General features: G+C 35.2%; 2 protein-coding genes and 3 long non-coding RNA genes across 5 annotated transcripts; 1 reads left to right on the forward strand and 4 right to left on the reverse strand.

Annotated features, from left to right (window-relative positions):
* Positions 1-20,153: 20,153 nt before the first annotated feature.
* Positions 20,154-22,948, reverse strand: LOC113723427 (uncharacterized). Its single transcript, XR_011839893.1, has 3 exons — positions 22,853-22,948; positions 20,787-20,844; positions 20,154-20,233 (listed from the first exon to the last, which is right to left on the reverse strand). It is a non-coding gene; the product is annotated as an uncharacterized lncRNA (long non-coding RNA).
* A 5,094-nt stretch (positions 22,949-28,042) lies between these two features.
* On the reverse strand, positions 28,043-30,977 carry LOC140035999 (uncharacterized). The gene is made up of 3 exons (XR_011839894.1): positions 30,882-30,977; positions 28,816-28,873; positions 28,043-28,262 (listed from the first exon to the last, which is right to left on the reverse strand). It is a non-coding gene; the product is annotated as an uncharacterized lncRNA (long non-coding RNA).
* A 5,095-nt stretch (positions 30,978-36,072) lies between these two features.
* Positions 36,073-36,997, reverse strand: LOC140036000 (uncharacterized). Its single transcript, XR_011839895.1, has 2 exons — positions 36,846-36,997; positions 36,073-36,292 (listed from the first exon to the last, which is right to left on the reverse strand). It is a non-coding gene; the product is annotated as an uncharacterized lncRNA (long non-coding RNA).
* Positions 36,998-46,070: 9,073 nt separating this feature from the next.
* LOC113724417 (uncharacterized) lies at positions 46,071-48,584 on the reverse strand. The gene is made up of 3 exons (XM_027247325.1): positions 48,493-48,584; positions 47,006-47,114; positions 46,071-46,892 (listed from the first exon to the last, which is right to left on the reverse strand). The coding sequence occupies exons 1-3, from the start codon at positions 48,582-48,584 to the stop codon at positions 46,071-46,073; spliced, it is 1,023 nt and encodes a 340-aa protein (XP_027103126.1).
* A 15,682-nt stretch (positions 48,585-64,266) lies between these two features.
* Positions 64,267-68,914, forward strand: LOC113727376 (SUN domain-containing protein 2-like). The gene is made up of 2 exons (XM_027251509.2): positions 64,267-65,534; positions 68,334-68,914. The coding sequence occupies exons 1-2, from the start codon at positions 64,449-64,451 to the stop codon at positions 68,637-68,639; spliced, it is 1,392 nt and encodes a 463-aa protein (XP_027107310.1). The 5' UTR covers positions 64,267-64,448; the 3' UTR covers positions 68,640-68,914.
* Positions 68,915-72,089: the final 3,175 nt, after the last annotated feature.

Here is a 72,089-nt window from a genome sequence, read left to right on the forward strand (position 1 = left end):
TATTGAAAAGGTAAAATAGTGGAGATTAGAGGATCATTTGCATATGATATTCCAAGATGCTAAAAAGTCATATTAGTGAGAGGTCAAATGGTTTACAATGAGTTGGTTGATAGAGTGTACACCTACATGGGTCTAGATCGAACTACTTTCAATCTGAATTTGTGGTTTTAGGAATTCTTTAGGACTAAGTACTTTTGCTGGACTACGTTTGGAATATGAAGAAGATATAGATATTGTGACAGCCCCACTTTCCCCTTAGGCGAACCAGAGGGTTCAGCGGACCGCCTGCCCAACTCTCGCCGGGACTCAGTCGTTCACTCACACAAATCAAAAATAGAACCACAAGAAAGAGCAAAAGTAGAATCCAAAACTTACAACAAAACTTATATGCATTGCTATCTCAGAAAGAAGTATAACCGCTGAGAATACAAAAGTTCTCAAGTCACCATACAACCAGCCCGTGCCAAGCACTAGGGCGAGAACCAAAACAAAACCAAAACTAGACCCAGCCAGTCGATACAGAGCTCTCGCCCCTGCTCGCCTTCCCCTGCTAAGGAAAACAAAACTAAATGGGTGAGTTAAAAGTTCAGTGAGGTTCCGAACACATAAGCAACAAAGAGTTCAAAGCATTCATTACATGTTACCAATAATTCAAATACAAAAAAAAGCGATAAACACATTCATTAAAAGGATACGCGCTCACAAGGAGCCATTCGTTCATTCATTCGTTCATTCATTCTCCTTTCGTTCCCTTATGCCTTCAATCATTTGAAAATGCATTTGTATATAAGTAAAACCCTCATTCATTCATTCGTTCATTCATTCATTCACCAGGCTCCACCAACCTCCACCAACCTACAAGGTAATACTCGAGTATACCAAAACGTTCACCCAGGTCCCTAATCGCCCGACCGAGTCCGCTTCTGGCTCGAGATGACCGGTAACAAGGGGCAATGGCCAGTTCAGCCAAAAGGCTTACATTCATGCACAAATAACATTTCAATCATTCAATCATTCAATCAATGAAAATTTCACAATCGTTTAGGCCGAGTGCGATAAAGTACACACTTGCCTAAAAAACTCGTTTTAACAATCATTGAAAGCATATAACATGTTATCAATCATTCATACCAGCCATATAATCATGAAACATATCAAACAGGGAACACTCACCTATACACGCAAAATAACGTCCACTTATCAATCACCAATGAAACCTAAAAGTAAACAAAGAACACATTACAATCCATCTAGCATGATTTGGATGAAATCAAGGATTACCCGACTACTCGCGAGTAAACGTATAAAATGACTTTTAAAGTGTCAATAGAGCATTTGGATCCATGGACGGGAATTACTAGGGTTCATAAACCAACCGTGAAACTAAACTCAAAAAAGTTATGAAATTTCCGGCAGAAAACACTTTAACCAACGACAAATCGAAATCCAATAAGGTAAGCTAAGAAGTATTGTTTCCGGAATCGTTTATGTAGCTCAAAATCAATAGACTATATGCTTTGATGAAAATCATGCAAAGGTGGCAAAACTATCTCACTTTCACTCTTAAAACTTCACTTAAAAGTTATTCACTTGTGGCCGAGAGAACCCTAGGTCAACCTCTATATTTTGGTAAACAGTAAGTAAACGTTTGGAATTTCAACCCAAAGAGGTATTAGGTTTTAGAATGGTAAAATGATCATATTATTTGCCAAGCGGAAATATACAGGTTCAAATAGAAATTTAGCCCTCGGCCACCTTTTAAAAGAGCCGGTAACATTTTCAGTAAATACGTCCAATTCGTCACAAAATACCTTCGCAAAATCACTTTAACTTGCTCACATTACAAGAAGATAAACGGACGGCATGTCCCTTGTGTTTACCTATTTTCCAGCCATTAATGGCTTCATTATTTTCGTCAAAACAGTCCCAACATCTCATATAGAATAATCTCATGTCCAAAAGCCATTCACTAGGCTTAAAGTCATATAAATACAAAAATAAATACAAAAATCAAGCTAGAAACATTTCCGGATAAAAACAGTTTTTGACACCATTTTACGGTTTTGGCACCATTGGTGCTACGATTATCGGATGAAGGTGCAAGACACACCGTTTCGAAGCTAACAGATAGGGCTACAATGTTGAAGAAGGCCACTCAGTCCAGTTTGTAGTGCAACTAGGTCAAAATTGACATATATGAAACCAGAATCTCACAAACAGGTTGGCTAACCGCACAATTGTTAAACAGCAATAATTCAGGCTACCGAAGTCCGATTGAAGTGTATCTTATGGTGTTTCGAAGCTAAAACACAACCCTACATTTATTATGAAGACCTCCATGGCCAAATCATGCATTTTCATGATCAAAAATGGAAAACTACACAAAAACAGAATTCTGGGCGCGAAACAGGTTTCATGGACAGTCAAGGGTATTTCGGTCATTTCACATGCTACAGTGGTAGGATCAAGCTGAAATTTTACAGGCTACTAGTTTTACCATTGGCTACAACTTTCATGTTTTGGCCAAAATCTAATTCTGTAAGGATCATGGTGAAAAGTCAAGGTCAGATTGGGTGAAAAGACAACCCTGTTCGCTGAACTCCTACCTAGACCAGTCTGGGTATTTCCGAATTATCTCAGCATATACAACTCCAATTCAAGTGATTCCAAATCCATTTGAAAGCTAAGATACAAGGTTATAATTATTAAGAAGACATCAACAGCCAAATCGGTAGTATTCCCAGTCAAACTACCCAATTACCAATGCTGATTACTATTCTCGGATAGAAACAGGGTAGGAGGGGTATTTCGGTCTTTTCACAGGCTACCGAGCTCAGATTGAGCTGAAAATTTACAAGTAACTAGAAAACATCATTCTCTACAACTTTCATGTTTTGTGCTAAGGCCAATTCGGCATCTAACCTGGTCAAACAGAAACGGGCAGAATTGAGGAAATGAAACCCTAACTGGAAATTTTTGCATTCAAGTCAGAAATTTTCCACTAAAACATCTCTTTAACTATCACAGGTCATTAATTTAACATAATCAAGAACAAAGGAAGGATGGCTAGACATGATACCTTCAAATATCAAGAAAGGTGATGACTTAGGAATTTTTCTTCCAAAACAACTCCACTAGAAGCTTTAATCCTCCTTAATAAGTAACTTTGATGGAGTAATCTTCACTTTTAATGGTTAGAAATCAAGATTGGAGCAAGGGATTGAAGTACAAGATGAAGGATTTCCTCTCTTTTCTCTCCTCAAAATTTCAGCCAACAAGGTGAAAAATGAAGAAACATTTGGTCAAAATGGATGTTTAGTAAAGTTAAGAAAAGTTAGTCAAAGTCCCCATCCAATGGTTTCATGACACTTGTCCCTCTCATTAATGTCATGCCTAACTTTTTTTGTCTTTCTCACACCTATCCACTTGGTACCTCTAAATATCTCATAACACCCGATAAATTAAACCCAGTATCCAAAACTTAACCTAACTGGCCGAAATTTTTCGAATTTTGCGTACTAGTGGGTCCCACGTCCGATATACGCTCTTAATTTCTCAAAAACTAACCGATACTAGAAAAATCATTTAAAAACTATATTTACTCATAAAATTGATCTAGAAAAATTTTCTAATAAAGAAAATGCAGAAAACGTGCAATTAAGAAAAGTACGGGTCCTCACACTCTCTCCCCCTTAAAGAAATTTCGTTCTCGAAATTTTTACCTTCATTTGCCTCAGACGAGTCCGGAACTATTTGGGTGCCTAACGCATAAGCTTTTTCTGGCCCACTAGTTCGGTTCCCTCTTTCATTTGCTTGTTTTGTTTTAGCTCCCTCCAGTTGCGGAATACTACCTCCGCGTAACTGTCTCCTCGGACAGTTGCTAACTTGGTGCTCACCACTCCCACAAATCAAGCACTTCCGCCCTTTCCGCCAACAATTGTTCTCGGTATGATTGGCCTTTCCGCAATAGCCACAAGTTAGGTGAGAAGCCATCTTTTGGCTTTCTTGAGAAATTTTCCCAGGTCCGATTTGGCTCCCTTTAGTAGACCTTTTATCTACCGCCCCTATTGTCCATGGTGGGTAGGACAAAAGATTTGTTTTCTGCGTTTTGGAAGGGACTATCGATACACTTGGTTCCTCACTCATACTACCAGCTACACCTCTTTTCCGTGTTTGGGAGGCTTTTACTTGTGCCTTTGCATTCTCGATTAGTTGAGCCTTCTCAAGAGCCTCCGTAAATGTATTCACTTGCGCTGCTGCCAACGCCTCTTGGATGTCCAAATTTAGTCCTTGTATAAACCGTCTCACTCTTCTCGGATCCGTGGCTACTAATTCTGAAGCAAACTTGGATAGTTTGGTGAATTTCGTTTCGTATTCAGCCACACTTAAGGTCCCCTGGCATAGTCCAATAAATTCGTCCTCCCTCCTTTCTTGAACTAAGGGTGGGAGGTATTTCTCGTTAAATTCTCTTACAAAATTTGCCCATGTCCAAACAGTCTGTTCTCGTTCCCACTTTGCTCTAATTACGTTCCACCATGATCGGGCCGGTCCCTCAAATTGAAATACTGCAAAGTTCACTTGCCTTTGCTCAGTGTAGTTTAGAGTTGTGAATATATTCACCATGGCCTCTAGCCATTGTTCAGCGACGTCCGGATCAGGCCCTCCAGCGAATTTTGGAGGTGCAAACTTCTGAAACCGCTCCAGAGCCTTATCCTCACCCGTCTCAGGGTTCCGGGGTTGATTTACGGGTATTTGACCTTATTGATCTACTAATCTTGCCAAGATATCCGTCATTTGTTGCATTGCCGTCGCCATTTGGTCTCCGGTTGCAACTCTCGGTCCTTGTTCTTGTTCGGCGGACGTTTCCCTTTCTGCTCTCGATTTTGGGGTCCGTTTAGTTCCACGGCCTCAACCACGTCCCTGACTACGTCTCCCATCCATATTTTTCCTTCCCTCTTTTTTTTTTTCCAAAAGTAGTTTAATGAATAAATGCAATAAGGTGACTCAAAAGTAACAAAAATTGAGGCACCAAGTACACAAGTAAACATATATGCACATAGCACTCCACATATCAAGAAAATAGATGATCAATTACACAAGTACGTATCAAGTCAGGCAAATATTCATATGCTCAAATACACCAATGAACGTCATGTAATAAGAATATATAAGCGAATCAAACGAGGAGATGATGTGTCGTCCCAGTCTTAGCTAAGGTAATCCCGTCCGGTCCCTCACGTCACTTACTATTCACACCAGATATCCCTTAACCTCTTGTACTCATTCCAGTCAAACAAAGCCTGTTCATGTTCCCAAAATACAAGCACTACCTCAACTCTGGAGTACTCGGGTACGAGAATCCGAAATAAGATAATTCACCTCTCGAGCTGGCCAGTCCCAAGAGTAAACCATCTACAATCGGAATTCCTCCCAAACGTACCTATCTATGGTCCTCAGATTTCACAAGAAAATTTAAGGCCTATAACGTTCACAACTCATAGCTTATGCTCGAACGAGCACTTAATCCTTCATACCCATTCACTACTCAGTCCAGGCTCACACCGCGCAGAGACCACGCGAAGCAGGCTCTGATACCAACTGTGACAGCCCCATTTTCCCCTTAGGCGAACCAGAGGGTTCAGCGGACCGCCTGCCCAGCTCTCGCCGGGACTCAGTCGTTCACTCACACAAATCAAAAATAGAACCACAAGAAAGAGCAAAACTAGAATCCAAAACTTACAACAAAACTTATATGCATTGCTATCTCAGAAAGAAGTATAACCGCTGAGAATACAAAAGTTCTCAAGTCACCATACAACCAGCCCATGCCAAGCACTAGGGCGAGAACCAAAACAAAACCAAAACTAGACCCAGCCAGTCGATACAGAGCTCTCGCCCCTGCTCGCCTTCCCCTGCTAAGGAAAACAAAACTAAAGGGGTGAGCTAAAAGCTCAGTGAGGTTCCGAACACATAGGCAACAAAGAGTTCAAAGCATTCATTACATGTTACCAATAATTCAAATACAAAAGAAAGCGATAAACACATTCATTAAAAGGATACGCGCTCACAAGGAGCCATTCGTTCATTCATTCTCCTTTCGTTCCCTTATACCTTCAATCATTTGAAAATGCATTTGTATATAAGTAAAACCCTCATTCATTCATTCGTTCATTTATTCATTCACCAGGCTCCACCAACCTCCACCAACCTACAAGGTAATACTCGAATATACCAAAACGTTCACCCAGGTCCCTAATCGCCCGACCGAGTCCGCTTCTGGCTCGAGACGACCGGTAACAAGGGGCAATGGTCAGTTCAGCCAAAAGGCTTACATTCATGCACAAATAACATTTCAATCATTCAATCATTGAAAATTTCACAATCGTTTAGGCCGAGTGCGATAAAGTACACACTTGCCTAGAAAACTCGTTTTAACAATCATTGAAAGCATATAACATGTTATCAATCATTCATACCAGCCATATAATCATGAAACATATCAAACAGGGAACACTCACCTATACACGCAAAATAACGTCCACTTATCAATCACCAATGAAACCTAAAAGTAAACAAAGAACACATTACAATCCATCTAGCATGATTTGGATGAAATCAAGGATTACCCGACTACTCGCGAGTAAACGTATAAAATGACTTTTAAAGTGTCAATAGAGCATTTGGATCCGTGGACGGGAATTACTAGGGTTCATAAACCAACCGTGAAACTAAACTCAAAAAGGTTATGAAATTTCCGGCAGAAAACACTTTAACCAACGACAAATCGAAATCCAATAAGGTAAGCTAAGAAGTATTGTTTCCGGAATCGTTTATGTAGCTCAAAATCAATAGACTATATGCTTTGATGAAAATCATGCAAAGGTGGCAAAACTATCTCACTTTCACTCTTAAAACTTCACTTAAAAGTTATTCACTTGTGGCCGAGAGAACCCTAGGTCAACCTCTATATTTTGGTAAACAGTAAGTAAACGTTTGGAATTTCAACCCAAAGAGGTATTAGGTTTTAGAATGGTAAAATGATCATATTATTTGCCAAGCGGAAATATACAGGTTCAAATAGAAATTTAGCCCTCGGCCACCTTTTGAAAGAGCCGGTAACATTTTCAGTAAATACGTCCAATTCGTCACAAAATACCTTCGCAAAATCACTTTAACTTGCTTACATTACAAGATGATAAACGGACGGCATGTCTCTTGTGTTTACCTATTTTCCAGCCATTAATGGCTTCATTATTTTCGTCAAAACAGTCCCAACATCTCATATAGAATAATCTCATGTCCAAAAGCCATTCACTAGGCTTAAAGTCATATAAATACAAAAATAAATACAAAAATCAAGCTAGAAACATTTCCGGATAAAAACAGTTTTTAACACCATTTTGCGGTTTTGGCACCATTGGCGTTACGATTATCGGATGAAGGTGCAAGACACACCGTTTCGAAGCTAACAGATAGGGCTACAATGTTGAAGAAGGCTACTCAGTCCAGTTTGTAGTGCAACTAGGTCAAAATTGACATATATGAAACCAGAATCTCACAAACAGGTTGGCTAACCGCACAATTGTTAAACAGCAATAATTCAGGCTACCGAAGTCCGATTGAAGTGTATCTTATGGTGTTTCGAAGCTAAAACACAATCCTACATTTCTTATGAAGACCTCCATGGCCAAATCATGCATTTTCATGATCAAAAATGGAAAACTACACAAAAACAGAATTCTGGGCGCGAAACAGGTTTCATGGACAGTCAAGGGTATTTCGGTCATTTCACATGCTACAGTGGTAGGATCAAGCTGAAATTTTACAGGCTACTAGTTTTACCATTGGCTACAACTTTCATGTTTTGGCCAAAATCTAATTCTGTAAGGATCATGGTGAAAAGTCAAGGTCAGATTGGGTGAAAAGACAACCCTGTTCGCTGAACTCCTACCTAGACCAGTCTGGGTATTTCCGAATTATCTCAGCATATACAACTCCAATTCAAGTGATTCCAAATCCATTTGAAAGCTAAGATACAAGGTTATAATTATTAAGAAGACATCAACAGCCAAATCGGTAGTATTCCCAGTCAAACTACCCAATTACCAATGCTGATTACTATTCTCGGATAGAAACAGGGTAGGAGGGGTATTTCGGTCTTTTCACAGGCTACCGAGCTCAGATTGAGCTGAAAATTTACAAGTAACTAGAAAACATCATTCTCTACAACTTTCATGTTTTGTGCTAAGGCCAATTCGGCATCTAACCTGGTCAAACAGAAACGGGCAGAATTGAGGAAATGAAACCCTAACTGGAAATTTTTGCATTCAAGTCAGAAATTTTCCACTAAAACATCTCTTTAACTATCACAGGTCATTAATTTAACATAATCAAGAACAAAGGAAGGATGGCTAGACATGATACCTTCAAATATCAAGAAAGGTGATGACTTAGGAATTTTTCTTCCAAAACAACTCCACTAGAAGCTTTAATCCTCCTTAATAAGTAACTTTGATGGAGTAATCTTCACTTTTAATGGTTAGAAATCAAGATTGGAGCAAGGGATTGAAGTACAAGATGAAGGATTTCCTCTCTTTTCTCTCCTCAAAATTTCAGCCAACAAGGTGAAAAATGAAGAAACATTTGGTCAAAATGGATGTTTAATAAAGTTAAGAAAAGTTAGTCAAAATCCCCATCCAATGGTTTCATGACACTTGTCCCTCTCATTAATGTCATGCCTAAATTTTTTTGTGTTTCTCACACCTATCCACTTGATACCTCTAAATATCTCATAACACCCGATAAATTAAACCCAGTATCCAAAACTTAAACTAACTGGCCGAAATTTTCCGAATTTTGCGCACTAGTGGGTCCCACGTCCGATATACGCTCTTAATTTCTCAAAAACTAACCGATACTAGAAAAATCATTTAAAAACTATATTTACTCATAAAATTGATCTAGAAAAATTTTCTAATAAAGAAAATGTAGAAAACGTGCAATTAAGAAAAGTACGGGTCCTCACAGATATAATGCACCATATGAAAATGAAGTCACCACACACGGTATGTGAGATATATGTAGAGGAAGAGCCACAACTCCGGCATGACCACGGTGATGTCAATGTTGGACATACTTCATGTGTCCAAAGTGGTTCCCAAGTGGAGTCAGACCATATACTCCCAACCAGCTCATATCATAGTATCATGCTAGTACAATCGGAGTCCGCATCCATGATAGATGATGAGTCCAATCGTAGGGAGGCTCGTGTAAGTCGAAAGCATGAGCAGGGCAAAAGTAACCGGGGAGTTAACACTAGTTCTGGTGCTAAATTATGTTCAACGCAAATTCCCCTAACTTCTTATGAGCGCGGGGTATACATATAACAATAAGCTCATTCCACAGTTAAGTTTTATATTTATATCATTCTAAATACCCCATAAGCGATTTTTCGCAAGTATACAAGTCGAGAGCAAATATAGGGTATTAAGGGTCGAATCCATGGGAAGATTTTGAATTACTAGTGATTTTCGAACTCTTTTATTATTTAAACTATCACAAGTGTAAAAAATTAACTCTACACTATAAACATGAAGTAAAAGTAATAAAAACAATACTATAAAGCTTCTAGAGGTATGAAATTTCTTACTACTCTTACAAGTGAAGTTACTAGTTAAGTGAATGTTGTTATCTTGATTAACTATGGCGTAATTTCCTAATGTATATGAAATTTACTCTCGTAGTGAATTAACTATACTTGTAATTAAGCCATACCTACTCTCGTGTTATAAAATTAACTACAAACTCATTTCTTTTATGAAATTACATGAAATCACTAAAGTCACAAAGGTGTTCCTCTACTCTCACAAGTGAACTCCCCAAGTTTATCACTTCCTTGAACTAGTGTTAAACTCCAATTCTCATTGTAAACTTAGCACCTTAAGATTATCAAAATTAATAGCCGGTTAATCATAATTAGATAAGCAAAAGTGATAAATAATGTGGTCAAAACAATATCATCGAATAACCAAATAATATCACAAACAAGATATAGAAAGTTCATCAATAACTCTAGGTATAAACTTCAATTTAACATAAAGAACAAACACCAAACTTGTATTATAGTTAAATATGAAATCAAATACAAAAGAGAAAGTGATAGGAGAGAAGTCACCCTTGTCATATGAGCTTCAAACTCTCCATCTTTACTCTTTAAATCTTCATCCAAATCTAACTACAAATACAAAAAGGAAAGGCTACACTAACTATACTATACTACTCTAACTAATGAACTAAGGAAATTCTAGTGAAGACTACATTTTTGTGGAGTTTCTCTAGCCTTCCAAAGTTGTGAAAATGGTCTCCAAAGGCTGCTATTTATAGAGAGATTCAAGCTCAAGGTGAGTTGTTTCTTGGTTGGCAAAGTTGGCTTTTTAACTCACCAAGAATTGTTCTCCAAGTTTCCACACTCTTCTTGGTCAGATATAGCTGAAATTCTGAGTTGTAGATGAGCTGGAAAAGTTGTGTGAACAAAGAACAAGTTGCAGAGCAAGTTGCAGCAGAAAATGAAGAATACGCAACTTGAAAACAAGACCTTAGGTCGAGTATTTTCTACCCACATATTGCTTCTGCAGGTTTGCACTTTCTGGGCAGAATTCATCCTGACTCTATTTTTTGTCCAACTTCAATGGATATTTTCTCGATGTTAGAGGCTGAACTAACTCTTATGTAAAAAATGAAAGCTGTAACCCTTTGAGTTAGCTTTCTAATGCATAAAAAATCATCCAATTTAGAACTCTGTGGATAGGGAAATGACCACAATACTCTTGACTGGTCAGAGCTCTGTTTCAACTTTCGACCATGAAAATGCACTTCTATATTTCGACTTTTTGACTAGAAAAACCTATGTTTTCAGACTCGGACCGGACATTGACTCGGTTGAATTCAGGGGTCAATGGGTTCGATCGGGGTTGAATCGGATGACATCATAAATACATCATATATATAATACAAATAATATATAAAAATTCCTCTTATGTTGGTGGTTTACAATGTTATATACATATTTGATGAGTTTAGATTTAATCCAAAAGAACTCTATCGAAAAACTTTTAAAAGTTATAGGTAAATAATATAATTTGGAAAATAGAATGGGTCAATATTATACTTTATTAAACAATAAAGGGTCAAAATAAAATTATCTCAAAGTTGTAGGGCATTCAAGGTTAATAAATGCCAAACCTAATAAATGTGGCCTTCTTGTTTCTTCTTTATGCAGCCGTCAGTTCCTTTTCCTCCATCTTGTTTACAGGAATGGTGATATGATTTTTTTGCTTGGTGACATCACTTACTGTAAGAGCCTTTTGTATAACCAAAATTGCCTCATTTTTTTCATCAAATACTCTACCTCTTTCTTTGGCTCTCCCGCAAATTTGTTCCTTGACTTTCTCTAACAAACCCGGTGCAGGATTTGACTGTCAGAAACATCTTTCTTGCTCTTAACATTCTTCATCTTGAATTGCTCATGATCAAAACCTTCCTCTTTTTTCTTGTTTGTTTTTCCAATGAAAATCCCATTACTAGCACCTTTACAATCCTCCTTATAATTATTGATGCCTTTTTCCCTGGTAGAGTTCATCATCAGTTTCTTCCTCGCTACTTTCCACAGATTCCTTCAAGCACCCTTCTCTTATCAGAGCCCCATTCTTTTTACAAAATAACTTTCTTGATCAACTCATTCTTGTTTCTAAATCCCTCTTCAAACTCTTTGACCTAGTGTACTCAGATAGCAGGGACTCATGGACAGAAGAAGAAAATGGGGGGGCAAAAACCGGGCTTCAACCGGTTCTGTTGATTCCTGGTCAAACCCGAGTTTTGACCGGGTTTGACCAAACTTTTAACAAATGGTTTTTAAGGGAGACTCAGACCGGACACTTGGCTGGTTTCCGGTCCAACCGATTTGATCGGTTGGTCTAGTCCGAGTTTAAAAACATAGAGGAAAACGACTAAACCTGACTTTTATGTCTTCATACCAAATGTAAATCTATTTCTTAGTTTCAAAAAGGTTCAAGAATCACCACAATCCAATGCTTGTAGCTTAAAATATTGTCAAAATACCACAAAGTGTCAAAACTGGAAAATTTCCTTGAAATGCATTTCATCTCATTTGAATGTTTTGCACTTCATATTCTTTTTTTATCACTTTAAATCATCAATAATCATCTAATTATCTTTTCAATTTATGCCATTTGATGATTGAATCATTAAACCTATAAAAGCATGAAATTTTCACCATTAAAATCCATAGAAATGCAATTTTTACCACTTAAACCACAAAATACATATTTTCACTAGAACCTTAGTTAATTAATTATAAAAGTAATTAAAACACACCAAAACTAACTAATAAAACACACTAAAAAAATATGTAAAATATGCACTTATCAACTTTCTTTCTACTAAATATATCAAAAAACAAGGTTGTTGATGTAGATCCTGACACCAAATCGGAACCTGATAGCGATGACTCTAATGATATCAATGAGGAACATGATGGAGCAAACCAACAAGATGTCAATCTGGACGTAGGGCTGAGCCCGAGTATGTCAAGCAAGTTTCATATGACCCTATATTTGTAGTACAGTGATGGTGTTGATGCTGCTATAGAATTTGATCCCACTAATAGCATTGGTGTTGAGAAATTAAGGGTCAGTTTGATAATATAAAAAAATGTTGAATCTGAATTTTTTCAGACATTCAGATGTTTTGAGTATTTGATAAATGAAAATCTATTTGCTGAACTTGTTAAGCAGTGCTGAACCTATGTGTATTTTTTTCAGCACAAGAATCCTAACTAAATGCTTAATTCTGATAAAAATCAATAGAATTACTTCAGCTACCTTATCTACCAAATTTATCCTTGTTTGTTAATTATATTCAAAATTCTTATCTAATTAAACAACATAATATTCTCTATCTAACGATTTTTAGTTTCTCTTTTCTCTTTTTTTAATGACTTTCACATTTTCTCCATACTTCTCATATAATATATTTCATATTTTATATTAATTTGATTTAAAAATAAATATTGTCATATTCATACCTAACAATTTTAAACTAATTAAATCATAGATTCTATTTCTTTTTTGAATGAAAGGATATAATGGCAAAATTGTTAAATTAAACTTATTAAGCATTCAGATATAAATATTTATCAAACAGTATAAATAGGTTTAGCATTAAAATGCAGACATTCATATATTTTTTTCGGTGCTTAAAATTCAGCAAATTAATTGTTTCAGTATTCAAATTCAATTTTATCAAACGGAACTTAAATGTGTGGGATAAGTGTACAAAGGAGTTAAGATTGGGCATGGTATTTGAAACTAAGAAATATGTGCAGTGAACCCTTAAACCATAGTTATAAAACCCAACCCTCGAGCCGGTCAACCCGGTGAACCCGCCATTGGACCGGACCAGGTCTCTAATTACATCGGTTAAGCACTGGAACCGTTGATTGATCAACGACCCAGTGGTTCAACCGGATTAAACCGAAAATCCGGCCGATTTTGTGGAGAAACCCGTTTTGAGGAAAAAATTTTACCAAGGTTTTTGCTAAGATTAGAACCTATGACCTTAGGTCAAGGTTGATGACATGCTCACCACCAGACCATTTTGCCACATGTTAGTTAAGTACCATTCTTACACTATATGAACGTTTTATCAATTTTATCTTTATTTTTTTTTATTTCTTCAAAACAAATTTATTTGGAATCTTTTAATACAAACTTATGACCCCCAAATTCTATAAATTATAAAATAGATTTCAAAAATAACTTAATTTATTTTAAAGACAAATATTACTTTAATAATTTTTGGCACTTAAAATTCGTAACCTAGATAATTACACTAAACATAGATAAAATTTTACGCTTGAAGTTTGGTAAATTACTAATTAAATTTATGTTTTGATGATTCTTATATGAATTAATTATTCTATAGCAAATTAAATTAAATGATCATTTGTTATGACATTATTTATTACAATTTATATCATATATCCTATATAAAAAATTATAAGATATAATATTTAAATATATTTAGTGACCTACTGGTTCAACCACTCATCTACTGGTTGAACCAGTGACCCGTTGACCTACCTCCTTCGCCGGTTTCCTTTCTAGGCCGAGTTTAATAACTATGCCTTAAACTATAGTCAATCAAACACAATAGAGAGTACAAAATAAGGGAAAATAAATCAACGAGCTAGTATGTTCAGTGCTAGTCCCACAATTCTTCCCCATGGTGTTATAAATTAGGGTTTAGGGTTTACGGTTGATAATTTGTGTTTAAGGTTTAGTTTAAAAAATAAATTGAAAAAACATGGTCATTATCGCATGCAGTGCACTACAGCATGTGGTGATTAAAAACAAAGCTTCTTGTTGCGAAGCATCTTCTTAAAATAAATCGCTCATTTCTTGTTGACCAGAAAAAGATAAAAATTTTCACGATTGACACTTTTTTGAAATGCAGCAACCCTTATATTAGCACAATCCCACGACAACACTATTTTTCTGACTTTTTTTCATATGAAAATTATTTACAGAAATTTGCCACAAAGCTACCATGAGAAAAGATTGACGAGGACAAAAAAGGAAAAGGTAGAGAAAAAGTTTTCTGTCTCGCAATTCTTTGCATTCCCCCCAGGCTTCTTCATTCACTCCCTTTGATCTTATCTCCCTTCATCTTGATGATGCATGCCTAATTGTAGAATTTGCTTTACCAAGCCATTTATTTGTTTTTCTACCTGCATTCTCCCATCTTTTTTGGGCTCCATAGAATTGCAAGCAAACACATATCATAACAATCTAAATCCTTGATGGATTTGATAGGCTATTAAACTTTATTCAAGAAATCTTACACAGTGTTTCCACTACTTATGGTCTTTCGAATAGGTCTTATGGAGATTATTGTTTGGATTATAGTTTATTTGCTAATTTTTATTTGCTTACATCATCAATATATTTTTCAACAATATTTTTATTTCACATACATGATATCAAAAAAGTATTACAATATTGTCACGTCTCATTTTTTCGCAATAAAAAAAAGCGTATTTACAAAAGATGTGATTTTTAGTTAAAAATAAGTGAAAAAATGCCTAAAATGGGACTTTAAATAATGCGACAATTTGGGTCCAAAATTTAGTCTAAAAGAGTTTTTAAGAAAAAATAGAAGTCGCTACTTGGTATTGAGTTTGGGTATACCAAGTTACTCAAAAATGTTTTTAACAAAAATAAGAATAAAACCCTTTTCAACAACTCCAGATATTTGAAAACAAAGGAAAATGAGTTGGGGAGTCACGGTTGAAGAAAGAGAAGGCAAAGGTTCGACTAACTTAAATCTAAGGCACCCTTTCAATCTAGTCTAAACTAGCTGCGAGATTTAGTCAAAATTTTCCTAATCTAACGCTTAAATTTATCACGTTTGGATGTTTCTTACATGGATGCAAATCTAAATTTATAGAAAGTATCGAAAGGGACAAAATGTCCATTCAGGAGTTTAATTGATACCAATTGCATTAATTACGAAGGCCCAAATAATTTCTTGAGAGAATATGAATGATGAAATTAAAAGAAAAAAAGAAAATTAAAATATACACATAGGTATAAGTGATCAAAGGAAAAGGAATAAGGCATAATGGGTATGAGAGGCAAAATCTCGTGACATTATTTTTTTGTACAAGGAATGACGGGGTATTTAAACTAAAGAGTTATAATCACCCATATGCACATTCAAAGAATAATTTTCCTAATATGAACAAGCGAATGAACCAACTTATTTTACAATTCCTTAAATGAGATGCAATTCTAAATGATATGATTAACACATATAGAAGGTAGGGGATAATATAATAGGAAATATCATGCAAATGAGAAAAAAATCCTAAAAATGTGTCGGAAAATGTAATGAATATCACACAAGAGATGAATCTAACGCATGAACGATCTAAGGGTCTAGTTGTGAGGCCCCGAAATTTTACTTGTCTTTATAACTCTTATTTGAACTTACTTGCCTTAGATTTTTGGTTGTTTTAATGGTTGAATTTGAGCCAAGGGAGTAAATTTAGTTTCATAATTTCAAATTGTTAGAAAATATAGAAATTTTCTTAGGAGGCTCTGCACAGATTTGGGAAAATGGCTATAACTTTGTATAGGAAAGTCGGAATGGAGTTCCGTTTGTTGCGTTTGAAAATAGACTCATAGCGCTTCCCACGGTACAAAATTCAGAGTTTGATTCAATTTCTATAAATACCAGAAAATCAGCAAAGTTGACTGAAAATTATGTCCTGTACAAGTAAAAATAGGAATGTTGTAGTAAATTATGACTCAATTTGGACCAACTTATGAACTGAATCTCTTTGAGATGTTTTCTAAAGATTATTAGTATTTTAAGTCTAGTTTTTAACAGGTCAAGTTATATGAATTTTTGATATTTATAACTCAAGTTATGATTTTTCTAAAGGAATGGTGCATGCTAGGGTTTTTTTGGGTGCATTTTGGTAATGTGATCACTAGATAAGGTGTGTGTACTAAATTTGGTGAATAAGAGCGGGTATTAAGTAAGAGGAAGGGTGTGATTAGAAGTGCTAATAATAAGTTAGTGAAATATAAGTTAAAACAAAAGTACAAAGAAGTTAAGGAAAATAGGCTTGAACCAGCGTGCGCCATTTGTTACTGGTTGAGTACACCACTTGACCAATACTTTCTTGCCGTAATCTTCTCGTTTTTATTTCACCTAATCCTCCCTAAATTCCTTATTAATCCAGCCAAAATATTTGACTAAAAAAGGTGAGAAAAGAAAAAAATATAAGGAAAACTTGGTTGCCAAGTGTTGGCAATCCAAGATAGCTTTGACCAAATGAGTTTTCTTTCTTCTTATCTTTCTTCTTGGCCCATTTTTCTTCATTTCTTGCTTGGTTTGGCCGAACCATTGGAGAGGGAAAAGAGAGGAGAAAACTTCCATTCCCACCTTGATTCTTACCTTGTTTGAGTGAAAATCAACAAGAACAACAAAACTAAACCGAACAAAGTGGCAATAAGGTAGCAAGGAAGCTTGTAGTGGAGTTTCTTTGGAGAGGAAAGGCTTGGTTTTCCATTTTCTCTTGGAGGATTGAAGGTAATAAGCTGGAAAATTATCTTTCTCTTTCTTATCTTGCAATTTATTGGGAAGATGACTTGAAATTGGAAGTTTTATGGAAGATAACCAAGATTTGTGAAGATTGGTGAAATTTCCAAATTAGGGTTTCATTTTACAGCCTTGATTTGTGTTTTTCAGCTATGATATGATGGTATTTAGCTTTGTTATGGACTTGTGTGAAGATTTATAGTTTTATTGTGACTTTTTAGTTTTCAACTAGGAATTTCCAGCTTTAGTTCCACAATTTCAGCTTTAATAGAGAAATTTTCTCTTTTGATATTGTGATGATATATGCTAGAAATGAGCTACAATTAGATGGTTTTATGGCCTAGATTAAGAGCTGTTTTATCTTGTTTCTTATGTGTTGACTTGGTGATGATTTGAGAAGAAAATAAAGCCTTGAAATGGCTGAAAAATTAGAAAAATACAAAGGAAATGCTGTCCGTTTTATTTCGTGCAGTTCAAGCAAGTGAAATTGAAACTTGAGTGGTGATTCTTGGTTGAATTGAACCTAGATTGTTTAGGGTATTTGAGTTCCCCTTAGTAGGGATGTATAAGCTGAAATTTTTTTGCCAGAACTTATATATTTTATAAAGAGAAAGTAGCGACCGCTTTAAACAAGATTTTCTCGTTTCTTATACCAAATTGCGAAATTAAAAGTTTTAAACACTTTTTTTATCGAAACTAAAATAGCAAGCATGAATTTTCTAGGGTTTAATAAGTAAAATGAATACTACTTAAATGAGTTCTATTTATTTGATTTTCTTTAAATGAAACTCTTATATTTTGAAACCTTAATTGATTTCAAGTTGCTATACGATATTTTATCGCAGATTTTGACTCTAACCAGGGAGTTGAACCTGAACTTGGTATTGGAAAGCAGTAAATTATTGGTGAGTGTTCCAACTACATGTTCCCTGCTCATTGTTGCTAAAAATTTACTAAACACATGATTTGACGTTTCATAGGCGAGTGTGTACTTTATCGTACTTGATCTAACTCAACTAAACACTTGATATCTCATTCATGCATGTACAAGTAACTTGATTTGCATGTGATCTGTATATTGACTTGCAATACTTGAAATGCTTGGAAATGTGACATGCTAGGCATTATTTGTGACTTGGTCAGGGCTAGGCGAATGTGTCCTTATTCGCACTCGTCCTCCCCTTCTTAAATGATCTTGTACTTGTTTGAACTTGATTGACCTGTACTTGTATTTGTACTTGTGCTCAGTGACGGAGCCAGGATTTTTTTTTAGGGGGGCCAAAATTTTTTCCAATAAAATTATCTTAATATATTATGTTTAAAATAATTTTCTTCTATTAAATATATGACATCTAAAAATATCAAATATTAAATTTAATTATAGAGGTATGTCTATTCATAAATATGCAGTACAGTCATAACAAAAATTAACAAAAAAGATAACCTTTGGTTAAATATCTTGTAACATCACAAACCATCCAATCTACACATTATGAGAAGATGCTCTCCAATATGTCACATATATATATAACCATGTAATATAAATGTAACTATTTTCAATTGAAAAAAGATAAAAGTTATGTTAATATACTTTGAAATTTCAACATCTTTTCTTAGAAGTAAATTGAGCTCTACGCTATTTCATAGAACTAAATTCATCTATGATTGAATCACTGCTAAGTTTTTCTGCAACTTCCTTTTCTATATATACAGTTAGACAATCATTCAAGAAATTATCTTCCATCTTGTTTCGGAGCTTTGTCTTGATTATTTTCATAATTGAAAATGCCCGCTCTGTAGTTGCAGTTGATACAGGAAGAGTAAAAACAAGTCTAATCAATCTGTCAATAAGAGGATATATCACTAATTTTCTTGTCTTCACCAAGCCTTGACATAACTCATGAATACCAACTAACTCTTGCAATGCAGGATGATTTGGAATGTCAAACTCAAAATGTTGAAGTTCTATTTTTAGACGTACTAGTTCTTGCTCCATGAAATCATTCGGATCGAACTTCTTTGCAAGTTTACAAATATCATCAATCTTGAACAGCATAAATCCATTTCTAGGATCTAAAGCACTGCTCAAAACACTCATTCCACGGTATGATCATTAAACCTGCTATGTAACTCTTGCAATTGATAATCAATTGTTGCAAGAAATATATCCACTCGATGACTAATTCATATATATATATATATATATATATATATATATCAACTCTCTTAATATAAACTAAAATTGTAAAAATTTAGGAGGGGCCAATTTTATTTTACCACATATTTACATATTATGAATTAAAATGTTCAAAACTTAGGAGGGCCATGGCCCCCCTTTGCCCCCCTAGCTCCATCATTGCTTGTGCTTGACTTGGAAGTGTTGAGCGGCAACATGTACCACACTCAATCCGAGTGGGAGGTGCCTCTCATTCCATCTCCGTACTTTTATCTTGATTAAGTCGATTGGAGATGTTATCTCATCGACTATACTAACTGCTTGGGAACCCAAACCCCACTGGATAGTTAATCGAGTCGAGCCGGCAAGGGTCTGGTCAATTAGATAACGAATTATAGGTCTCTAGTTTTGTCAAGTGGAGTGTTATTTTCTCGACTAGTTGGTATGCTCGAGTATTGTGGCGGCCCCACTTCTCCTTAAGGCGAACCAAAGGATTGGCGGGTCGCCTGCCTAGCTCTTGCTAGGACTCACGCACTCTAGTAACTAATTTCACCAAATATAAATCGAAAATAAACCTTACTTCTCGAGCAAGTCACGTACTTAAATAATTCATACAATTCAACTTATACAGCCCAAAACACAATTCCAAGTACCAACGAAAACGTCGAGCTTAGTATACTTAAATTCAACTTAATTTACAATTTAAAGTTCCTAATCCAGGGCACAGAAGCACCACAGGATTCACATTTTCCCAAAAATACAAAAATCATCCAAAAGATACCAACGTTTCCAAAAATACAATTACAAAAGTGAGCATTCAAAATATAACATTTCTGTTCTAGTTCTCCAAGACTTCATGCATTTCAGAACCTGTCAAGGAAAACAATTTGGAAGGGATGAGCCAATAGCTCAGTGGTGCCTCGAAACATGCAATTCACATAAGGCAATTTAACAAGTACAAATAGACAAGTAAGCACTTAACAATTTAAGAAAGCGAAATAACATGACAAGAAAAGGATACGGGGCTCTCAGGAGCCAAAGTCCACGCACTTGATCAGAAAATTTATAGTAGTTGACACTCCGTCAACTTTCACTACCTAAACTCCATGTAGACATTTTCCCTAATCTACACATCTCCTAGCAACGTCTTCCCCCTTATTTTCGGGCCCGACTCTAACACGAATATTGCAAGCACTTTTAGCAAGACGACAGAGAGGTACCTCCCACTCTAATAGAGCGTGGTACATGCATCTGTTTGGTTTATTTAGTCGACGAGACCACGCTCCAATCGACATTGCAACACTTGTACTTGTGGCATTTCACGCAATCACATAGCATATAACATTTCATGATATCTCTAGCAAGTACTTTTAACAAGTAGTTCAACTAGCAGTTAAACACGATTCATGCAAGAGACACTCACCTCAAGTGAAGTGTCTAGAATTCCAAACTTTGATCGAGATTGTGCTCTTCACCAACTCCTAAAATCATACAAATAATTCACATAAATTTCCACTTTTGAGTTGGCGAATTTAACTCGAGTCAACTAGCATTTAATTTCACTCAAAAATCCCAAACTAGTATTAATCGTTTTCTCAAAGAATTTAAAATGAAATCCACAAATCGAGTGAAATTAAATTTTGAGGTTTCTTTAAAACCCAAAAACTTGCTAAATTCGTCAAATATTCCAACATCCAAGTTCTAGAATCATATAAGCCATTTAACACCAATTTGGTGTCACAAGTTGAGAAAAATCACATTTAAACCATTTAGAGGAATTTTTCCCTCAAATTTTTCCCAAACATATCTTGGGAAATTCCTTTAAGAGGCAATCATATAAACCAAGTAAAACTAGTCGTTAGAATTTCTATAAAATAGAAACTCCTTAAGTTTGCCAAATTCCACGACCAACTTAATGCAATGATTTTCATGAAGGCAAAAACTTAAGTTTTTAGGAAAATTTCCAGATTTGACAAATTCCTCAAAATAGGGCATTTGGTCTAATAAAATTCAAGGTTATCAACTCAAAGTGGACCTAGTAACAACGGTTAATGCTAGAAAACATTTTCGGGACAACTTTGGTCCACATTTACCCACAATGAAATCCAAACATCAAACCATTTCTAATTTCAAACAAAAATTCTGTTTTGGTATCTTCTTGAAGAATAAGATTTTGGTCCACTTTTTGGACGTAACCTCTACTAGATTTTTGTCCCAAATTGAGCTATACAAACCCCTTAATTAATACACAAATCATTTGAGCTCAAGTTATCGTGAAAACAGTTCACAATTATCATTCAAAGCTGGAAAAATTTCAGGTGCATTCGGTAGCAAGTAGTCCATTTCCCCTTCAATTTATCCAAAATTTTTCAACAACCCAAAAGCTACATTTGCACCCAAACAATACCACCCATATAGGTTAACATGTATACAGCCCAAGTAGTTCAGAAATTTGTCAAAATTGACCCCCAAAATTCGACTAAAATCTGGAAAATTTCCAGAATTTTTTGGACAGCATATACCTTCCTTTTCCTTCAATTCCTCAACATCATTTCAACTATGAAAGTGGTGCATTTTCCCTCAAATGACCATAGACATTCAGATTATCATTTACACAATCCATGAAGCTCAATTTCTTGTCAAGAATCAGATCAAAAACTCGAACACAAACTGGGAAAATTTGGACAGTTTGGTTCAACAGCAGAGCAGTTTTCGTATTTTGGTCACATCTCATTCAATTCAACTTAGATTTGAGCATCGTTGGTAGCGTTGGAAACTGAACTCACAGGGATACAATTTTTCAGAAGAAATCGTTTTAAAATTCTACTCATAACTAGCTCGAAATCTGGCAACAAAACGCAGCACATATCCTGGCTTCCAGTGAACCAGTGGAGCAGGACAGGTGACTTTAAAAGACTGCCACGGTTCACTCAGGTGGAACCAGGATGTGAATTTTACACCGTTGGAAAGCTGGAAGAGTCTAGCTTCTAATGGCGCTAACGGCACTCAATTTCGATGTCGGAGGGCAGAGTTATGATCGAAACAAAATGGCTGCCTGAGCCATACGGGAAAAATTTCCAGATTTTGCTGGTTTTTGGAATTCATCACCTTTGGTCAACCGAACCTCAATATCTTTCAATGAAACTTTACACACAACTCCAACAACACATAAACATCAAATACAAGCCGTTAAAACCTCAGAATTTCGCATGAAAAAGGTCGGTCTTGGCAGGGGCAGAATCGGAACTTTTTGCTTCAAGAGCTCAATGAAGTTTCTAGCAATAATGCACCTTTAATCTACTTCCTTAAGCACTAATTCAACAATAAAACCATCATCAAATATCATCACAGCCATCAACTCAAAGTGGGAGTTCATAGAGCCCACATTTAACAATTTCCAACAATAATAAGCTACCCATAAGCATAATCAAGCTCTTAAGTGTGAGTTGGCCTTCATTGAACAAGAATTGAAGAGTGGATCATGGTTACCTTACTTGTGTGCTAAAAGGTCAGATTTTGGTGTCCCAAAAGCCCCAAGAAAATCCGTGGATGTGCAGCTCCTTCTTTGTCCAAGTGATTGTCCAAGTTGTCTTGAACTTGTGTGGTGAATTTGGTGTGAATTGGAGCAAGAAAATGGTGGAGGAAAAATTGTGAAACTTGGAGTGTGAGAGAGAGTAGAGACCGGCGGTTATGGTGAGGGGAAAGGGAGGGAAAAATCTGAAATGGAAAGCTTCCTTGAGAAGCTTGAGTGTAGTACAACTTTTGTGCTCTCAAGTCAACCGTGAACAGTGTATCGCGCGCGCGTCTTGTGCCCGTTTCCTCTGAGGTTTGTTTTAACTGTGCACTAAACCTCTAATGCACATATATTCATGTAATTATCATTTACTCTTAATGACCTCAAAATAAGGTTCTAAAGTCCTTCAAATAAATCGCGCGCGTAAAACGCGTATTTCGCACTTATGCGCGATAAGGTGAAATTTTTTTGAGAAATTCTTATAACGATGGCATTTCTAACTAATACATGGATATTTAGGCATAAAAATACCTATTTTAAGACTAGGGTATAAATCTCCCATTATTCGGGCTCATGAATTCTCAAGTCAGTTACTATTCCTGAGCCTACGGGCACTATTCACACTTAACAACTTTCCAGACTTGAATTGCGAACTAATTGCCTTAAAATTACTCATGAGCTATAATGCTATAGAATTGGGTCCAATAGGGCTAGAAAATAATATTCGAACTAATTAAATAACCTCAGAATGGGAATTTAAAAGAAATAAATTGCGAGTCCTCACATTCCTCATCTAATATTTCTCCAACTTAATTATACCTTTTTATAGCCTCTACATATACTACATTTCAACTTACGACTAATTCGCGCGTCGGTGCGCGAAAATTCAACTTAGGGCTTTGCCGAACGCGAACCGTCAATTAAATCTTAAAAATTCAAATAAATTGAAATGTAACTTCTGAATGATTGAAAACAATATTATTTAAATATAAATACATATTATTGGATAATTTTAATATTTTCAATAATATTTTGATTTAATTTTCCAGAGGATAATGAAATTTTTGAGGTCCTCACATCTTTCCCCCCTTAAAAGAATTTTGTCCTCAAAATTCTCACCTTATCTTGTGGTTAAATCTGGATACTTCTTCTTCAAGTCTTCTCCTACTCCCCAAGTTGTCTCCTCGATATCGTGATTTCTCCACAAAACCTAACTAAAGCAATCTTCTTATTCCTCAATTCTTTAATTTCACAATCCAAAACCTTAATCGAATGCTTTCATATTATAGGGATTCGTCCACTTCAATCTCATCTAAATAAATCACATGACTTGGATCGAGATGATATTTCTTAAGCATAGATATATGGAAGATGTTATGGACCTTGTCCATACTTGAAGGTAAATCCGACTTAATAAGCCACTTTTCCAACTCGTTTTAGAACCTCAATCTACGGTATAATGGTTGGATTTGGAATCTTTTCTCTCCTTTATCTCTTCTGGTTAAAGCATACGACTAAATTCTAGGTGATATTCTTAGCGGAGACACAAGGATAACGTTAAGACTCCTAGCCCTACTTAAAGGCAAGCTCAACTGGTAAACTACTTCACTAATTGGTTTAAGAATCTTAAAGGATACTCAAGTCAAATTTTTTTTTTCAACCTAAGCCAAAATACGTCTTATAATGGAGTTGACATTATTGTGCAATCCCAAGTACTTGAAATACACCAGAGTTCATCTTAGGCTTCCCAAGCCCATGATTCCATGTACTAAAATTCCGTCATAAATTCCAAACCAAAGTAGAGTGGTATATTTCCAATGAAATGATAAGACTTACTAACCCTCTGGACTCAAAATGGTCAAAGAAATCATTCATTAGCACTTGATTTTCTGAAGAAGCAACATTGTACAGGCCTTGTTTCTTTATCTCTAAAAACGGCTAATGAGAATTTCGTCCCAAACACATCAGTCACGATTCGAGAAAGATAATTGAGGCTTCCGTGCATAACGGATATTTTCATGGGAAAAATATACTTTAAATTTTCCAAACAGAGTTAAAGGTACAGACTTTTCTTCATGACCCAAAAATCCATGTTTTTACCAAAATTGTTAATTCAAACTTCTTTTTTCCCCTAGTAATTTAAGAAGAGTAATTCTGCAATTTGAGACTGAGCTAGTAAGAGTAGATTTGTATACATATATATGGAGGGGAGACGTACACGAGAAAGAGGTTTTAACAATAATCCTTCCTCAAATTCTTATTAACTATAAATCTCATTTGGTTGAGGAAAAACCTTCTTACATTATTATCATAATTAAATTGACCTTTGACACTAAATACACTTGTAAGAAAATGTGGTCCAAATTTACAATTGACCAATCGAGTTTACAAATTTCCAATAAAACTGTTTTGTACTAAATACATCAAAAGGAAGGGAAAGTTTTTCTTTCTCTTTAGTTCGAAGGTGAGTCGAGAAGAAAAAAAAAATTAAACATGCAGTTATCGAAATTTAGGTTTTAGTCCTAAAGCGTCAACATTTGTAAATGGACTCAACATTTAGCAGATGTTTAATGTTGGTCATGTAAATATTTGGTCAAAAGGATGCACTTAAACCCCCCAAAATTTTGCTTTTGAAATTAACGGTGTTATTAGGAATATATCTACTTGTGGAAAAAGGGACAACAAGTATTTGGAATTATACGTAGTGTTGGTGGAGTACAAGTAAAAAGTAAAAAAAAAAAAAGGTTTCCATTTAATTCAAACGATTAGGTAATGGGTCCAGGTCGGACCAACGGAATTAGATGTAAAACTTAGAAGTTTGAATATCCATAATAGATTAAAACCTGTCCACGGGACCGATCACAAAATATATATACGAAGCATTGCTTAAGTTTTCCCCAGGGACGAGTCGTACTAAGCACTTAACTCGACCAATTCACCTTAACACCAGATACTAAATCTAAGAGTCATAGATTAAGTACCAAAGTTCCTACAAGAATACCAAAGTGTACAGGAAGTTCAATTGAGATATCAAGGATCCTTCACAACCCTCTCTACTTTGTGTGGGCAGCTAGACACCAAATGCTTAGAACTTCTACAACTAAAGCACTTATAGTTCTTTTTCCAACAGTTGTCGGTAGAGTGGTTTGGTTTCTTACAATAATCACAAAGGGAAACTGGTACTAGATCCCCGTCACTTCCCTTGCGCTTCCTTTTTGAACCATTGGAGCTTCCTTCACCCCCTTTTCCTTGGTTGTTAACCACTCCTTGAGACGCAATCGGGATAGGAGGACACACTTCCTCGGACTTGTCATATATTAACTCTAACGCCTCATAGTATTTCTTCTGTATGTCCACGTACTTTTTCTCCAATTCAAGCTTCTTCACGAACTCTTGTTTCCATCGTCCTTCCCAGTATTCCGTTAGTTTCGTCTGAAATTCCACTTTCTCTTGAAGAGCCTCTATTTCTCTGAGCATCTCTCCCAAACTCGCCATGTCCTCGTTTTACTGAGCTCCGAAAGTTGACCTTAGCTACTCTTTACTCGGATAGACAAGAAATCTAAGCACAGGTAGGGCGACATAGAAAGGTGCTGGAACACTACTCCTACTCTGGTATTTACCCTTAATTGTCATTACTATCATTTACACTCGGATTAAAACGCTAACGCGTATGCTTTTTCTAAGATCCCATGTTCGTATCTAATTCCCACTTGTACATCCGTCTCCAAAACGTGATAGGGGAAAAATCCTGCTCCTCATATTCCAATAGATCTCTCAGCAATCTTCAATTAGAGGAATTATCCTAATCTCTCCAAAACCCTGCCTTCCCGACTACAGTCAGAAATTACTCTCTTAGGGCCTTGTAGTAGCAATACAACTCTCAATCTCTAGTTATTGACAACCTTATACTTCCATCCCAACACTGACCAGCAACCCAAAAGCGTCACTCCTAGTTAACTTAGAGGACCACGTCCCACTCTTTTCTTAATTCGCGTTTACGTATTAATCACCATTAGGAGAAGGTCATAGCCAAATACTCTTTTTAAGAAAAACTCCTACTAGGGTCATTTGAAATTAAAGTCCATATCCCTCTATCATAACTTAAACTCTATTCTCACCTAGCTCCTATCATGTCCTACCAGGATTTGAGCAACTTCCTCCAATTGGGCAATAGAAAGCCACTAATCTTTCTTCCTACCATCTTTAATTCCTATAGAAGATCAGAACTTAAAATAGCGTAGGGCGATATATTAATAAAGTAGAAGTTTTGAATGCAGTCAATCATCATATTTCATAAATTTATAACAAAGGGGGTACACAAGTGCACTACAAAAGGGCATTCCATCTTCAAAAGAGACATACAAAGTCATGTTACACTTACGAATCCAAATAAGCACAAAAAATAGTGAATAAACAAGTAATTATATCATGCATAAGCAAGGACGAGGACCAACGGAGGGTTTGGTTCACAAAAGATCCATAGGTTTCTCAATTAAAGCCTCAAGCTTCGAGTTCAAACTCAAAGAATAGATATACTAACTAACTTAGGAGTCAAATAGGAACCAAGTCAATTCACACTGGGACTGGCCATTTCCAAGTGCAAATCGACTCAATCCCCATTATATCTCATAGATGGTTCACAGGATTTCTTACTTAAACCGTCAATCTAAGAAGCATTCCCCAATTTCACACCCATATATATATAAAATTAAAACCTTAAAGGATACCTCGAATTCTAGGGTTTATCTTAGTCACACTTGTTCCGATAAATATCGACTAGTATTATTGTTCAAGAATTTCACCTACTACTTTTCAAATCACCTCACCCAATTCTTTTCTTTTCCAATAATAGAGGAAACTCTAGTCCCTAATATTCTATCCAATAATCACTTAACACCACAGTCCTGCATCCTAAGTTTTAAAGCCTAGGATACACTACAGAGATTTGGAACCTAAAGCTCTGATACCACCTGTGGCGGCCCCACTTCTTCCTAAGGCGAACCAAAGGGTTGGCGGGTCGCCTGCCTAGCTCTCGCTAGGACTCACGCACTCTAGTAACTAATTTCACCAAATATAAATCGAAAATAAACCTTACTTCTCGAGCAAGTCACATACTTAAATAATTCATACAATTCAACTTATACAGTCCAAAACACAATTCCAAGTACCAACGAAAACGTCGAGCTTAGTATACTTAAATTCAACTTAATTTACAATTTAAATTTCCTAATCCAGGGCACAGAAGCACCACAGGATTCACATTTTCCCAAAAACACAAAAATCATCCAAAAGATACCAACGTTTCCAAAAATACAATTACAAAAGTGAGCATTCAAAATATAACATTTCTGTTCTAGTTCTCCAAGACTTCATGCATTTCAGAACCTGTCAAGGAAAACAATTTGGAAGGGATGAGCCAATAGCTCAGTGGTGCCTCGAAACATGCAATTCACATAAGGCAATTTAACAAGTACAAATAGACAAGTAAGCACTTAACAATTTAAGAAAGCGAAATAACATGACAAGAAAAGGATACGGGGCTCTCAGGAGCCAAAGTCCACGCACTTGATCAGAAAATTTATAGTAGTTGACACTCCGTCAACTTTCACTACCTAAACTCCATGTAGACATTTTCCCTAATCTACACATCTCCTAGCAACGTCTTCCCCCTTATTTTCGGGCCCGACTCTAACACGAATATTGCAAGCACTTTTAGCAAGACGACAGAGAGGTACCTCCCACTCTAATAGAGCGTGGTACATGCATCTGTTTGGTTTATTTAGTCGACGAGACCACGCTCCAATCGACATTGCAACACTTGTACTTGTGGCATTTCACGCAATCACATAGCATATAACATTTCATGATATCTCTAGCAAGTACTTTTAACAAGTAGTTCAACTAGCAGTTAAACACGATTCATGCAAGAGACACTCACCTCAAGTGAAGTGTCTAGAATTCCAAACTTTGATCGAGATTGTGCTCTTCACCAACTCCTAAAATCATACAAATAATTCACATAAATTTCCACTTTTGAGTTGGCGAATTTAACTCGAGTCAACTAGCATTTAATTTCACTCAAAAATCCCAAACTAGTATTAATCGTTTTCTCAAAGAATTTAAAATGAAATCCACAAATCGAGTGAAATTAAATTTTGAGGTTTCTTTAAAACCCAAAAACTTGCTAAATTCGTCAAATATTCCAACATCCAAGTTCTAGAATCATATAAGCCATTTAACACCAATTTGGTGTCACAAGTTGAGAAAAATCACATTTAAACCATTTAGAGGAATTTTTCCCTCAAATTTTTCCCAAACATATCTTGGGAAATTCCTTTAAGAGGCAATCATATAAACCAAGTAAAACTAGTCGTTAGAATTTCTATAAAATAGAAACTCCTTAAGTTTGCCAAATTCCACGACCAACTTAATGCAATGATTTTCATGAAGGCAAAAACTTAAGTTTTTAGGAAAATTTCCAGATTTGACAAATTCCTCAAAATAGGGCATTTGGTCTAATAAAATTCAAGGTTATCAACTCAAAGTGGACCTAGTAACAACGGTTAATGCTAGAAAACATTTTCGGGACAACTTTGGTCCACATTTACCCACAATGAAATCCAAACATCAAACCATTTCTAATTTCAAACAAAAATTCTGTTTTGGTATCTTCTTGAAGAATAAGATTTTGGTCCACTTTTTGGACGTAACCTCTACTAGATTTTTGTCCCAAATTGAGCTATACAAACCCCTTAATTAATACACAAATCATTTGAGCTCAAGTTATCGTGAAAACAGTTCACAATTATCATTCAAAGCTGGAAAAATTTCAGGTGCATTCGGTAGCAAGTAGTCCATTTCCCCTTCAATTTATCCAAAATTTTTCAACAACCCAAAAGCTACATTTGCACCCAAACAATACCACCCATATAGGTTAACATGTATACAGCCCAAGTAGTTCAGAAATTTGTCAAAATTGACCCCCAAAATTCGACTAAAATCTGGAAAATTTCCAGAATTTTTTGGACAGCATATACCTTCCTTTTCCTTCAATTCCTCAACATCATTTCAACTATGAAAGTGGTGCATTTTCCCTCAAATGACCATAGACATTCAGATTATCATTTACACAATCCATGAAGCTCAATTTCTTGTCAAGAATCAGATCAAAAACTCGAACACAAACTGGGAAAATTTGGACAGTTTGGTTCAACAGCAGAGCAGTTTTCGTATTTTGGTCACATCTCATTCAATTCAACTTAGATTTGAGCATCGTTGGTAGCGTTGGAAACTGAACTCACAGGGATACAATTTTTCAGAAGAAATCGTTTTAAAATTCTACTCATAACTAGCTCGAAATCTGGCAACAAAACGCAGCACATATCCTGGCTTCCAGTGAACCAGTGGAGCAGGACAGGTGACTTTAAAAGACTGCCACGGTTCACTCAGGTGGAACCAGGATGTGAATTTTACACCGTTGGAAAGCTGGAAGAGTCTAGCTTCTAATGGCGCTAACGGCACTCAATTTCGATGTCGGAGGGCAGAGTTATGATCGAAACAAAATGGCTGCCTGAGCCATACGGGAAAAATTTCCAGATTTTGCTGGTTTTTGGAATTCATCACCTTTGGTCAACCGAACCTCAATATCTTTCAATGAAACTTTACACACAACTCCAACAACACATAAACATCAAATACAAGCCGTTAAAACCTCAGAATTTCGCATGAAAAAGGTCGGTCTTGGCAGGGGCAGAATCGGAACTTTTTGCTTCAAGAGCTCAATGAAGTTTCTAGCAATAATGCACCTTTAATCTACTTCCTTAAGCACTAATTCAACAATAAAACCATCATCAAATATCATCACAGCCATCAACTCAAAGTGGGAGTTCATAGAGCCCACATTTAACAATTTCCAACAATAATAAGCTACCCATAAGCATAATCAAGCTCTTAAGTGTGAGTTGGCCTTCATTGAACAAGAATTGAAGAGTGGATCATGGTTACCTTACTTGTGTGCTAAAAGGTCAGATTTTGGTGTCCCAAAAGCCCCAAGAAAATCCGTGGATGTGCAGCTCCTTCTTTGTCCAAGTGATTGTCCAAGTTGTCTTGAACTTGTGTGGTGAATTTGGTGTGAATTGGAGCAAGAAAATGGTGGAGGAAAAATTGTGAAACTTGGAGTGTGAGAGAGAGTAGAGACCGGCGGTTATGGTGAGGGGAAAGGGAGGGAAAAATCTGAAATGGAAAGCTTCCTTGAGAAGCTTGAGTGTAGTACAACTTTTGTGCTCTCAAGTCAACCGTGAACAGTGTATCGCGCGCGCGTCTTGTGCCCGTTTCCTCTGAGGTTTGTTTTAACTGTGCACTAAACCTCTAATGCACATATATTCATGTAATTATCATTTACTCTTAATGACCTCAAAATAAGGTTCTAAAGTCCTTCAAATAAATCGCGCGCGTAAAACGCGTATTTCGCACTTATGCGCGATAAGGTGAAATTTTTTTGAGAAATTCTTATAACGATGGCATTTCTAACTAATACATGGATATTTAGGCATAAAAATACCTATTTTAAGACTAGGGTATAAATCTCCCATTATTCGGGCTCATGAATTCTCAAGTCAGTTACTATTCCTGAGCCTACGGGCACTATTCACACTTAACAACTTTCCAGACTTGAATTGCGAACTAATTGCCTTAAAATTACTCATGAGCTATAATGCTATAGAATTGGGTCCAATAGGGCTAGAAAATAATATTCGAACTAATTAAATAACCTCAGAATGGGAATTTAAAAGAAATAAATTGCGAGTCCTCACATTCCTCATCTAATATTTCTCCAACTTAATTATACCTTTTTATAGCCTCTACATATACTACATTTCAACTTACGACTAATTCGCGCGTCGGTGCGCGAAAATTCAACTTAGGGCTTTGCCGAACGCGAACCGTCAATTAAATCTTAAAAATTCAAATAAATTGAAATGTAACTTCTGAATGATTGAAAACAATATTATTTAAATATAAATACATATTATTGGATAATTTTAATATTTTCAATAATATTTTGATTTAATTTTCCAGAGGATAATGAAATTTTTGAGGTCCTCACATCTTTCCCCCCTTAAAAGAATTTTGTCCTCAAAATTCTCACCTTATCTTGTGGTTAAATCTGGATACTTCTTCTTCAAGTCTTCTCCTACTCCCCAAGTTGTCTCCTCGATATCGTGATTTCTCCACAAAACCTAACTAAAGCAATCTTCTTATTCCTCAATTCTTTAATTTCACAATCCAAAACCTTAATCGAATGCTTTCATATTATAGGGATTCGTCCACTTCAATCTCATCTAAATAAATCACATGACTTGGATCGAGATGATATTTCTTAAGCATAGATATATGGAAGATGTTATGGACCTTGTCCATACTTGAAGGTAAATCCGACTTAATAAGCCACTTTTCCAACTCGTTTTAGAACCTCAATCTACGGTATAATGGTTGGATTTGGAATCTTTTCTCTCCTTTATCTCTTCTGGTTAAAGCATACGACTAAATTCTAGGTGATATTCTTAGCGGAGACACAAGGATAACGTTAAGACTCCTAGCCCTACTTAAAGGCAAGCTCAACTGGTAAACTACTTCACTAATTGGTTTAAGAATCTTAAAGGATACTCAAGTCAAATTTTTTTTTTCAACCTAAGCCAAAATACGTCTTATAATGGAGTTGACATTATTGTGCAATCCCAAGTACTTGAAATACACCAGAGTTCATCTTAGGCTTCCCAAGCCCATGATTCCATGTACTAAAATTCCGTCATAAATTCCAAACCAAAGTAGAGTGGTATATTTCCAATGAAATGATAAGACTTACTAACCCTCTGGACTCAAAATGGTCAAAGAAATCATTCATTAGCACTTGATTTTCTGAAGAAGCAACATTGTACAGGCCTTGTTTCTTTATCTCTAAAAACGGCTAATGAGAATTTCGTCCCAAACACATCAGTCACGATTCGAGAAAGATAATTGAGGCTTCCGTGCATAACGGATATTTTCATGGGAAAAATATACTTTAAATTTTCCAAACAGAGTTAAAGGTACAGACTTTTCTTCATGACCCAAAAATCCATGTTTTTACCAAAATTGTTAATTCAAACTTCTTTTTTCCCCTAGTAATTTAAGAAGAGTAATTCTGCAATTTGAGACTGAGCTAGTAAGAGTAGATTTGTATACATATATATGGAGGGGAGACGTACACGAGAAAGAGGTTTTAACAATAATCCTTCCTCAAATTCTTATTAACTATAAATCTCATTTGGTTGAGGAAAAACCTTCTTACATTATTATCATAATTAAATTGACCTTTGACACTAAATACACTTGTAAGAAAATGTGGTCCAAATTTACAATTGACCAATCGAGTTTACAAATTTCCAATAAAACTGTTTTGTACTAAATACATCAAAAGGAAGGGAAAGTTTTTCTTTCTCTTTAGTTCGAAGGTGAGTCGAGAAGAAAAAAAAAATTAAACATGCAGTTATCGAAATTTAGGTTTTAGTCCTAAAGCGTCAACATTTGTAAATGGACTCAACATTTAGCAGATGTTTAATGTTGGTCATGTAAATATTTGGTCAAAAGGATGCACTTAAACCCCCCAAAATTTTGCTTTTGAAATTAACGGTGTTATTAGGAATATATCTACTTGTGGAAAAAGGGACAACAAGTATTTGGAATTATACGTAGTGTTGGTGGAGTACAAGTAAAAAGTAAAAAAAAAAAAAAGGTTTCCATTTAATTCAAACGATTAGGTAATGGGTCCAGGTCGGACCAACGGAATTAGATGTAAAACTTAGAAGTTTGAATATCCATAATAGATTAAAACCTGTCCACGGGACCGATCACAAAATATATATACGAAGCATTGCTTAAGTTTTCCCCAGGGACGAGTCGTACTAAGCACTTAACTCGACCAATTCACCTTAACACCAGATACTAAATCTAAGAGTCATAGATTAAGTACCAAAGTTCCTACAAGAATACCAAAGTGTACAGGAAGTTCAATTGAGATATCAAGGATCCTTCACAACCCTCTCTACTTTGTGTGGGCAGCTAGACACCAAATGCTTAGAACTTCTACAACTAAAGCACTTATAGTTCTTTTTCCAACAGTTGTCGGTAGAGTGGTTTGGTTTCTTACAATAATCACAAAGGGAAACTGGTACTAGATCCCCGTCACTTCCCTTGCGCTTCCTTTTTGAACCATTGGAGCTTCCTTCACCCCCTTTTCCTTGGTTGTTAACCACTCCTTGAGACGCAATCGGGATAGGAGGACACACTTCCTCGGACTTGTCATATATTAACTCTAACGCCTCATAGTATTTCTTCTGTATGTCCACGTACTTTTTCTCCAATTCAAGCTTCTTCACGAACTCTTGTTTCCATCGTCCTTCCCAGTATTCCGTTAGTTTCGTCTGAAATTCCACTTTCTCTTGAAGAGCCTCTATTTCTCTGAGCATCTCTCCCAAACTCGCCATGTCCTCGTTTTACTGAGCTCCGAAAGTTGACCTTAGCTACTCTTTACTCGGATAGACAAGAAATCTAAGCACAGGTAGGGCGACATAGAAAGGTGCTGGAACACTACTCCTACTCTGGTATTTACCCTTAATTGTCATTACTATCATTTACACTCGGATTAAAACGCTAACGCGTATGCTTTTTCTAAGATCCCATGTTCGTATCTAATTCCCACTTGTACATCCGTCTCCAAAACGTGATAGGGGAAAAATCCTGCTCCTCATATTCCAATAGATCTCTCAGCAATCTTCAATTAGAGGAATTATCCTAATCTCTCCAAAACCCTGCCTTCCCGACTACAGTCAGAAATTACTCTCTTAGGGCCTTGTAGTAGCAATACAACTCTCAATCTCTAGTTATTGACAACCTTATACTTCCATCCCAACACTGACCAGCAACCCAAAAGCGTCACTCCTAGTTAACTTAGAGGACCACGTCCCACTCTTTTCTTAATTCGCGTTTACGTATTAATCACCATTAGGAGAAGGTCATAGCCAAATACTCTTTTTAAGAAAAACTCCTACTAGGGTCATTTGAAATTAAAGTCCATATCCCTCTATCATAACTTAAACTCTATTCTCACCTAGCTCCTATCATGTCCTACCAGGATTTGAGCAACTTCCTCCAATTGGGCAATAGAAAGCCACTAATCTTTCTTCCTACCATCTTTAATTCCTATAGAAGATCAGAACTTAAAATAGCGTAGGGCGATATATTAATAAAGTAGAAGTTTTGAATGCAGTCAATCATCATATTTCATAAATTTATAACAAAGGGGGTACACAAGTGCACTACAAAAGGGCATTCCATCTTCAAAAGAGACATACAAAGTCATGTTACACTTACGAATCCAAATAAGCACAAAAAATAGTGAATAAACAAGTAATTATATCATGCATAAGCAAGGACGAGGACCAACGGAGGGTTTGGTTCACAAAAGATCCATAGGTTTCTCAATTAAAGCCTCAAGCTTCGAGTTCAAACTCAAAGAATAGATATACTAACTAACTTAGGAGTCAAATAGGAACCAAGTCAATTCACACTGGGACTGGCCATTTCCAAGTGCAAATCGACTCAATCCCCATTATATCTCATAGATGGTTCACATGATTTCTTACTTAAACCGTCAATCTAAGAAGCATTCCCCAATTTCACACCCATATATATATAAAATTAAAACCTTAAAGGATACCTCGAATTCTAGGGTTTATCTTAGTCACACTTGTTCCGATAAATATCGACTAGTATTATTGTTCAAGAATTTCACCTACTACTTTTCAAATCACCTCACCCAATTCTTTTCTTTTCCAATAATAGAGGAAACTCTAGTCCCTAATATTCTATCCAATAATCACTTAACACCACAGTCCTGCATCCTAAGTTTTAAAGCCTAGGATACACTACAGAGATTTGGAACCTAAAGCTCTGATACCACCTGTGGCGGCCCCACTTCTTCCTAAGGCGAACCAAAGGGTTGGCGGGTCGCCTGCCTAGCTCTCGCTAGGACTCACGCACTCTAGTAACTAATTTCACCAAATATAAATCGAAAATAAACCTTACTTCTCGAGCAAGTCACATACTTAAATAATTCATACAATTCAACTTATACAGTCCAAAACACAATTCCAAGTACCAACGAAAACGTCGAGCTTAGTATACTTAAATTCAACTTAATTTACAATTTAAATTTCCTAATCCAGGGCACAGAAGCACCACAGGATTCACATTTTCCCAAAAACACAAAAATCATCCAAAAGATACCAACGTTTCCAAAAATACAATTACAAAAGTGAGCATTCAAAATATAACATTTCTGTTCTAGTTCTCCAAGACTTCATGCATTTCAGAACCTGTCAAGGAAAACAATTTGGAAGGGATGAGCCAATAGCTCAGTGGTGCCTCGAAACATGCAATTCACATAAGGCAATTTAACAAGTACAAATAGACAAGTAAGCACTTAACAATTTAAGAAAGCGAAATAACATGACAAGAAAAGGATACGGGGCTCTCAGGAGCCAAAGTCCACGCACTTGATCAGAAAATTTATAGTAGTTGACACTCCGTCAACTTTCACTACCTAAACTCCATGTAGACATTTTCCCTAATCTACACATCTCCTAGCAACGTCTTCCCCCTTATTTTCGGGCCCGACTCTAACACGAATATTGCAAGCACTTTTAGCAAGACGACAGAGAGGTACCTCCCACTCTAATAGAGCGTGGTACATGCATCTGTTTGGTTTATTTAGTCGACGAGACCACGCTCCAATCGACATTGCAACACTTGTACTTGTGGCATTTCACGCAATCACATAGCATATAACATTTCATGATATCTCTAGCAAGTACTTTTAACAAGTAGTTCAACTAGCAGTTAAACACGATTCATGCAAGAGACACTCACCTCAAGTGAAGTGTCTAGAATTCCAAACTTTGATCGAGATTGTGCTCTTCACCAACTCCTAAAATCATACAAATAATTCACATAAATTTCCACTTTTGAGTTGGCGAATTTAACTCGAGTCAACTAGCATTTAATTTCACTCAAAAATCCCAAACTAGTATTAATCGTTTTCTCAAAGAATTTAAAATGAAATCCACAAATCGAGTGAAATTAAATTTTGAGGTTTCTTTAAAACCCAAAAACTTGCTAAATTCGTCAAATATTCCAACATCCAAGTTCTAGAATCATATAAGCCATTTAACACCAATTTGGTGTCACAAGTTGAGAAAAATCACATTTAAACCATTTAGAGGAATTTTTCCCTCAAATTTTTCCCAAACATATCTTGGGAAATTCCTTTAAGAGGCAATCATATAAACCAAGTAAAACTAGTCGTTAGAATTTCTATAAAATAGAAACTCCTTAAGTTTGCCAAATTCCACGACCAACTTAATCCAATGATTTTCATGAAGGCAAAAACTTGAGTTTTTAGGAAAATTTCCAGATTTGACAAATTCCTCAAAATAGGGCATTTGGTCTAATAAAATTCAAGGTTATCAACTCAAAGTGGACCTAGTAACAACGGTTAATGCTAGAAAACATTTTCGGGACAACTTTGGTCCACATTTACCCACAATGAAATCCAAACATCAAACCATTTCTAATTTCAAACAAAAATTCTGTTTTGGCATCTTCTTGAAGAATAAGATTTTGGTCCACTTTTTGGACGTAACCTCTACTAGATTTTTGTCCCAAATTGAGCTATACAAACCCCTTAATTAATACACAAATCATTTGAGCTCAAGTTATCGTGAAAACAGTTCACAATTATCATTCAAAGCTGGAAAAATTTCAGGTGCATTCGGTAGCAAGTAGTCCATTTCCCCTTCAATTTATCCAAAATTTTTCAACAACCCAAAAGCTACATTTGCACCCAAACAATACCACCCATATAGGTTAACATGTATACAGCCCAAGTAGTTCAGAAATTTGTCAAAATTGACCCCCAAAATTCGACTAAAATCTGGAAAATTTCCAGAATTTTTTGGACAGCATATACCTTCCTTTTCCTTCAATTCCTCAACATCATTTCAACTATGAAAGTGGTGCATTTTCCCTCAAATGACCATAGACATTCAGATTATCATTTACACAATCCATGAAGCTCAATTTCTTGTCAAGAATCAGATCAAAAACTCGAACACAAACTGGGAAAATTTGGACAGTTTGGTTCAACAGCAGAGCCGTTTTCGTATTTTGGTCACATCTCATTCAATTCAACTTAGATTTGAGCATCGTTGGTAGCGTTGGAAACTGAACTCACAGGGATACAATTTTTCAGAAGAAATCGTTTTAAAATTCTACTCATAACTAGCTCGAAATCTGGCAACAAAACGCAGCACATATCCTGGCTTCCAGTGAACCAGTGGAGCAGGACAGGTGACTTTAAAAGACTGCCACGGTTCACTCAGGTGGAACCAGGATGTGAATTTTACACCGTTGGAAAGCTGGAAGAGTCTAGCTTCTAATGGCGCTAACGGCACTCAATTTCGATGTCGGAGGGCAGAGTTATGATCGAAACAAAATGGCTGCCTGAGCCATACGGGAAAAATTTCCAGATTTTGCTGGTTTTTGGAATTCATCACCTTTGGTCAACCGAACCTCAATATCTTTCAATGAAACTTTACACACAACTCCAACAACACATAAACATCAAATACAAGCCGCTAAAACCTCAGAATTTCGCATGAAAAAGGTCGGTCTTGGCAGGGGCAGAATCGGAACTTTTTGCTTCAAGAGCTCAATGAAGTTTCTAGCAATAATGCACCTTTAATCTACTTCCTTAAGCACTAATTCAACAATAAAACCATCATCAAACATCATCACAGCCATCAACTCAAAGTGGGAGTTCATAGAGCCCACATTTAACAATTTCCAACAATAATAAGCTACCCATAAGCATAATCAAGCTCTTAAGTGTGAGTTGGCCTTCATTGAACAAGAATTGAAGAGTGGATCATGGTTACCTTACTTGCGTGCTAAAAGGTCAGATTTTGGTGTCCCAAAAGCCCCAAGAAAATCCGTGGATGTGCATCTGCTTCTTTGTCCAAGTGATTGTCCAAGTTGTCTTGAGCTTGTGTGGTGAATTTGGTGTGAATTGGAGCAAGAAAATGGTGGAGGAAAAATTGTGAAACTTGGAGTGTGAGAGAGAGTAGAGACCGGCGGTTATGGTGAGGGGAAAGGGAGGGAAAAATCTGAAATGGAAAGCTTCCTTGAGAAGCTTGAGTGTAGTACAACTTTTGTGCTCCCAAGTCAACCGTGAACAGTGTATCGCGCGCGCGTCTCGTGCCCGTTTCCTCTGAGGTTTGTTTTAACTGTGCACTAAACCTCTAATGCACATACATTCATGTAATTATTATTCACTCTTAATGACCTTAAAATAAGGTTCTAAAGTCCTTCAAATAAATCGCGTGCGTAAAACGCGTATTTCCCACTTATGCATGATAAGGTGAAATTTTTTTGAGAAATTCTTATAACGATGGCATTTCTAACTAATACATGGATATTTAGGCATAAAAATACCTATTTTAAGACTAGGGTATAAATCTCCCATTATTCGGGCTCATGAACTCTCAAGTCGGTTACTATTCCTGAGCCTACGGGCACTATTCACACTTAACAACTTTCCAGACTTGAATTGCGAACTAATTGCCTTAAAATTACTCATGAGCTATAATGCTATAGAATTAGGTCCAATAGGGCTAGAAAATAATATTCGAACTAATTAAATAACCTCAGAATGGGAATTTAAAAGAAATAAATTGCGAGTCCTCACATTCCTCATCTAATATTTCTCCAACTTAATTATACCTTTTTATAGCCTCTACATATACTACATTTCAACTTACGACTAATTCGCGCGTCGGTGCGCGAAAATTCAACTTAGGGCTTTGCCGAACGCGAACCGTCAATTAAATCTTAAAAATTCAAATAAATTGAAATGTAACTTTTGAATGATTGAAAACAATATTATTTAAATATAAATACATATTATTGGATAATTTTAATATTTTCAATAATATTTTGATTTAATTTTCCAGAGGATAATGAAATTTTTGAGGTCCTCACAAGTATTACCACCAGTATATATCTTGGATTTCGGGCCCGGTAAAGGGTTTGAATGGTGAACGAAAATTGGAATTAAGTGGTGCTCTATTGGACTTGTTATAATTCCATGGTTGACGGAGTGTTAATAGATTTTGAACAAGTGGCTACGGAACCTGCACCCGAGAGCAGACTGTATCTTTTTATCTGAAAATGTTGGATATCTAATAATTTGCTATTTGAAGTGTTATTGCTCATTTTTATGAACTCTTATGCTCGCTACTTTGATATTTCAAATTTTATACAATGGTCAACTCGCTACATGGGTTTGCATGATGTTTTAGAACCTCACTGAGGTTTGGCTCATCCTATTAGTTTTGTTTTCCTTACAGGTAATACGAGCATAGGCGTGAGGTTGGTACAGGTTGGTGTCATCTAGTTTTGACTTTTGTGATTGTACTTGCGCTAGTGCTCGATTAGGGTTAAATGTTATCTAGAATTTAAACCTTTTTTTATATTGGGGAATGTATGAATATTTGAGATAGAACTGGATATAAATGTGCATCCTAAGTTTGGGAACTGCTGTTTCATTTACTTTTGAAGTTGTAACCCATTTTAGTGAAGTGAGAGAGTGAGTCCTGGCGAGAGTTGGGCAGGCGGTCCGCTAAATCTTGGGATACGCCTTAGGGAGAAATAGAGTCGTCACACCAGTGTTGGACTAATCTATTTCTAAAAGTTCTTATTAGCGTTGGACTAGCAAGTAGGTGGAGCGAGAAGCTACAACTAATGTTGGATTAGTGTGGTGACGTCTTGCATTAATAATACTTAGTAAAACAAATAAGGCATACATTAAAACAAATAAACACATAAGAGCACGTAGCACGTAACACATAAGCATAATATCTACATGCAAAAATTTTAAGAAAAGCGGATAAATCATATAACACATAAGACACATAAACACAAAAAACCTACCTATTACAACGGGGAATCAAACTACAATCTAAAATGGGAAAATATAAGAAAATAAACCTATATATTCTATCTATTACAATAGGGGGACCTAATTACAATCTAAAGTGGGGAAAATATGATAAAATAAACATATTTATCCTATCTATTATATTAGTCTATCTAATTATGATTTTTTACAAAAATATTACCTATCTATTACATCTTGAGGTATTTAAACACCTCTCAAATAATTATAAAATTAACTAAACAAACAAAAGAAAATTTGAATGAACATTTGAATCAAATAAATAACAAAGCATATATAAAAATATATAAACACATAGGAGCACATAAGAGCACATAATTGACATTTAAATAATAATATGGGTACCTCGCTTTTGAAGTGGTAACTAAATGGAGTCAAATTGCCCTATTTACACTCAAAATGAACAAAAGAATCATGGCACCAACAAATAATAATAATAATGATAAAAAATACTAAGTTCACATTAATATGTCAAACATAAAGAAATTAAAGAATATCCAAATATCACAAGTTAAATATATTCAAAAGTAACATAATTAGCTATTAAAGAAAAGAAACAATTATAATAGAGAGAGTCGAAATTCACTAGGGACTGAATTGCAAAAATAAAAAAACTTTTGGGGTCAAAAATATATTTTTCAAAGTTTAGGGGTCAAAATTAAATACTCCCTCCGTCCCATTCATTTGGTTATGTTTGGAGAATCCAACTTTTTAAAAATAGTGGTTTAATTGTGATGTTTGTACTTCTATTTTCAATTTTACCCCCTCAAATTCAAATTCTAAATTTGAATATATGATTAAAAAGAAGGGTTATATTGAAAAGAGAATGTAAAAGTTGCTTTGACTTTTCTAATATGACAAAATGAATGGGACATCCCAAAATGGAAAGCATAACAAAATGAATGGGATGGAGGGAGTAAAAGATAAAGTTCAGGGACCAAAATGCAATTAATTTAAGGGTCTAAGTGAAAGAAAATTAAAATTTTCTAGGCCACAGTAAAACTACTCCAAAGATCAAGGGCTAAAGTGCAAATTCATTTTTCTGATTTTTGTAAGAAGTGTTTTGTATCATTTATTTTTATTTGCTTGGACCGAAACCATCCGGTCCAAAAGAAAAATGTGGGCTGTCTTAATAAAAAATAAACACAAGCCCAGATGAAAAAACTCCAAAAAAAATAAACTCTAACCCAATCGAATTTAAAGAAATTGGCCCATCAGAAAACCAAACATCAGCCCATTCATTTTTGTTTTCTTTCCTTTCTTGTCTTTGTTCTTTCTTCCCTCTTCTTCTCTCCCGAGAAGCTGAAGCTTACTTCCTGCTGGCGGTGCCACCGTCAGCTGCCGGCTGTCGGTGATTTCTCCGATCACAAAAAATTACCAAAATACACCCTCAACTCAATTTTTCTCATAAATTCCATTTTCGGAGTTATTTTTTACAAAAAAAAAAAAGAAAGAAAAGTGGTCAAATTTTCATAGTACAGCCACGGTTTTGCTTCCCCAAAATCACTCAAATCTCACCTAAACATTGTAAATTTTATATCAAAACACTACTTGTGATTTCTACAATCCAACCCTAACCTTAAACGAACAAAAAAATAACCTCATTTAATTCGACTTTTCATTTAAACATTTTCTCAAACACTTGTCATACATACACAAGAATCATTTCCTTTTTCTTAATCTAGTTTATGCCATGCTCAACATCACAATAAAAACAAAACCAGCAAGAGAAAAATACAAATTAACAACTAAACATGCTTATAATATAACTAATAAAAAAGGAAAAGCTGGAAAAGGAAAAAAAAAAGACAAAGAGAGATACCTCAATGAGAATTATAGTCTCTTAGCGAAAGTTTTTTATTCCAATCTCCAACAGCCTAACCGATAGCTGCCCCTCCTTTTTTTGTTGTGTGCGAGTGTGTAGAAAGAAAATAGAGGGAGACGAGTGTGAGTTGGGAGGGGGAAGAGTATTTTTTCTCTATCTTTTTTTTGTTGTTGGGAGTGAGTTGTTTTTGTAAGAGTGAGAGGAGAGAAAGCCGAGAGATGGGAGGTAAATTTTTTCTTCTGCGTGTTTTTTGTCTAGAGGAAATGTTGAGTGTTGAGAGAAAGAAAAATGAATGGCCGAGAGGGAGTATTGTTGAAGCCTTGTCTGCAATTAGGTTGGTCAAAATGATTGTTTTTTCACCAAATGACAAGAAAGACCTATGGAATAAAATAATGGGTTTTCCCAATGAAAAGAAAGATGCATGGAAATGGAGTGTAAAAATGGGTTAAAAGTTGTCTTGATAGGGAAAATGATTAAAATGTGTAAGTTTAGTCATGATTTGATTTTGATTTTTTTTCATAATTTTCTTTTCTTAAAATAAACCTATAAAAATGAGAAAAAAATACACATTAAAATGCAAGAAAATAAATTACTCATCAAATAGAAAATATTCAAGAAAACATTAAAATTTGATAAAATTTTAGTGTCTACCGCTTGCCCCTCTTTGTTTAGAATTTTGAAGAAACTTAAAACAAAAACGTAGACACCAAATTGTTTACCTGTTTCTTCTAATTGTACCTGAGTTGAAATAAGCAAGCCAACACTTTGTTGAAATTGCTGGATAAAATGATGCAATGGCATTACAAAACACATGACTAAACTCATGTGGAGTTGTCTACGTATCCCGCCATGGAAATCAAGTCAAACATAGTTCGAATACAAGTGAACCATAATGAAACAAGTGCATTGACCATCTGTGATTTTTGTAAAGTCAAAGAAGTTCGAGCTCTTAAAATTTCTAAACATGAAACATAAAATGAATAAGAAAGCACAATTGTTAATCAAAACAGTCAAGAAAAGTAAATTGTCATAATTAGAAAAAGATGCGTAGAGAGATGCGGTTATGCTCCAAGAAAGGGGATAGAAGAGTGTGCGGCGGACGCTGGGACTCACCAATAGAAAATTAAATTTGATCTGTCAAGAAGAAAGGTAGAAGAGTGCGCGGTGAACGTTGAGACTCACCAACAGTAAATTAAACATGATTTGTTAAGAAAGGAGGTAGAAAGGTGCGCGGTGGACGCTAAAACTCGCTAACTAGAAATTAAATTTGATTTGTCAAGAAGAAAAGTAAAAGGGTGTGCGATGGACGTTGAGACTCACCAACAGTAAATTAAACGCAATTGTCAAAAAGGGGGTAGAATGGTGCGCGGTGGACGCTAAGACTCGCTAATAGTAAATTAAATGCGATTTGTCCAAAAAAGGGAGTAGAAGGGTGCGCGACGGATGTTGAGACTCACCAACAATAAATTAAACATGATTTGTCAAGAAAAGGGGGTAGGATTAAACTCGAGCCCAAATAACTAGTGAAAGAAATGAAAATACAAGTTCTATATTATCAAACTGCAAGATCAAAATGCATGTTGCTCCAAAGGTAATAAACCAAGACAAACTTACTTGGTGGACTTACAATTTTCTTGATTTTTCGAACTTTAAAAGAAAAGGAATAATGATTTTTCTTTTCTTTCTTCGAAAATGTATAGTCGAGCTTGGAGCTCAATCCTTCTACCGTTTGCCTCAATGTGAATCATGTTTAACTAAACCAATATTGTGTCACATAATTTTACCTGCAAAAGGAAAAAAGGAAAAGGAACAACTGTGATGAAAACACTGCCACCACCATGAGATCCCTTTGCCTTGAGAACTGAGTAAACATGAGTTTCAATATCGACAAATTACTCCCTTAGATTTTGTCCACAAGCCCTTCAGAATCTTTGCAACTTTCTAATATCAAATATCCATACTTTATTATCATAAGACCTTCAATTTCATGACTCCTTTGGAATAAATTATAGGGGATTGTCTTTTGAATGAGACTTAATAAATGAGAAATATAAACTATTGAAAAATGTATTATTCATCATGCAATAATACTGATATGAAGTAAACAATGATACAGAATAAATTAATAAAATAGCAAATAGAATAGCAAAGCAAAATTGTTGGATTTATGAACATGGGTCCAAGGATCAAAAGTTGGATATATATTAGAGGACAGCCTTGGATGAAGAAAAATGCTCCATCTGACCTCTTCGACATCATCCATTTTGGAATTCATTGTCGGTAAAAGAACAACAGTATGAAAGAAACCCAAATCAACACAGTTACCAACTTTCAGACCTTAACATCTTGTTCTTCGTTCATGATACTCTTGTATTCCAAAACCCTATCTTAGCGTCCTTTTGGGTTTTCACTAAGGTTATCCCCACCCCTTTTTATCTTTTGTTTTGTTGTTTTTTTTTTGAATTTTTGTTGTTTTTTCTTTTTCTTTTCTTCTTTTTTTTTAAAGGTGCCCTTTCGGATTTTCACCTTAAGACATAGACAAGACAATTTTAACCCCAACTGTATCAATGCAATCATGTTTTGATAGTTAGTGGCATCAGTGAGACAATATTCTCTGACGTGTTTCAGAAAAGCTGTATTTACATCATTTACCCATTGATCAAGAAAATTTTTTCTCAAAGTACTGCAAAAGATGAAAGTCGGCAACTTTTGGCTCTTGTAATTAGAATCGGATGGAGTAGTAAAGGAAAGGTTAAGACTTGAAAGTGGATCATATGATGGGTTCGGAATAATTTGAAATAGCATTCTTTCAAAAAAACATGCTCCGGTATAGGGTTGGAAAGAAATAAAGTTTGCCCCAGTTTGATTCTAACCAAACTTCTCTATTTTTCTTTTCTTTGCTTTTTCTTTTCTTTTTTTTTTCTATTCTCTTCTTTCTCTCTTTTTTTTTCACAAATAAATAAAATTGCCTTAGTATGGTGTTAGTGATCTCGAGGGACTGTCAAGCAAAAAAGAAAGGTTGCTCTGAAAAGTCAAAAGGAAAAAATTAGGGGTAGGATATCGAAATGAAAAAAGGAGAGAAAGTCTGCCTTAAATCCGCCTCTTGCAGTAATTTTAAAGAAAATTTTTTTTATAATTAAATGAAAAACTTTTTGCGCATATTTGCATTGATTGGTTGCGAAAAAACTTGTCCGTCCATTTCCATAAGAATAAGCTCTCCTCTAGGTAGCACCTTCTTAACAATGAATGGTCCTTGCTATTTAGGCGCAAACTTTCCTTTAGTCTCCTCTTGCATTGGAAGAATTCGTTTTAAAATCTTATCTCCGACTTCAAACAAACGAAACTTAATTTTTTTGTTATAAGTATAAGCCATTCTTTGTTGATAACATTGATCATGACAGATGACATTCAACCTTTTTTCATCAATTAGAGACAATTGCTCATAACGTTTCCTGACCCATTCCGCTTCATCTATCTGAGCTTCTATCAGAATGCATAAGGAAGGAATTTCAACTTCTGCAAACAATACTGCTTCCATTCCACAAATAAGAGAGTAAGGAGTTGCTCCGGTAGAAGTCCTGATCGTAGTTCTATACGCCATCAATCCATAAGGCAGTTTCTCATGCCAATTTCGATGTGCTTCAGTCATCTTACGAATGATCTTTTTCAAATTCTTATTTACAGCTTCGACAGCTCCATTTATCTGAGATCTGTAAATGGCAAAATTTTGATACCTAACCTTAAACTGTTCACATAATCCATTCACCATATCATTGTTGAGGTTCTTGGCATTATCAGTGATCAATGTCTCCGGTACTCCAAAATGACAAATGATATTATTTTTCAAAAAATCTGACACCACTTTCTTAGTCACATGATTATAGGATGCGGCCTCAACCCATTTGGTGAAATATTTAATTGCCACTAGAATGAATCGATGCCTATTCGAAGCAGGAGGATCAATTGTTCCAATCACATCCATTCCCCAGATTGAACAAGGCCACGGAGCAGTCATGCTATGCAATTCTGTAGAAGGGGCATGCATAACATCACCAATATTTGATATTTGACATACTTCCTAACAAAATCTACACAGTCATGCTCCATAGTAAGTAAAAAATATCTTGTTTTCATGATTTTCTTAGCCAGTAGATGCCCATTCATGTGTGATTCACAAATGTCACTGTGCACTTCTTTCATCATATAGTCAGTTTCCTCTTCATCGATGCATCTCAAAAGACCCAAATCAGATGTTCTCTTGTATAACACTTCTCCATTCAAGAAGAATCTTGATGACATTCTGTGTAGGAAACCTTTTGCAATAGAATCAGCGTCAGGAGAATAGGATCCTATTTTAATGAATTCCTTCATATTAATGTACCAAGGACAACCATTAGCAACCCTTTCTATAACTAGACAACGCGTTGGCTTATCTTGAAGTTGGATCTGTATAGGCTCAATTACTAGGTCATTCGGATGTTGAATCATCGAAGACAGATGGCTAAAGCATTAGTGAAAGCATTGCGAGTGCGAGGAATGTCTGAGTTCCAAATTCCTGAACTTACTAGCCAAATTATTAAGCAAGCTATAATGTGCAACATAATTTTTGAATCCCGTGTTACCCATTGTTTAAGTGTTTGATACACAAGTAAATTGAAATCATTGAATGCTATCAGGTTCTGGATCTCTATGTCCAATGCCATTTTCAATCAAAAAATACAAGATTTATACTCAGTCATATTGTTAGTACAAGGAAACTGTAATTTAGCAGTAGCAGGATAGTGTTTCTCCTCATGCGACACCAAAATTGCTCCAATTCCAACTCCAAAATAATTTGATGCACCATTGAAAAATAATCTCGATCTAGGATATTACTCACTCATGTCCTCAACTGCTCCAATGAACAGAATTTCTTCATTAGGAAAGTAGGTTTGCAATGGTTGGTAATCATCTTCTCTTGGATTTCTGCCAAATGATCTGCTATGACTTGTCCCTTGACTGCCTTTTGTGTTGTGAAGACAATGTTGAATTCAAAAAGGATCATTTGCCACTTAGCCATACGTCCCGTGGGTATCGACTTTTTCAAAAGGTATTTTAGAGAATCAAAACGAGAAATCAGGTAAGTGGTATGACCAAGCAAATAATCTCTCAGTTTCTGAGTTGTCCAGGCTAAAGCACAACAACTTGTCTCAAAAAAAGAATAGTTAACGTCATATGCTATAAATTTTTTACTCAAATAGTAGATGACATGTTCCTTCCTCCCAGATTCGTTGTGCTACCCCAGAATGCATCCAACAGCTTTACCAAGAACAGACAAATACATAATCAAAGGTCTTCCTAACTGCGGTGACACTAAGATCGGAGGATTTAACAAGTAATTCTTGATCTTATCAAAAGCTTGCTGACAGTCTTTATTCCAATCCATTGGCGCATTTTTTTTCAACAATTTGAACAAAGGTTTAGAAGTGGAGGTTAACTGTGCAATGAATCGGCCAATGAAATTGATCTTTCCAAGAAAACTCTTCACATCTTTCTAAGTTTTTGGAATAGACATATCTCGAATTATTCTAATTTTCGCAAAATCTATCTTTATATCCTTTCTACTAATAATAAATCCCAATAACTTACAAGTCGAAGCTTCAAAAGCACATTTCGCAGGGTTCAACTTCAAATTATACCTTCTCAACCTTTCAAACAACTTCTTCAAATCAACCAAATAGTCCTCTACCTTCTTCGATTTAATTATGATATCATCCATGTAAACCTCCATCGCTTATGGATCATGTCATGGAACAAGGTTGTCATAGCCCTCTGATAAATAGCTTCAGCATTCTTTAACCCAAAAGACATCATTCGATAATAAAAGGTTCCCCATGGGGTAATAAAAAAAGTTTTCTCTCTATCTTCTTCTGCCATTAAGATTTGATAATACCCAACAAAATAATCACCAGAAGATTCAATCTCGTGTCTAGCAGTATTATCCAAAAGAATATGAATATTTGGCAAAGGAAAATCATCTTTCGGACTGACCTTATTCAAATCTCTATAATCAACACATACTCGCACCTCCCCAAATTTCTTAAACACTGGCATAGGATTCAAGAGCCAGATGGGATAATGAGATACCACAATAATCTTGGCATTGAGTTGCTTCACAATTTGTTCCTTTATCTTGAGACCTATTTCTGGTTTGAATTTACATGGCTTCTATTTTACAGGCAAAAAATTTGGATCAGTCGGCAACTTATGAACCATTATGTCTGTAGAGATCCCTGGCATATCATCATATGACCATGCAAACATATCTTGAATAATTTTAAGAATTCGATCATTTCCTCCTTCTGTTTCTTATTCCAATGAATACTGATTTTAACTTCTTTAACCTCCGTCTTAGTGCCAATATTGATGATTTCTATTTCTTCTAAGTTTGGTATAAGTTTCTCTTCATACTGTTTCAAATCCCTTGAAATAAATTCAAATTCTTCCTCAATATCGCTTTCGTTTTGAATTTCAGATTGCACGATTTCAAGTTCATGAGCGATATCGAGATTGCAACCATTGAATTCCAAAATGGTGACATTCGAAGGGTCAAAAGATTTTATTTACAGCCATCTGAAAATAGAATAGAACATATGTAATAAATAAATAGAAAATAGTTTAAAATGTATGAGAAGTCTTCCATTCCATTGAATTCAAAATGCATCGAAACTTCACAAAATGATAAATACACAGACATGATTACTATTTAAAGACACATTCAACCCAAACCTTTGTTTCCTTTTCAGCAATTTTCTTGAATAAAACAAGTTATATTAACTAAAATGGGAATAAATGTTCAAAAAATGAAAGTAATTTCTTTTAACAAAAGATTCAGACTACCGCCCTATCTGAATATGAATCTAGACGAAAAAACAATCTCCTTAAATTTACTGAAATTTCTTTTGAGAGGGAAGATAATCAACAGTCCAATTTTGGATAGCTCCTTCGATAATTAACAAAAATTCTAAATTCTTTGATGGCTCCTCCCCACAAATAGCATCGACAAATAATTGAGATAAGTCCACTTCAATCTCTTCAACAGGATCCTCCTTTTTTGACAGAATCACCTCTAACGGGAGAGAAAAGATGTGATATAGCAGTGGGACATATAAGATAGTTTGTTTATCCTCCTTTTCTGCTTGTTTTCGAACTTGCATTACTCTTCTATCCTTAGTAGTTGGATAAAATTCCAATCTAAATGTATCCTTTTGCGTCAGGATCTCTATTGGCTCCAAAATTTCTTGCAATTCCCACCCAAGGTCTTTACCTATTTCATATCCGCCTCGGATCATCTCTTTAGCCATCATGATACTAGCCTCTGACAAATTTGATTTAGTCAGCGACTTATTTCTGGATACCCATCCCACAGAGACGATATCAGCAATATAATGAGATGAAATTGGAGTCCTTTTCCTATCTTCATCTGTGAATTTTGCATCAACGATCATGGTACAGTCATCTTCAGCAAACATAGTAATGAACTGATCATTCATAATAAATCTCAACATTTGATGCAGAGAATATGTCACTGAATTGAAAGCATGTATCCAAGGTCTTCCAAACAAAATATTGTAAACATTGGAGAAGTCCATGACTTGGCAAGTAACTTGAAATTGAGCAGGGTCAATCTCCAATACCAGATCCGTTTCACCCATAGATTCCCTCCTTGAACCATCGAATCCTCTAACCACAGTTGCAGATGGGAGAAGTTTGATGTCAAGAAATCCAAACATAGTGAGAGTGTTCCATGGACAAATATTCAACACTGACCTATTATCCACTAATACCCTCGGCAATAGCTTTCCATTGCAGCGTATTGATATATATAAGGCTCTATTATGCCCAATCCCTTCTGCAGTTAGATCGTCATCGAAAAAAGCGATATGATTAGCAGCAAGCATATTCCCCACAATGTTAGAAAATTTATCCATAGGAATCTCTTTAGACACTTGAGACTCATTCAAGATTTTGGGTAATGCTTCTGTGAGAACCCTCACTTTAAAATGCAATTCTCCTAAACTATATGTCTTGTCCTAAGATTTAAACCACTTATAATATGCCCCTTGCATTGCATTCTACATGTATTATAACAATTCCCTTGCATTGCATTTCATTTCTTTTACTTGAATGGAAACATTTTCTTTGAGTTAGTTTTAGTTTATTTCACCACTTACATTTTTACCAAATATTATTTTATTGTGGTTGGGACTTTATATGAGAGTTTAGAGATGTTAAATAGATATTGGGACATTTGGAAGGGTTGGAACATCATTAGTCAAAGGATTACGAGAAGTTATGAACAGGAAGTGAGCTATGTGGCAAAACCCTAGCCAAGTATTTTGTTTGACCAAAGATTAGAAGATAATTAAAATTAGCCTTAGCCATTTTTTTCCTCCTTATGGCCGGCCCTCTTGAAGCTTAGAGAGGAAGAGAGAAACTCCAATTTTCCTTACTTTCTAACCCTAGTAGATCAAGAGCAAAAATCAAAAGAGAAAGATCTTGAGTTAGTTGAGAAACTTTCCTCCAACCCTAGTGCTTGTTTCAAGCTTGAAGCTTTCTTTTGGATGGATTGATTTGGTGGTTCAAGCTTCTTATAAGAGAGGTAAATAATTTTTAAATGATAGTTTTATGGTGTTATATCATGTACTTTAAATTTTAATGGCAAACTACAACTTGTTTTGGTTAAGATTTGGGGTTAATCTCTTGAATTAAACAAGTAGTGGTTGAGTTAATTAGTATGCCTACTATGTGTTTGATGAAATGTTTGAACTTTGTTCATGATTGTTTATGAAGTATTAACATGTTTTAGACCTCTTTTGAGTTAGATTTAACACTTGATATGTTGTTTAAGTGAAAATCATGAGAGGATGAAGGTTAGATAAATATGTGAACTTGTGGACTGTTTTCTTTTTCCTTGGCTGACTGGTATTGGAAGGAGGGGTTTCCCCTTGATTTTTTTGGTTTATTTTTACCTTAATCATGCCTAAGAAACTTGGCTAGACATTGGTTAAACTCATGTGTGAGTTGGAATGAAATTTAAGCAAGTAAAGTGATTGGTTGTACCACTAGTGGACTGTTTTAGTTGCTCTTGATGACTAGACTGCTATGGTCATTCTTAATCATGTTGATGTATTTCATTTTGAACTCCAATGGTACTAGGTGACCTAAATCCCTATATATGAACATTAGAGGACTGTTTTGGGTGAATTTGAACCAAAACGAATGAAGATAGCACCAAGAACTAAAGTAGTTTTGCTTGAGGTTAGGGCTGATCCAGAGTTGGAAAATCAGTCGAATTTTCTGAGCTACTGGTACTGATAAGAGATGAAATAGAGTATGAATTTGATATCATTGGAAAGCCCTTCGAGTCTAATTTCCAACGCCACCAACGGCACCTAATTCTGACCTTTCTACAGTGAGATATGACCGTTTTCCCAAGATTGCGCAAGCGTGACCGTTTTCCCGCGAAGAACATTTTTAACTTGAATGAAACTTTTCTTTTGGCCAACTTTCTTGCACTTGTTAAACTTATTTTCTCATGAAATTTTACTGTATTTTGGGTCTAACTTGCATGGTGAATTTAGTAGATTTAACCACTCACTTGGTCACCTAATGAGCTCACTTTTGGGTTAGAATTGAACCTAGTTTGTTAATGATTTCACTCGTTGCCCTAGGATTGGAAAACGGTGGTGAACGTAACCAAGGAACTTGACGTTTGAACTCTACATTGCTTGACAGGTGAGTATTTCAGGTACATGAAAATATTTTCGTGGAATGTCTCCTTGCTTAAATATCATGCTTACTTGGTTAAAGTAATTGCTCTTGAATTGATAACCTTTGCAAATTCTTTCTCTGCCACCAGAGATGGCGGCCTGCATGCCCCTTCCTTTTCCTTTTTATTTTTTTTGTGTGTGCGGTGTTGCCACTGCAACGTCTAGCCAAGACAGAGTGGCTGCCGCTGCTTTTCCCTTTCCCTTCTTCTTCTTCTTTTTTTTTTTTTTTTAAAACAGATTCAATCACTCTATAATCTCAGGATTAAAATCAACCCCCCTATTTCTATTAACCCAAATACGAATCTTATCAAAACATACATATCTACACCTATATAGCAACAATACATCTCCATAAAATTACTAGAACAATTAATACAACTACTAAAACTTAAAAGAGAGGTTTTCTTGCGTGAACTTGAGACTTATAGGTTTAGGTGCCTAGTTGTCAGATCGATTTCCGGTGTTGTCTGCTTCTCCTTCTCTCCTCTCTGACGGCTCTTGCTCTAGGGAGGCAGACGATGAAAGGTAGGGAATAGGTTTTTTTTTTTTATGATTATGCTAATTCCCTAATAACCACCTACTAGTAGGTAGTTTAAATAGGAATTTTAACTGTTATAAACTTTTATCCTATCTTATCTCATCCTATCTCTTAATTAACCTTTTAACCTAACTTGCAATTATTTTTGCTTTTACCATAATAAATTACCATTTAATTAAATTGGGCAAGATAAAATGAGCTTGAAAATCGTGGGTTTTACATTCTACCCCCCTTACTAAAAGTTTCGCATGTCTTCTTCTAACTCCTACATTGCCTCTCGTGGTGTATGGGTCGTCTATTGCACCTTCACATAGGGCATGGTCCTTCTTCTTGGAACTTATTCCCTATGATCCATGATTCTCAAAGGAAATTCCTCCACTGACAAGTTCTCCCTCACCTCAATGGGTTGATTTTCCAAAATATGGGTCAGGTCTAATACATACATTCTCAGTTGGGAGACATTAAAAATATCATGTATCCTCGACAAGCAGGTGGAAGAGTCAGTCGATACGCTAGGGGTTCAACTCTATCCAGTATTTTGTAAGGTCCTACATACCTTGAATTTAACTTATCACTTCTTCCAATTCTCATCACTCCCTTGGTAGGGGATACTTTCAAATATACCCTTTTCTCCCGGTTGAAACTCTAAAAGTCTCCTTTTTAATTCCATCCAACTCTTGTTTCAGTTTTGAGCTACCTTTAATCTTCCCCGAATAATCTTAATTTTCTCTAAAGCTCTTTCCACCAAATCGGGGCCAGTGATCAGCTTCTTACATACTTCATCCCAATATAAGAGATATCTACACTTTCGCCCATATAGCGCTTCAAATAGTGCCATATCTATCCCGCTATGATAGTTATTATTGGACAAAAACTCCATTAATTTCACCAACTTATTACAACTATCCGAGAAATCTAGAACACAAGCTCTTAGCATGTCCTCCAATGTCTGTACGATCCTTTCCGACTGTCCATCCTTTTAGGGGTGAAATACGGTATTTAGTCTCAGATCAGTCCTCATAGTCTCTTGGTAGGTCGACCAAAATCTTGACGTGAACCTAAAGTCTCAATCTAACACTATTTTGGCAATCCATTTTAGACCAGATATCACATTCTCTCCTCCTATAATGGTTTCGTCCTCGAAACCTAAAAGACATAAACATCGAGATAAGTTAACAAAATTTTCAATGTTCTTGCAATATATCTTGGGAATTATTCCTATAATGTCTAAATCGGATTCCCTTATTTAATTCCATCAAACTTCTGCTGCGCACTCTTATTTTTCTGAATACCTTCCATCTTCGTATTTATATAGTTCAGATGAACATAATATCTCTCACAAATCCGGCATTCTAAATATCGGCTTATAATGCTCTATAACTATCAACCTATAAAAAGGATGCCATAGACACTAACAGTACCATTTCTTCTTTTGTCACAAATTCTATCACAACTTACTTATCCACTATCGCAAAAAAGTAATGATTATCTCGATATGGGTTCCTGCCCACTGTGTTTGTAATTGGTAATGAAAATCTCTTATTTCCCTCAAATCTCAAATCTATCTCATTTCAAATTCCAAAAAAGATGAATAATATCTCAACTAGCATCACTCCTATTTTCAGATCCTATAACCTGAGTTGTTATGCCACTAGATGTTATAGGAATCTTATTTCCTTTGGTCATTTTTTTTCCTTAACTCAATTCAATTTCCGAAAACATTTATATCTCAAATATCATTTCGCAAACTTCTTGATCATACAAAAATATAGAAAAACTTTATACAAAAATTATCCCCAAATTCTCATACAGGAAATTAATAACTTTATCATAACCTTGGTAAAGTATTATCTATGCATAGAATTTCAAACTCACACAAGTTTAGAAAGCTGAAAGTGTTTTGAAATACATAAGTCAACTAACTATACTTCTTTCAGCATTAGAATTTAGAGTACAAAGAGAATTTATCAAGAATTATTGTTAAATTTTTCTATACGATAAGAATTTTTTTTTGTCGAATACATTTATCTAAAGCTCTTTTTGAGATTGGCTGAGCATAAAAAAAAAGAACATTTTGCACAAGATTGTAGGATATAATTATTCAATGTATTAATTCTTTTTTTTTATAGATATATACATATATATTTAGAAACTATATTTACCAAGCAACTATAACGTTAAGGTACATATTTAAAATTATGATTAAAAACTATTTGTGCAAATAAAATTTTGGTTTCACCGTTTATTCATTTTTTGGTAAAAAGTATGTAAGATTGCATATTGTAAGAAATTTATAAAATATTTATTGCCTGATCATGATGTAATAATACCAGAACTAATAATATCTGGTAGTTTAATAAATGGCTTGAGCAAGATCTAATTATTGTTAATCTCAAAATAAGTCAACAAAATTCCAAGATCCAACGTGTATTACTTGCGTTCGATGACATCATATTGTTGATCATTCATACTTTCATTGTGCACTCTAATTTCCTCAATATTTTCAGTTATCTCTATACTAGACTTCAACTAGACATAAGATTATCCATAAATCTGACATCCTAAATGATAAACTTGAAATGTACTATAGAGATCAAAACTTACAAAAAGAACACGCTAAATACCCTTTTATTATTTTTTTTTGTAAGTGTCAATTATATCTGGCAGATGGGCTTGGTTACCTTTTCAACTTAACATATGCGTAAAGTTACCACTTACTTACTACAAATAATCATCATCTTAATACCTGAAGTCATTCCAGTAAATTCGTAACCTAAAATTCTAATACCATTAAAGGTTATAAAGTCACTTATTTTCTTTTAATCCCTTATCCATTTCATTCCAATTCTCAAAATCACAAATATCTTCAGTATCTTTACAACTATTTTCAACTATCGCAATTTGAGCTTTGATACTACAAAAAGTCATAGCAATCTCTTATTTCTTTTGATCTATTTTTCCCATCTCCTTTCAATTTCCAACAGACAATACTTCAAATACACCTAATATTTCCTACACGTCCGACATCTTAAACTTAGAGTGTACTACCAAAATTACATCCAATTAAAGGACATCATAAACATCAATCGTGCCATTTCAACTATTCACACATGCAAATTTTCAAGTCTATTTATTTAGTCACAATTAATCATTTCCTAGGGTATATTTCCTCTAAAGAGTAAATCGTACCTCAGGCTCTGTTATCACTAAATATTATGAAAATATCTTATTTCACAATATTCTATCCAACCTCATTCCCATTTCCTAAAATCACTAATACTCCCTCCGTCCCGTTTTCTTAGTCTTGGTCTTTTTTTCACACAGATTAAGAAAGTGTAATTAATTTGGTTGGAAACATAAATTTAGATTAATAATTTCCTAAAATACCCTTATGCTAATCAATGTAGTCAATGTATTCAATGTATTGGAAAAACTCAATGTATTCAATGTAGTGGGTTAGTATTTAATAACAATGTATTAATAACAAGATATTTAATAAGGGTATTTTAGACAATTTGAAAGATTACTACATTTCTTAATGGGAAAGTGGACCACAATTTGGGACGGACGAAAAAGGAAAACAAGACTAACAAAGTGGGACGGAGGGAGTATTACAAATATCATTCAACATACATCTAGATCGCATAACCTAAACTTTGATAACATTAAAAATCAGATGAATCTCTTATTTCCTTTAATCCTCTTTTTTCTTTTCACCTCATTTCAATTCTCAAAACCCCTAATGCCTCAAAAACCATTTCACATATTTCCGGACCATATAACCTAGGCTCTGATACCACTAAAAATGTCATGCCCCGAGTCTGCACGTGCCCATCACATGACATCCGCCGTACTCCCAAGTCCCACTCAAGAATACAAGGCTACATTAACTAATTTAACTTTAACAGTACTAAACAAAGTGCGGTACGAATTACATATAAAAGAAAGTCTATGAATATTCAAGATGTTCATACATTTATTCTCTAACTGAAACAGCGGAAATAAAAGTAAATAAGACTAACAACTAGAAGTAGCTAGCCTGCCAACTTCTGTTCATCCAAAGTTAATAAAAGTCATTCTCAGAGTCTTCTAAGTAAACCAATTCATACTCCTCAGAATCTGCAAAATGGTAAGAAGTGGGTTGAGCGACACATCGCTCAGTAGATAATATTTACCCCTTTGTTGGACCATGCGCTCTTAATTTTATAGATACATATATATATAAATATATATATATAAGTACAACTCAAATCGTTTGCATATCATTCACATCCGTAATTTTGAAAGTAACGTTATTTATAAAGTAATCAGTAGTAAAGAATGATAAGAAATTTAAAAGGATCTTATTAATAGTTATACATGAGAAATCGTAAAGTCATAAATCATTTCGTCTCGAGTCGCAAATCTCTTCATATCCATTCGTAAATCAACTCATATCAGTTCATAAGTCTCATTTCAAATCAGTTCATAAATCATTCCATCAGATCAGCTCATAACAAGTACATGCAATGATTTGCTATTGAGTACTTAGCTTAGAGATTAGACCCCTTCTAGGTGGGCGACCAATAGATTTCATGAATATCAATTGATCTCATTTCATTCTTGGGTCAATCGACCGGACTTTATACTAGGCTACCATGACCTTGCCAATCGGTCAGACTTTATACCAGGCTACCATGGCTTTGTCAATCAGCTGGACTCTATACCAAGTTACCATGACCCTACCAATCGGCTGGATTTTATACCAGACTACCATGGCGATTAGACAGGACTATAGCCGCTACCATCTATTCCATGACTGCTCTAAGCTTTACTTGTCAAAATTCATTTCATATATCATATACATAATTCTTTGCTTTCATAAAAGATTCAGCTCATTTTGTATATAAGAACATATCAAAACATTTCAAATAAGTCACATGGTCCATTTTGTATAGTAAAATATAGCTTTCATAAATATCCAAGTAAAGCATTTAATCAAACACCTTTCGCGTCAACACAACAAAATGTGATTGAAAACAAGAATTTCATTTTGCACATTTGAAATCCCAAAAGGGTAAGTACCACCTACCTTTGTTTAGCTGCTCGAGTGGAACTACCTTAGGTCCTTGTACCGTACCTATCAAATGCATGAGTTCCCTAATTAGTTGTTACTTCCTATAGATGCATAAATATACAAACTCTGAGTAAGTCGAGGATTCATGTCTAACCCATTATATGAACCCTAATAGCCTCTTCCTTAAATTGATGATTTCTATTTTTGGAAAGTTTCTATTTTTAGAAAGTTTCTTAGTCGGAATGACTCTCCTTTTAGTAAGGTTTCCTAATTTAAAAGAGAATAATTACTTATAAGCATGCTTATTATCTTGACTACTGTCATACTATATCAATTTATAATTTATAATTATTCCTTATTATTATTATCATTATTATTAGTGTTATCATCAACATTATTATTTACCGCTATGGTTATTATCATTAGTGTTATATGATTAGCATTATTATTATTATTATTATTATTATTTTAACATTTCGTTTAACAATTTAGAACTTATCTTACCTTGTCTAATTTGGCCTCATACGGCTAATTTACAATGTTTTTGGATTTCCATTTAAATATCTTATACGTAATTAACTAAGTACAATTTTACATGACTAACCTTTCAATTCTAACAATTATTTTAAATTGGGTCTTGAATTTTTAATACCCACGATAAACTATAATTTATAGTTTTTAAATTTGTTTATTAGATACTTACTTCATTTTATATTATATTTTGGTCCTTGTATAATTTGCCAAATTTTCTCCGTCCTCGGGTTAAACCCATGGTTGGCCAAAAGGCCAACCAGTTGCCTGACCATGGTCGCTAGACTTGCTGGCGACCCTTTTGCTTCCATTGGTTGGCCAAAAGGCCAACCATAGCCTTTATTCATTGTCACTTGCTTGCTGGCGACGTCCTCTTCAATTTTTTTTTTTTTTGCTTCGGTGGCCAACCTTTGCAAATTCTTTCTCTGCCGCCAAAGATGGCGGCCTGCACGCCCCTCTCTTTTCCTTTTTTTTTTTTTTTTTTTGTGTATGTGGCGTTGCCGCTGCAACATCTAGCCAAGACAGAGCAGCGGCTGCTCTTCCCTTTCCCTTCTTTTTTTTTTTTTTTTAAAACAGATTCAATCACTCTATAATCTCAGGATTAAAATCAACCCCCCTATTTCTATTAACCCAGATGCGAATCTTATCAAAACATACATATCTACACCTATATAGCAACAATACATGTCCATAAAATTACTAGAACAATTAATACAACTACTAAAACTTGAAAGAGATGTTTTCTTGCGTGAACTCGAGACTTATAGGTTTAGGTGCCTAGTCGTTGGATCGATTTATAGTGTTGCCTGCTTCTCCTTCTCTCCTCTCTGACGGCTCTTGCTCTAGGGAGGTAGACGATGAAAGGTAGGGAATATGTTTTTTTTTTTTTTTGATAATTATGCTAAACCCTAATAACCACCTACTAATAGGTAGTTTAAATAGGAATTTTAACTGTTATAAACTTTTACCCTATCTTATCTCATCCTATCCTTTAATTAACCTTTTAACCTAACCTGCAATTATTTTTGCCTTTACCATAATAAATTACCATTTAATTAAATTGGGCAAGATAAAATGAGCCCAAAAATCGTGGGTTTTACACTGCCCCTCCTTTTTTTGTTGTGTGCGAGTGTGTTGAGAGAAAAGAGAGGGAGCCGAGTGGGAATTAGGGGGGGAAAGAGTGTTTTTTCTCTGTCTTTTTTTTTTTTTTTGTTGGGAGTGAGTTGTTTTTGTAAGAGTGAGAGGAGAGAGAGCCGAGAGATGGGAGGTAAATTTTTTCTTCTGTGTGTGTTTTTTTTTCTAGAGGAAATGTTGAGTGTTGAGAGAAAGAAAAATGAATTGCCGAGAGGGAGTATTGTTGAAGTCTTGTCAGCAATTAGTTTGGTCAAAATGATGGTTTTTTCACCAAATGACAAGAAAGACCTATGAGATAAAATGATCGGTTTTTCCAAATGAAAAGAAAGATGCATGGAAATGGAGTATAAAATGGGCTAATAGTGGTCTTGGTAGGGAAAATGATTAAAATGTGTAACTTTGGTCATGATTTGATTTTGATTTTTTTGATTCATAATTTTCTTTTCTTAAAATAAACCTACAAAAATGAGAAAAAATACACATTAAAATGCAAGAAAATAAATTACTCATCAAATAGAAAATATTCAAGAAATCATTAAAAATTGACAAAAATTTAGTATCTACAAATATTTTTTTTAAAAAAAATTATCCCAAATAATCTACTATCCAAACACACTGCGACTCTTGTGGCTTGAATGTGGAATTTTCCTCTGATCAGTCCCTATTCATCTTTTTTCTTTTGGGCCGTTCCTGAATTTGAATGTATTGTTCAAAGTTGAAAGCTTATTGTTCTATTTAAACGAATCTCTTGTCTCATTCCTCAATTCGCATATTTTTTGCTATGGCTCAAAGGCCCTATACAAATGTCACCTTTGAGAGCAATGAAAACTTAAGGAAAGAAAGTATATAGGGTTTAAATGGGCATTTTAGGACTTTTAATACAAATTTCTATTGACTTCATGAAATGTTATGGAGTAAGGTTGATTGCATCTCGCGAGGAGTTTGCAAGCAACTCGATCAACTGCTAGACTTCAGGTTGACCAAGTTCGAACCCAAGCTTGAGCTACTCGATTGGGATGCAAGCTGAGTTTCGAGCCCAGATATGCACTTGATGAGCTTGACAAGTAGCTCATCAAGTACTTATTAATTTAAATAATATATATTTTAAATATGAAATTATCACTAAAAGTTTATGTATTCAGATAATTTACAGGCTGATTTGCATACTTAATAAAATTCTTTAATAAAAAAAGGTAACAACATAATTCTAAAGATACAAAAACAGAAAACAAAATCACATAAAATAGAAATTGGCCTATCATTTCTTCAATCTTCCTCAACCTGCATGAACCCACCCTCACGTTAACCTAAAATGGAGTCCTGAAGCTGCTGCTCGCCGCCCATCGCTACTCCAATCACCGCCTGTGTTACATCACCGGCCACTGTTGCGCTAGCTTTCTAGATGCTGGAGATTCTCTAGTTGACCTCCTCTTCCTCGACGATTTGTATCTCAAGCAGCTGGGGAGCTTAGAAGACGTTGCCAACCACAGGATTTAATTTGAGGTAAGACAACAATGTAATATTGTAATGTATCCTTTATTTCTTTTGCAATTAAGCTTGAAGTAGACAAAAAATGTTGTGGAATAAAGAAATTAGCCGAGTTAAAATTCCTAAATCCTAAATGGGCGAAACCCTAAATGCTTGCTGTTGGGTTGGGTGAGAACTTGGCCCTTATGTAGGAGTGAAATGACATGTTTACAGCACTATTAAGCTTCACATTTAGTAGTAATAGCCAATATAGTTGTGGCTTTCTTTGTTTTAATGGAGTTTGTCATTTGAAAATTGAAATTATCAATTGAGGTGATATTTAGAGCTGCATATCTGTAGGTAAATGTGACAACAAATAATGAACTCTTTTGTTGTTTGATTTCCTAATTGTCGCTTACTTTTAAGAGACTCTTGTTTCCCCTTCTTCTTGCTTTACACATTTGTTAGTAAATTGGTGCATTTGGTTGTTGGAATAACATTCCAAGTGGGAATTTTCATTGATGATTTGTTGTTCTTACAAGTGAATGAGTTTTGGATAGGATCACTTGTTTAGTTTTAAATGGTTGGCTGGAAATTTCTTTACATGGTTCAAATTGGTGAAATGGTTGCAAATTTTAGAGCATGAAGGAGGCGAAATTGTGCTATTCATTTGTGATATGCACTGCCTGAACTGATTTATTTACTTGTTCAGTTTTAAATCGTTGTTCTTGTTCATCTATGCTAGGCACTACCTAGTACCTGCTGCTGTCCATTTGTGTAAACCTCTGCTACTATTGCCTTGAAATCTGCTGCTGCTATCCATTTTTTTTTATTTTATTTCTACTACTGCTACCATTCGCGAGTCACAACTGCTGCGACCTGACTTGTCAATGTAGTGGAGTTGGAGTGACTGGAGTCTGGACTCTACAATCTTTGGCCAATGCTTAACTGCATTTGATTTATGTCTACTACACTATCAAGAAGAAGACATCAATGTTAATTGTTATGAATTAAGCTTGGATATTGGAGCATGTTTTTTTCATTTGATTTGGCGAATTTTGTACAATTGTGTGTGCTTTAATTTGTGGTTAGTCATCAAAATGGCCTGAATCTTGTCTGAAATGCATAGAATTTGAAGTAGACACAATTCAATTTCATTCTCCAAGTTTTGAGCTTAAAGGCTCGAAAATGGGGTCTGATTGAGCTTCTATGCTCAAAAGCAGCATTGAGTACTCGAACTCGATATGGCTTGATCTTGACTCGAACTATATCGAGTTGAGTTCAAGTTTTTTTACCCTAACTCAATTGAGCTTGAGCTCGAATCGAGTAGGATGCTAATAGTGATTGAGTTGAGTTTGAATATAGTACTATTCAAATTCGACTTGACTCATATACACCCTTATTATAGAATCTAACATTACTGAAGTAATGGCAGGGGTGTATTCATTATGAATTTATGAGCTTCTTAGTTTAAGGGACTATTCCATAGTTTGGCCAAACCTAAGAGGTAAATTGGCAATTTGGTCAAACTTTAAAGAGGTAAATGTAATTAATCTTTCAAATATATGTCCTTTTATTCAGTAAATGTTTAAAATTTTGACCCTAAACTTTACTTCCTTTTTTTTTTTAACAAAATAAGAGAAAATTATCAAGTACATCTAAAACCTTACTTTTTTTGGGGCCAAACAACTAATATTGAATTTTGCTCTATTTATTCCTCCAAGTAACAATTGAATTCTCAAAAGCATGTATTTATATATTTTTGCGCATCACCAAAGGAAAGCAATTATCTAAAATCGAGAGTCAAATATCTTAAGGTGTCATAAGAAAACGATATAAGTTTCTTTTCTGTTAAAGTTTCTGTCTAAATAACTTCAAGTCAAAAAAAAAAGAAAAAGAAAAAGAAGATGGACTAGATATGTGGACATTAATTAAGATCTTTGGGCCTATTCGCACATGATGACACTGGAAGCGAGAAATAAAAAGCAGTGGATCGTCTATTTCATTACTTGTGTTACTTTCTATTTGATTTTTTATTATATTATTATTTTTCTTTTATAAATATCATATTTTAAGTTTTTTTTAAAATCTAATAACTATTAACTAAGTTAAAAAATAAATACAATAGTTTCAAAAAAGTAATATATAATATAAAATTAAAAAACAAAGCAAAAAATTCATTAAAAAATCTCATTTTGTGCATTTTATTTTTGAGTTTGTTAAACTTTATATATTATTCAATTAATAATTGTTGGATTCTACGGAAACAAAAAGAATTAAAATATGATATTTATGAAAAAGAAATAACAATATAATAAAAAGTGGAATAGAGAGTGATATTGAGAACGAGACATTGTGAAAGTTAGGGATGCTTCAAAATTAAATGCAAAATACCCACTAAACTTTCTCTATGTTGCAAAATACCCCTTAAACTATCAATTTTAGTACAATGCATCCTTAAACGAACAATTCTATCATGATATACTCCAATCCTTGAATTGACAATTTCATCATGATGTACTCCAATCAATTTGACACTAAGGAATTTAACTAGTAAAAGCTAGTCAAAATTCCTAAAATTTATTAAGTGGACAAAATGTTTTTCCTTTCTCTACAACTGAATCATATATGCATATTGAGCGTTTCTTGATCCGTGTATATAAGTCTATTCTATTACATTTTGACAAGTTATCTAGATCCATGAACATTAATGAATTTTTAGTCATTCAATCCTCTAGCACCTTATGAATTGGAATAGATCATGTAAATTTATAATTCGAGATCATATAGTGCTGAAATTGATAGTTTCGGGGCACTTTTGTAACCTTAAGAAAAATTCAGGGTCGTCTTCACTTAATCGGTGCTTAATACAGTAACCTCCATAATTATTGACAGTTAACATTTATTTAAACCCTTCAACTACAATTTGCGTCTTTGTTTCCGATTAGAATTTCAAATCTGATCAAAGCCCTCCAAATCCAAACAAATATAAATAGTCACTTTCGATTCTCTTCCCCGCTTTCTCTCAAATTTGCCAGTTCGGAAATAATTTTTCCGTCAATTACTTCTAGGGTTTCCTCAAAATTTCCCCCCAAAATGTCGGCTTCTACAGTTTCCATCACCGCCAACCCCTCCACCACCGCTCGCCGCCGACACGTCGAGAGAAAGCCTATCGACTCAGTTGACTTCGCCACCGAACCCAACAATTTCACCGCCGCTGCTACTACCACCGTGTCACCCGCTGCTGACCATGCGAAATTAACCGTCGGCGATGCAGCCCGAGATGCAGTTGCTCTGGGTAGGAAATCTTTGCCTAATAACGGACCTACTTCTCGGCGGGCCACGGCTACCGCTCGGAAACCTAGTTCAAAGCCGGCGAAGCCGTGGTGGTTGACTGTAATTAGTATTTTCGCGAAGAATTTGGTGCTTTTGGTGGTTTTGCTGGGGTTGGCTCATATTGTTAGACAATTGGCGCTTAAGAATGGGGGGCTAACCGGGGAGGGTGTTAATTTAGTTCCTGGAGATTATAAGGGGAATATGGAGAAAGTGGAGGAGTTTATTAAGTCTACGGCGAAGACGATGAAGATGATGCAGGTGCAAGTGGACGTTCTTGATCGGAAGATTGGGGATGAGATCGGGAGTGTTAAAGGTGAAATTTTTGAGAAAATTGATGCGAAGAGTGGGGAAATTGAAGCAAAATTCAAAGAACTTGGTAGTAGGACTGTTGACTTGGAAAGTTTTGTCGGTGAATTGGGAGGAAAGATGGAGAATTGGTTGTCAAAAGAGGAATTCAATAAGTTTTTGGAGGAGTTTAAGAAGGGAAAAGGCGGGGATTCAGTGAGTCTTGATGAGGTTAGAGTTTTCGCGAGGGGGATCGTGGAGAGGGAGATAGAGAAGCATGCAGCTGATGGATTAGGGAGTGTGGACTATGCCTTGGCATCTGCTGGAGGCATGGTGTTGAAGCATTCAGAGCCCTATACGCCGGGGGGTTTGATAAGTGGCCCTAGTTGGATCCCGCTGACCAATCGGCACAAGGTTTACAGTGATGCTGAGAAGATGTTGCGTCCGAGTTTTGGCGAACCTGGTCAGTGTTTCCCCCTTAAAGGTAGCAGTGGGTTTGTGCAAATCAAACTGAGGACGGCAATCATTCCTGAGGCTGTAACGCTGGAACATGTTGCTGAGGTGATGTTGTCATGTCTTTCTAGTTTTTACTAGTCATCTAAGTTTCTAAGTTTTACTATGATGAGACTATTTTTTTGTTGTTGACTTTCAGAACGTACAACTTATGTGTGTCCTTGAATTGATTGATTACTTGTTTCATTTGAGGTCAGTGTATGCCTGACCTGATTGCTGTGTTGCTGACTTTCATTTTTCTTTTCTTTTCTTTTCTTTTCTTTAGTTGCTTATGGAATACTGTAATTGACTTCTTTAAGCAAAGACTGGTTGTAAGCTAGGAATGCGGACCAAATCAGATGATACCTTAGTATTTAAGCTTAGGTTAACTGAGAAAGTATCAGTCTTTGCATTGATAACCTCTCTGGAAGTATCCAGTACTGGTATTCAATTGATTTTTTTTACATTATCAAACAAAATAGGAAAAAAATTTATGTTCTAATAATTAGAGTTGGGTTCCTACTGGTCTGATGGCTTTTTAGATTTGTCCGTCAGTGCTTGTAGAACAGAAGAAAGTAGAAATTGTCAACAAGCATTATTTGTGAGACCAGAAAGATGTGAATTCTTATTTGTTGGTCTAGCTAGTACATTGGAACCAAGTTCATGTTGAATTAAAATGGTTACCTCTACTGTTGCAAATATTGTGAACAAAGAAGTGTTGTTATCTTTTTTTGACTAGAGCATGACTCGAATGTTCACAACTTTCTTTAAAGTTGTGAGAATTTGGAATATTTTCTTTTCTTTTAGTTGTGTAGTTCAATGGCTAATGACTATCTTCTAAATTTTAGTAAAAACCTCAACAGCCGCATTCTTTAGATTTCCATTCTTTTTGTGACCTGTTAAGATATTTTCACATGATCAATCTGGAGCTTCTTTGGTTCATAGGATGGTTGATGGCATGTGTTTTGGTTACTCGTCAGCTTTGTGCGTTGACACTTAAGACTTCTATCTGAGTTATGTGAGATGAAATTGCCTGTGTGAGGTAACTGAGGATGAATGGTCATTGGCCTTTAAGATGTTGAATCAGTATTTCAGCTTGTATGAATTGTTTTCTTTTGAATGCTTTATAGTTAGTCATCACTTTTATTTGTCAATGGTAATCATGTTCGGTAGGACTTGCAATAGGGATTCTTATGTCTAAGTGCTAGAAAAAGACTCTTCAAAGTATTTATAGAATAAAGGAGTGCATGTTATAGTTTGGTTTTCTTTAAAAGAGCAAGAGCTTAACTCATCTTACCTAACAACTGTCTTTTTCCCCTGAACTCCATACTCTCCGTGCTGGTAAGAAGATTCAAGAATTTTTTCCCACATGGAAAAGGTGATCGCTATAATGAAATGGATAAATATGTTATAGAGTACACTTGGTCAGTTACATATATGTTTTGCATCACAATTGTTGAAGTTAACTGCTTTAGTGAAGTGGATTATAAATCAGAGGTACAGGCGACCAGATACATAATAATTTTGTTCCTTAATCATGTTCAGCATTTGATGTTCAGGAGACTATTACTGTTAGTGGACCTTGTACACATTTTAAAAAAGAGCTGTATAATGATGTTAGGGATGTGTCTTTATGGATTTTATATCCTTGAAAGTCTCAAGCCACTAGGAGCAGTTATAGTTCTTCTTCTGAAAAAAACTCATTCAGATGGGGTTTGTTATTTTAGTTTAGAGGTTCTTAGTGACTTTCATGGATTTTATGTTCTCAGAGAATTGAACGCTTGTAACTAGAAACTTCTACCTTCAACCAAGAATTAATCAAGAGAAAGGACTCAAAAAAATGCCTTTTTATTGATGAACATGAAATAAATAGAAAGAATACCTTTTTGATCACTCCAAATAGACACATTCTCAGAGGGAAAATCCTCATTAAGGGTTGAGTTGACAAGAGGAAATATCTGGTGAATCTTTTTGATATGGTGTACATTTCATCTATTGATTAGGCTGTGTCAAATCTAGTCATGTCTTGTCAAATTTTAGGTGTTTGGGTTATCTTTGTGGATCTGCCCACAGGTCACCTGTGCGTGAAGTTAGGTTGAATGTTGCATTTGATATTCGTAGTGTGTGTTAGCAAGGAAAAGCGGGAAACTGGAGAAAAGTTGGTTATCATTTTATCTCTTTGGTTAGCAGGAAGATTGAAAATTTTTCTTGCACTTTCCTATATTTCATGTCCTGCAACATGTATTTTGGTAAGTGCAACTGTCTGTCATTAATTCCCCTTTTGTCAGTAGTATCTAATTCTTATGGACTTGGGAAAGTATACTGTTGTTTTCATGCAACTTTTTGCTCTGAGCAGTAATGTTCTAATTATCTCTGATCACATCATGTTGATGCACCCAGTAAAAGTATAGTACAAAATCAATCATGGTTCATTCTTCTGTAAACCAGTTTGTGCGATTTGGAAATTCTTTGCTAACTTTCTGCTTTAGGTGAACATGTGAATGGTCACTGTACACGATAACATTTTTGCTTCTTATTTACTTCCATCTGTATTCATCTGTTTGTCATTAGTCAAGCAAAGACACTGAATTATTTAAAATTTTTCGATTATCATATCTCTGGTGGCATTTGTACTTTGTGGATGAGGATTTGCTGTGCTTTTTAGCTGGTTGGTTATTTGTATTCTCTTGTTTTGGTCTTTTCTAGACTTGAATTGTGCATTCACTTCCCTGATGTCTTTTCTGTCTCATTTCTTAGTTTGTTAGCTGCTGACTGTTTTTTAATCGCTAATATACTTAATTTGCTCATAATTTAAAGTGCCCTCGAACTTCTGTTACTGAAACCAAATTCAACTCCTGTCCTGGACAGAGTGTTGCTTATGATAGGTCCAGTGCTCCCAAAAACTGCAGGGTCTCCGGGTGGCTGCAAGGAGATTCAAGTGATCTTGTGGCTGATGCTGAGAAGATGCTGCTTCTGACAGAGTTCGTGTACGACCTAGAGAAGAACAATGTTCAAACTTTTGATGTTGTGGACTCTGCACGTGCTAATGCCATTAACATGATTAAGTTTGAATTTTCATCCAACCACGGTAGCCCTTCTCATACATGCATATATCGCTTAAGGGTACATGGTCAGGAACCCAACTCTGTTTCAACGTTCGCCATGCAATCTTGATCAGCCTTCAGCGTGCTACCACTTCCCCAACTGTTCAATTTTTGTTACTTTTCTGTTAAGTTTTAGTTTTTGGGTCTTTTAGGGTATTTTTAATGGGAAGATTGAACTTTTAACAGATTAGATGTAGTTTTTGTCATTTTGATGGAATTTGATTTTCTATCCGCTGGGCTCTGTATCTAGTTCATAAGTTATTCAAACGTGGATGTGTAAATGTGCTTCCTAATCTTTTTCCTCTTGCAGAAAAGATGTCTAATGGTATTTGATATATTTATCTATTGAGTAAATTTTATATATACTATCATGGTTGGATAGATGATACATAAGTAAATTTTGAATTTTAAATTCAAAATTTGAAATTTGTACATGTGTAATATATCTAATGAGATAGTATATACATTGACAATATATATAAGATTAATTCTTATCTATTATTGTCAAAAGCCAAGTTTACAATATGACAACCCAACAGCAGACACGAGAAACACAAGAAAGACCAAGTAAGATAATGGCTAACAGATCACCCTCCAAGGCAAGTCGAATCCAATAGATTGAAACAGACACTTTATTTAAACTTCTGTATCTGCTTCCCTACGGCGGCAATAAACATTTTCTCTTTAGGCATCGAAACCTTGCACCAAGTGTCCCTAACGCAGGGAAAGGCGAAAAAGAAGACAATGCAACTGAGAACTCAGACAAATGCCTTGCTGAACTAAATGTGCTGAAAAAAGTGGGGAGAAAGGAAAAGATAATATAATGTGCTGAACTAAATGTGCTGGCCTTTTATTTTTTTGATAGAAAACATGGCTTTACTTTATAATAGGTACAGTTAGCACAAGCACACAATCCTCCCGATGAATTAAGAGTGGTCTCCTTGAAGATAAACAATGCTCTGAAATGAAGAGGGAATGGTGTTCAAAAGGAAGATCAAGTACTGCTCAAGGCGCAAGCATTGCTCTCCTTTACAAAATTTAGAGGGTGTTTTGTAGTGCACCTATTTGGTTTGGATGTGAGTTTTGTCTCCCTTTAATCTTCATGCAAGTCTAGTTTGACTTCCCCTTTCTACAGTGTAAGTGTATGAGTAGACTGTTGTTATTAGATCTAAAAAAAGAAAAAAAAAAAGAAAAAGAAGTACTGCTTGTTGATGTATTTGATACGAAAGCACGCAAATGTGGAGAAATTTGTAAAACTATATTTTACAAAGAAAAGGAGTTGGATGATGATCTCTTGAGGTTTGAATAACAATATTAACGTCTTTTAGATGTTATTTGGCTCCACTACACTAAATATTTGTTAGGGGGATACAGAAAATTACTCTAGGATACAATAAGAGATGATAAAATTTAATAGCATATGTCAAATTTTCTCGCAAAGAATGATCAAAATACTTGTAGTAAGTTTTGATGTAAGAGACTTGCTTATTTAGAGGAAAATGGTTTTTTCCACTAATCTCCGAAGCTCCAGGAGAAAGTGTCTACAAAAACACAACCTTTGACACAAAAAAAAAAAAAAAACCACCATTTTAGGTGAAAAGGTGTCAAAATATTCTGACCTTTATATAGGATCTAGCCTGGATCCAAGTCTATACAAACCCATATTCAGGGCCAGATTTAGTTTGTAAAATAGGCGAATGAAGACCCGACGCCCGATCATTCATGATCTATATCAGACCTAAGGCCGTATTCGAAGGACAAAAAATTGGACCTTTCTGATCATTATCCTGCTCCGGATCTGGTTTGAATTTCATCTGGATCTTGCACCTAATCTAGTTTCCAATTAGCTTTGTTTTCTCCATAGTTAATTTGTACACTTCAAGTCTCATTTGTACAATTCAACTCTTATTTGTATATCCAATATATCATTTGTACATTTGAGTTTTAATTGTACAATTTATCATTTCATTTGAAACTAACAACAACACAGCTCGAGGCGCAAGTTACGAATCTGGCTGTTATTCACGTTACTAGACTTGTTGGATACTCAAAAAGAAGTTAAGAACAGTAGAAGTACTCGAGCAACTGGCAACCACTAACTAATTTTCCCAAAAACTCCATTCTACATGGAGAAAAGCAACCACCGGTCCTTGGTTTGTGGCCACAAAAAAGGGGATTAAATCCCTCTTTCAACCGTAGGTTGGGGTTCACTCACTTGTAATAAAAAAATTTAAAGGAGGTGTCAAATCATTTCTTTGGTTTAATCGGGTCTATATACCTACTAGTTTCTTATATAGTTTTTTTAGATTTTTCGTCTCTGTAAATAAAATAGATTAAGTTATAGGGATGTTGTCATTGAAGCAAAACAAAAAAAACTTGGAGAAAAGGAAAACTTACAATTTACAAGTAGGAAGATAGAAGCCATGAAACGGGAAAATTTTTGCAGAAAGTAAAACTTTTTATTTTGAAGGAGAAGTGTAGCATTTGTACAAGTCAAGACCCAACCGCAAAATCTACAAAATGCAACTACTACAGAGATTTTACTAATTAATGTTTCTATTGAAATAACTCTATTGTAATATTAATTAAACAATATGAATTGTGTTTCACAACTTTATATTCACAAGCAATATAATTAACAACACATAAAAAAGAAGCCACATGAAATCAACTATTCATGTTCTCTATTTATTTTATCTTCATTATCTATATCAAGTTTTTTTTTTTTTAAAAAAAGATGTGTTAAACATTTTCTTTGATAGGAAAAAGGAATTTGGGCACAACTAGAATTTTTTTGTTGTAGAAAAATCACAGCCAATGATTAACTAAAAGGCTAGATAGCCTCAAAATTTCACAATGGAGCAAAGAGAATTATAAGTATAAACTAAACTCCTATTGTTTTGGACATTCCTTAAAAATGATGAAAAGGACTATCCCAATAAAATTGTGAGGAATGCAAATTTTTTTGGAAAAAGCCAAAATGAATTTTTCTGAGGGACTGGGCTTTCCAACTTTACACCAAATACGAGAATGGAATAATAAGTTGAAAAGGCCTTTCAATTTTAGACCTTCTTGTATACCAAACTTAGCGTAATAATCGTATCTTAGCTGGACCAAAAGGCATACATTAAATTTGATAATTGCATTACTTATGGACCGGTTGGAGACTTATTTCAGTGTTGACCGTACACATCTTATCTAGTTACGGGCAAATTTATCTATGAGATTTCTTGCATTCGAACTTGTATAGATCACTGTTAGAGATTGGACACTAGAATGGCTTGTGTAGATCGCACAAACATTGGCTTTCACATTAAGAAGATCTTCGACGGATGAAGGTAATATTTTTAATTAACCTCTAGTCGCATGATCCTACATAAGTGCATATACACACACACATACATACAAGTAGGATCATGCGACTAGAGTTTTACACTAACAGGAAACTACTCAACCTCACAATTTTAACAATTGAAGAATAATCTATAAGAACACACTTTGAGTATTTTTCTTAGCAAAA

Source organism: Coffea arabica, chromosome 2c, assembly GCF_036785885.1.
Source record: "Coffea arabica cultivar ET-39 chromosome 2c, Coffea Arabica ET-39 HiFi, whole genome shotgun sequence".
Lineage (NCBI taxonomy): Eukaryota > Viridiplantae > Streptophyta > Magnoliopsida > Gentianales > Rubiaceae > Coffea > Coffea arabica.

Bases quoted from the DNA above. Each gene is read 5' to 3' on its own strand.
- LOC113724417 (XM_027247325.1), bottom strand. From the start codon at position 48,584: ATGGAGGTTTACATGGATGATATCATAATTAAATCGAAGAAGGTAGAG. The intron at 47,115-48,492 runs GTATAATTTGAA...TTTCCTACACAG, and splicing joins TTGTTTGAAAGGTTGAGAAG to AATGTCATCAAGATTCTTCT. The intron at 46,893-47,005 runs GTGCACAGTGAC...AGATTTTGTTAG, and splicing joins CTGACTATATGATGAAAGAA to GAAGTATGTCAAATATCAAA.
- LOC113727376 (XM_027251509.2), top strand. From the start codon at position 64,449: ATGTCGGCTTCTACAGTTTCCATCACCGCCAACCCCTCCACCACCGCT. The intron at 65,535-68,333 runs GTGATGTTGTCA...TGTCCTGGACAG, and splicing joins CGCTGGAACATGTTGCTGAG to AGTGTTGCTTATGATAGGTC.